Source organism: Rhopalosiphum padi, chromosome 1, assembly GCF_020882245.1.
Source record: "Rhopalosiphum padi isolate XX-2018 chromosome 1, ASM2088224v1, whole genome shotgun sequence".
Taxonomy (NCBI): Eukaryota; Metazoa; Arthropoda; class Insecta; order Hemiptera; family Aphididae; genus Rhopalosiphum; species Rhopalosiphum padi.
Window position 1 is genome coordinate 25108073 of NC_083597.1, and position 72089 is coordinate 25180161.

Here is a 72089-nt window from a genome sequence, read left to right on the forward strand (position 1 = left end):
TGATTGATAAAAACTGTACATAATATAAATAATTTTGAAAAAAATCTTTAAGGAATCTTAGGTTACATTTAGTTTCCACACCCTGTGAGTATAGTTCATTTGAATGCAAATCAATCTTAAATCTTTATCATTTGTGTGAATTTGTGTATACTGTTTGGACGAACTTTGATGAAGCGGGAGAATCGTGTAGCAATTAGTCGAGAACAGAATATCGTTTAAATGTTAGATCAACAACCTATTTTCCCCATTTCAATAGATATATAGCCACATAGAACTATCAGTATTAAAATACTTAAAAAATAAGTTTGTTTTATGCACCATACATAAAGTTTTTGATAACGATTCAACACTTTCCAATATTGTTAAATAAAATAAAATACAATACCTAGGTATAACATTACAACCACTATTAAATATTATTATATAGCAGTTGTATTAAAAATGTGATAACACAAAACAATAATGATGTTTTGATTGGATTTTACATCATATAGTTTATTTTATTCATTACTCGTCCAAACTGTCTATCTTATTTGTTTAAACAGAGTATACGTAACTCACCTTAACTATAGAAGTATAGACCGTCCTTTACATATACACTACCTTATTAATATTATTTTGCGTAGCATTGATTACAATTTTAAAATGTGATTTTTATATATCGAGGAAAAATTAATGTTATGAATATTGTGTTTTTTGGTAACCATATACTCGTAGATGATTCATAATTGGATTGTTCACTTATTTCAAATATTATAATTATAATGAATTATACATATATATAACAGAGTGAAGTCAAAAACCAATTAATGCTTGCTTAAAGAAACACATTTATAATATTTTGACGACACTAAATGTTTAATTATGTATAATAAACATAACATTACCATTATATTTACATTCATATACATATAGTGTCGTCAATATAACACTACAATATGTATACTGCTTTTCGTTTAATGAAATATTCCTTGTTCAAGTCGTAAATAATCATTTTTAATTGATCATTAAAAACAGATAAATATAATGTTTCAAACTAAAAAATAAATATACATGAATACATAGATGTTACATTGTTACATTCAAATAGAAATAGTAAATCATGAATATAGACATAGGCATCAAATTAATTTGTAAATTGTGTAATCAGTTAGCAATTTAAATATCATTATATAATATTAAAATTTTAAATTTTAGTTTAAAGAAAGAAGTAACTTGTGAGTTGTAATAAATACATAATATTGAACAAATATAATATTAAGTATATAGGAATAATGTTGATTTTCTATTTTTAATTTTCATCGATTAATAATTTGCAAGCATTGATTATTAACTTAAAATGGTTTAATTTTGTTTTAGTGGTTTTATTTTATTTTATTAAAATAATTATTATTTATCCACATTTATATAACATATATAGATATTAGATACTATAATATATACTTATTAATATAATTGACTATTAAATATATGCATTATTTATATATTGTAGTTAAATATATGATATTTAAAGTACCTATAAGTAAATAATACATAATTTATCTAGTACTTAAGTATTTATGTTACATTATTTTTATTAATTATTAATAATTTTTAACTTACAGGATTATACAAAGATAGAAAAATAATATTTTAGTTTCTTTTATATGTTGGTATTATACTATTGCATGCATGTATTTTATACACATTTTAGGTACGTAAAATTACTATATTTTTAACTTTTCACCTTGGTTTAATGCTGTTATTTATACTAACATAGACAGGTAGTACAGTTCTACATTATAATTGGTCATATATTTATTAAAAAATTGTTTTTTATACCTAGAAATTAATTATTGTTAATATTGTTTATAAATTTATAATATTATTGTACTTTTACTTTTAAAAAATATTAGTAATATTACCTATAATAAATTGGTATATTACGTTACGTTCAAAAAAACAAAATAATAATAATAATCGTAGTATAATTATTCACACGTGCCGTAAAGCCACGTGATAACAATTTACCTTGGTGACGATATAATCACATAATTCCTATAAATATAATATAATCGCCAATAAATCTTATTACTTTTTATACTTATTTTTCTAATAATGATATTAAGAAAAACATTTTTGCAATAAAATTGATTTATTAATTGTTTTTTTATTATCATAGTTTTATATATACTATAACTTTATAGGTAGATACATAATATATGATATATAGTATTATAACTTCAACTAGATACAATAGTTGTACTATACAACTTGTATAATAGGCAGTGGCCAGTGACGGTAGTGAATATATTATGGCTAACCTAGCTATAGGATTTATAATACTGTATTGTAAGTTTTAAAGAGGGAAAAATTGCGAGTTGGATAACTGGTTAAATATGATACACTCTAGAAGTCCAGGTGATGGCTGATAACTGACACGACCTCTCCAAAGATAAAGCAACGTAGTGGCTTATCGCAGTTTTAATTTGCACTTGTCTAGATAATAATATATTGGAATTGAAAACATTGCCAGAACTCAACATTAAAATACAACATAACGATGCTTCTGTCCTGGAGACACTATACTATCATTATTCATAGTTCAACGATAAAAACAGCCGATATAGTGTTGTTAAACTATGTTTTAGCATATTGCACATTCTAAAAGAACTTTATATCCTACTGTATGTATTATATTTATATATATAACCGAAATTATAAGACGTACCACGTACGTAAGCATATAACGAAAATGATATAATACGAATGTGTAACAAACAAAAATAAAAATTTACCTAATCAACTATTTTTGCTTCGGGTAAATTGCTATAAAAATTTTTTGCTTTATCATAAATAAATTATTTTTAACGATCTGTGAATAACGTTGAATATCGTAGAAGCACATTAATATGATGTATATTCTTAAATATAATTATAATTTGCAAATATTCGTTAAAATTATTGAAAAGACTAAAAAATGTTTTAGTATTGTAAAATAAAATATTTACAAAATATATAAATTATAATAAACAATTATTAAATATTTTTATTGTTGTGTGATGTATATAAATACATTTTAGAAGTATCTAATTAAGTGTAAATAATACATTTTTAATATTCGATTAACGAATACAAATATGAATTAGGTATATATCTATTCTTTAAATCCAAATTAGTTTAATAATTATTCATGAAGTAATTATTAATACTATTTGATGAGACGTTAGAAGGTTAAAAATTGAATTTTTTTAATTGTTTTTTTTTATGATATAATAAGGTCTATAACCTTAAGTATCTGATTATAAATATAGGTATTTAAAAATACATACATATAGGTAACTGATAAAAGACAATAATCTATATATATATATAATTATACTACATACATGGTTCATAATATTATATTTTTGTTACATTTCAAATATATTAAAATACATTTTCATTGTTAGTTGAAAAATATATAACCATACAAGTATAATAGCACCTATAATATTGTAATATTTCTATATAAAAATCGAAAAATTAAATAATTAAACTATTGCATTTTATTAGAATTTTGTGGGGTATATAATATGCACTGTAGATTTTCATAGTAACTAATTATTTACCCGGTATTTACTGATTTTTAATTCTATATTATACCTTATTCATTAACTATTTTAGTTATTTAAATAATGATAAATAATCTTTTAAAAATAGTCTTACGCAAATAAATTGGATATATATTCCTAGTATAATAATATATGGTTTATATTTCAATCTCACTACGATACTTGCACAATGATGAACAAAAAAATAATTGAACAAGTATAAATTAATATTCTATGGCGTGAAAGATAAATAAGGTTAGTCTTTAGACCTTTAGCTTACTTTTTACATATTTGACACGAAAAACAAGTGTTTTTATATAGTTTAGGTTTAGCAGATTTTAATCGAGCTATTTAAAATTCATATTGTGATATAAAAATTGGTTTTCGAGCAAAAATTAGGGTAGTTTTTATCTACGAGTCTTGACTATGAATTATGATTTGTAAGTCATATTTTTTTTCTTTAGTGAGTTCACTTTTTTTTTTTATCTAGTGTTAAGTAGTCATGCTTTATAGTATATAATATATATTATAAATAGGTACCAATGGAATTTTACCCACGCTTGTTTTATTATTTTTAACGTAATCTTTATTAAAATTAAAAGCATTTTAATACATTATAATATATCTATACCTATATTAGGTATACCTATAACTATATAAGCAATAAGTATACTATTATTTTTAAATATAAATACTTATTCCAAGAAAATATTAAATGTTTTGGTTGTAATTTCTTCTAATAGATAGAATACATTTTAAGTATGAAATTTAATGGTATATTTTGGAAAACTTTAAAAGTATATAGGTACTCAACAAATACGATTTAGTAAGAGAAATATTTTTATGTTAGTACAGGCGCACACATTTTGTTAATCATTTAAGCTTCTAAAAATTAAATTTAAAGCTATTGAAAATACAAAAATTACATTTATTACTAAAAATATTATACCATTTTATGGGTAAAAGAGAATTTACAACCATAAGACATGTTAACGGTATAATATACGTTTAAACATACGTATTGATAAAACTGTGTTCAACGCGGTTGTAGGACACTATATAGTTTGTACGGTCACATAGACATATGAAAAGCGTTGACATTATATATTTCAAGTATAAAAAAATGTAAACGTTTTTTATAATTATTATTTCTAATTTAAATATGTAGTTGCAAGTAGTTATATAGCTTGTTTGTATTCACCTAAATATTCTATTTGTCTACATATAGACTGATACAATTGGAAAAAAAACAGTCTTGAACTTTTATTTTGTGGTTTTAAAATTCTCCATATAGTGTATAAACTATAAATAGTGTTCTCTTAGGTGTCATCAAACTAATATTGATTGCAAAATCGATTGAGATTGCGCGAGTTTAACCTAAAGTTTTGAGTAATCTAATCTTATCTCATCTTTTAAAATATATCTATTACCCAGTTTATTTTCATCATACAAATTGTCTACAATCAATTATTATCAGTGTATTATCATACAAAGTATCATTTTAGTTGTATGTAAATCAAACAATAGGCAGTGTGCTCTTTTACCGTTCAACAATAATTCTATAAAAGGGCGTTCGGATTAAGGAAAAACCATATAGGTACTTTAAAATATTTATTATTTAATAAGTAATAACCAATATAGGCATTAGTTGTAGTGCAATGACAAGTTACACTTCTTAAACATAATTTTAAATTTATTTCTAAATTAATGTTTAATAATTATTTGTCTTGCCTATCTATTTATAAAATATTGTCAATATATTAATTAACATTTGTCATTTATCATACATATTACATTATTACTAATTAATAACAATAATAACAGCTTACACACAATGCTATTATTTTACTGATAGCGACGGTACAGTTTTCGTTTGATACATATTTCTTTATATCGAATATACGTCTATACAAATACAATATACGAATACTGCATTAGCAATATCTTATAATAATTATTCTTAATTATTACGATTCAAGATACCTGCTGAAGAACCTATATTGACAATTAATAATAAATTATTGTACTTAACATTTTACTAAACATAATAACTTAACTCTATCTGGGCGCCCGGAGGGGGCAAGACGGGGCATTTGCCTCCCTCCCTGGAATTTAAATATAATATTGAACATTTTAACTTTTATTTTGATTTATAAACATTTCATCTATTTTTTTACTTTAGCGTGTTGGGTTGGTATTTGATTTCATATAATTCTAACACATTCTGTAGTTTACGAGGAATAAACTTTTTTTAATGTATTTTTTGGTGTTTGATTTCATTATGTCCTTCCCTGATAAATTTCTTGCGGGCGCCCATGTAACTATCTTGAACACAACCAATAATTATTGTTTAGTATCAGTCTATATGATTTATTAGTTTTAGTAGTTATGTTAAAAAAGTACTTAAAAATACGATTTCTCATTGATAAGTTTAAAGGGATGGCAAAATAAAATTTGCCTAGTGACGGGAATTGTGTAAATCCGTCTTTGCTTGTCTTACTCGAATCAATAAAAATTCACGTTCAAACAGACTACACAAATCAAGCTCAAATGATATTTTTTTCCAAGAACAAGAAACGGGTGAGAACTGTTTACCACAGTTCACTATACTGTCACCCGAACCCGTATCATTTAATCACCAACTTCAAAAAATAAATATATATATATATTTACAATACATAGGAGCTAAGTGCTCAAATGACCTATGGTAATTTTAAGGTAAAAATATGTACCTGCGCTTACCAAGGTAGATACTATAAATATTATAATTCACACACCTATATTTTCGAGAAATTAGTTGCTTTGTAACAATAAAAAGTATCGAGCTGCGTTAAATTTTTTAATTTTATTGGTAGTCGACTAGTCCATCGGTATAAAGGAAATGTTGTCAATAATATTATAATAATATAATGACATTAACTACAAGTAAATAAGTGTGCTATACATATTTTAGTAATTATTCAACCGTCATTCAGTCGAATACTAGTTGATCTATTACGTTTTGTAATACTAAGGTTAATGGGGGGGATAGTGGAACTGTTACAAGTTATACGTATAAAAGATGGTCTTGATGGTCTTGATGGTCTTGTTATTATATAATTCGGAAGGTAGTACATAATGAATAGTATGTGTAGTAGCAACTAGCAGTATGTACAGATAATATTTTTAAAACCATATTGTTTAAGCACAGAATAGATTTAATCTATTCTGTGGTTTAAGAGTAAAGTACAGGACGCTATCCCACTTGTATTCTATATGATAGTGCTGAAAATAATAAATGATTTTCAAGTTACAACTATATAATACAGGATAAAGTAACAAACATCTGATGGAACATTAACAATAATATCTCAATCTATATATCTAAGCGTCGGTTCATAAAATATGTTACATTATAGATCATAGTCTAAATTATATTAGCTGATTACTGATTATTATATATTATATTATCTTCTATAAATGCAGTTCAGGTTTTATAACTATGTTTTGCACGCCACTTTTAAAACAAATAAATTTATTATAAATTTATTTATATAAATTTAACAAAATAAATCGATAAACATATGCTACCAATACCAAATGAATAATATCTACCTAAGCAAATTAATAATTAGATATGAGTTACACTTAAGTAACAAGTTATAACACGTGTGTTCTTATGACAATCGGCCATTTATACGAAGACTTGAAGATTTTGCCCACGTTTCTTTTAGGGGGGGCTGTAGGTATATGACTTTAATTCATTTAGTCTCAATGATTCGAGATTAAAGTGAAGGCTAATAGGTCATACCTATATTTTTATAAAAATTATTATTTTAATCAACCCTTATTGAATTATTACTTACACCAGTAGTCGCTTTACGCTCAAATTTAAATACTTTATTATCCTATTACCTAGATGACAAATGACAATTGAAAATAATAATAAATAGCAGTATATTTGGTTAAATTAATTTTTGACTAAAAATTGCATTTGCATATCGTAAATACCTAAATTATCAGTGATAGTGGAAAAATTATATTGATATTGGTTTGTAATAATGAGCTGCACTGTACTTTAAACTTTCAAGACTTATAGATCTGGTATAAAGACTGAAAATCAGTAACTTTTATTGAACCATGAAGTAGTTATACTAACAATACATTATATTATAATATATCCTAAGACTACCTACTGTATTGTTTACATTCCGCATATTAACAATAATTGTAGTTTTAGATCCTGAGAGGAATTATAGATGAATTGTACCCACTTGTTTGTGATTTTATAATTATGTGTGTATTTTCTGTGTGTTTGTGTGCCTGATCTCATTTTTAGGATAGTAAAAAAGGTTCGATTTTCAACTTTGGGGGTGATTAATAGTAATAAATTGGATCTCATTGGTCTATTAGAGGAATCAAAAGTAAACAATTTCCAACACTTTACCCAATAATTGGGGAAATCAGAAAAAAAAAATTAAGGAAAAATAGAAATTTTACGGTAAAACAGTCTTCAACAAAATTGATTTCTTTATTTTGTATAGTTACAGAAACGAATAACTGTAAAAACTTGATATTTTTACCATTACAATTATTTGTACATACATACAATTTTTCCCTCAGTCAAAAAGCTTAAAAAATTGTATACAAGGTTGCTCATAACTATTGTTATTAATAGAAAAAATGGACCGTTATCATATATTATATAGCTATATAGGTATAAAAATAACTAAAAACGTCAACAATTTCAAATACCTTGAAAATTATTACAGGCACAGAAAATAATTAATATAAAATATTTTATGAAAATCTCAAATATCTATGGTTATCTTTTAAATTATGATAAAATAAAAAAAATTGTTTAATAAGAAATCGTTATTTTAAAGTAAGTATCCTATTTTGTCCAAATTTAACTTTGGACGTCCATAAAAATATTAATTGTTAAATTAAACTAATTTTTAAATCTAAAACTTATGAGAAACTTGAGGAACCTTGTATTTAATATTCAAATCTTATGTGTGAATATTGAAAATCTTGGAAATTTTCAATTACAAATAATTTGCAAATTTAAACAATCTTGGTGAAATTTCTGAAATTTTTAACCTTAAACTTATAATTTTTTTTCTAGATTAAAAATAGTACAAAAAGATAAAATACTTCAAAAATTAACAAGATTTAGCAAATGCTTACCTATATAAACATTTTAAATTGTTAAAAATCTCGTATCTATACGGTTATTTGTTTTTAAATTAGGTAAAATTAAATAATCCAATTTGTTATTTTTGTCAATTATTTTAAAAAGTACTGAGAATTTTTAATTTTGACTTTCCGTAAAGTATCAACACATAGATTCGCTTTCTTAGTAAAAAAAAATATTAAAGTTAAAAATATAATTTGTACTAATCTAAAAGGTAGCAATGACTTAATTGTGAAATCAACACGTTCGTCTGTCCACTCAGTATCTAAAAAAACATTTAAATATGTTTTTAAATCATGCATAATATTTATAAATAAAATACAAAACATATTTTATTTATTTAGACTAACCACATTCTTACTTATAGAATATATTTTATATATAATATCAGTTTTCCATACATTATTATTGTTTATATACCTTTTGATATTCAAACAAAATTGAAAATAAACACATTTACGTTATAAATCCGATTAAAATATTTTTTTAAAAATTATATTGTAATTGATTTTGATAAACTACTTTCATAAAAATATAATCATTGAATATTTAATAGTTCTATGATGCCATTGAAAAATATTAATCTTTAGACTTGACCTCGACCTAAAACTAATTTACCACATCACTTTTTTATATCAACTATCAAGTATATAATGATCATTTAAAGTGGACCCACCAGTTACCAAACCTTCATAAATTAATCTTTTACTAATTATAATTGCCCAGCATTCGATGGTCGGTTGATGTCACTTTATTTACTATACACACATTGAAAGGATTTCAAAAAAATATATTTACATTTTAAATTAAAATTAAGTAGGTATGTATTTATATTATTTGAAACAATGACTGTAGATAGTTTTTTTTTTTTAATTATTATTTATAAGCTTTCAACAAAAAGTTATTAAAGTTAAAAAAATTTTGGAAAATTGTTGGTACCTACTGAATTAATAAAATTATTGACATAGTATTAAGATGTAGGTATACATTTGTATACATAGAAAAAATTATTTAATTGAATTCTTAAAATATTACCTATTATCATTTATCTTCAGTTATAAACTCAAAAAAAAAATGTCTATACCTATATTAATATGCTTGCAAATTATGACTTCCAATTTTAAATAATAATTATTTTACAAACAAATTCAAATGAACAACTTTGGATAGAATTGTATTATTATTTATTTACGTATATCATTATATAAATATTTAAAATCAAGAATTTATGTTAAAAAAAAAATAACATCTTAAATATTTTTATTTTATTTTTATTATTTGGATAATTTATTATTTGTATTTTTTTAAATAATAATTAAAAAATATGACTGGCATAAACTTATAAATAATAATATAAAAACAACACTTGAAGATGAAGAACAAGATGAAGGAAGTTTTCAATCTTTACTCTTATTTATTAATTGAAATTAAAAGTAAAATTATTATTTGTATTTATTCAGACAGTGATAAACGTATTACACATTTATACTTGAACGTTATGAAGATGATTTAAATTATAAGTATTGCATTATCTTCGTAAAGACAAATATTGATGTGGATTGCAATTAAAGTTTTTTTATGTTTTTAATATTTAAATTTTTTTCTATCTTTAGATATATTAATAATATGCCAATAAAGTTATTTTTGGAAAATCATTTACACAGAATTGTCTTTCTACAGTTATTGCAATATAATTTAAAGTACAGTAAAGATAATAAAAATACATACAATTACTAATTATTAATCTATTGGATTCTAAAAAATAAGTGAATGAGTTCATATATATATAATATATAAATTAGCTCGTGATGGATTCGTGTTTTCGCGTCATTTAACACGTGGAATGGCAAGAAATTAATCACAAATTAAATTCTTAGCAAATAATCAAATCATAATGTGTATATAAATAAGTGTAAAACGTTAAACGACACAATTTGTATTAAATAGTAATAAAAGTATTAATTGGTATATTGATTTTACACATAATTTGGATTTGGAGTATAAAATGTGTCATGTGTGTTAATATAATTTTTTAATTTATTTTTTATTATTTTTTTTAATTTAACATCAAATAAACAGTATAAATATTAAAATATGTAATATACAACAGTTGTTTTAGTAACAAGATTTAATTATTTTATTTAAAAAGAAATAGTCACTGTATCGTTTTAAAAGCATACAACCTTATACAAAAATACAGATTAAAAAAATGCAGTTATGCAACTGCTCTGACACAGAATTTTTTTAAGTCGATCATTTGTTACTCAAAGGCATGGTCCATAGGTACCACGTGGATAGATTATTGAAAATAGTAATAACAGTTATACATATTATATCAATCAAACGAGTAAGTAATTAACTAATAATATTAAATTATAGGTAATTTGCATGAATAAGATAATAGTTATTATCTGATAAATAATTATAATAATTTATAACACATGACACCTGAAAAACATATAATCAATTAAATCAAATTTTTTTTACTTGTTTATATACTTTTTATACTATATATATAGTAGATCTTCTTTAACTCTTTTTAATGCACTTATATGTTTATACTCTTTAGTCTTTATATTAATTTCTGAATCAAGTTCTAATATATTTTGAAATAAGACTAAATTTATTATTTTATTATTGGCTTAAAATTTTATAGGTATTGGTGATTATTTTTTAATCGAAAGTATTGCATAGGTACCTATTTATTATTAATTAGTACATATTTATAATAAATAATAATGTTATTATGGTATTTACTGAATTAATTAAATTGTTTTATTGTCTCTACTGTATCAATTTCATTTTTCCTTTTTATAAAATTGCAATGATACTTATAGGGACAAAACTGAAGTGATTATAATATCATGATTATTATTAAAATTAAGTTTGTATCTTACACTAATTAGGTGAAGTTCTACAAACTAAAAAAATTAATCATAAGAAGTGCAAAAACAATGAGGTATCTAATCTTGGATATTTAAAAAATATTCTAATTAAAATTTATTAAGTCTTTGAATTAATTGAATTAGAACTATTTTAATATCTGTTCACACAAGCAATTTAAAAATCAAGTAAATAACATAATAACTATAATATAAGTACACTAAAATCGATTAAGAGATAGAAAAAGAGCCAGCTAGGATGCTAAGACCTGTACTTAAAACATTGGAAGGGGACTTAGTATCCGGCTATACCTGAATACTGGCCAAATAGCTTATTATTTAAACGGGAAATTATCGATGAAGTGAAATTTTATTTAGAATTGATAAGAAATAAATTTTCCAATAATTTGTTAATTCATCAAACAGGCTAGCAATTGTATTGTCTAGTGGGAGGTAAATTTGCAACCCCACGCGTGGTACATGCGCTCACTCTGTTGACGACCACGAGCATAAACATTTTGATTTGACCTAGTGTGCTATAAACCTTAAATACCGCTACCTATACATTTGCAATATATCATAAATATTTGAATTTATATAAATGGAAAGTATATATTGTTATGATGTATTTTGTATTTATGCAATAATTTATATTTTCAAGATAATTGGCTGAATATATTAATATTTTAATCATATATAATTTATATTAATAGTAGCTGAGGGCGAGTAAGTGTTAAGGGTCTTTGTTTAGAGTCGTTTTTTGTATGCAATTATTGAATTAAAAATTTAACATATCCATTAAAGCGACGTATTCATTTATGAGGTACATCAAAAATCTATACTATACAGACATAACAGAGTGACTTTCTCGATTTTTTAAAAACTATTATTTACATAAGTATAAATACAATTTATTTGGTTGAAAAAATGTATAGGCATTCATATTAAGTACGTATACCTGTCTAAGGTTTAAACAATAATAAGAAGGTATATTATATTATAATGTATGATATATTAATTTTTTTTATGTGGAACGAGTAGGTACTCCATTAATAATAATTGTACTAATAGCTGTAAAATAGTACTTATACAAATAATATTGGTTTTTAAAGATAAAATTATGAATATAAATTGTTATTATTTACGTAAATGTACCATTCATATACAAAGGTAGGTAGGGATGTATCATGTATAATAAACGATGATCGTACATTAATAATACCTACAGTTTTATATATTTTATAATAGTTCAAATGACATTGGATTTCAAAATATAAGATGAAAATATGAAATATATTATTATATGGTTAGTTTAAAATATGTGTATATGAATTATTCATTTTTTATAATTTAGCGTGTTATATGTACTTATACAAAGAAAAAATATAATAATAGAATGTTAATCTGAATAAATATAGCATATTATTGTTGTGTTAAAAAGTAACATGCGACAAAAAAAAGAGTATAATATGTATAATAAATAATAATTAATAATACGTATATAATTAATAATTATATATTATATTGTATAAAATTGTAATGTTCTCCGTAGATTTTAAAAAACAATGAAAATTGATGACAATTTTTTGTTTACGCATTATTGTTAACACATGTTATTATAATACTATTATGTGTTTGATGTAAAGTTCGTATTGAACTATGTACAAAATAACCCACACACGATGCTCCTCTCCCCCTGCCGAAGTCAACCACCACCGGCCGTTTTCGCCTAGCGATCCTGTGCAAGACGTTTGACGTCATCAGCTCTTGCTGCAAGATTTTATTTATTTATTTTATTTTATCTTACTCCCATTTACCGACCCGATTCACATCATCCCTTACCCACGCCCCCTCTCATCCAACGCCTCCGACTTAAAAACTATACCAACCCACCGTGGGAGGCTTTAGTACGAGTAATAACAACTTCGTTGTGTCGCGGGATTTCATTTTCACCACCACTGCCGCTTGCTTGCTCGTTCGAAAATATTCCGCGAGTCTGTGCTGATTACGATGTGCGTTTTACAGTGAATTGTAGGGGAAGGGGGTAGTTTCTATGGGGTGGTTTGGTGTGGTGGGCACATGGGATACATGGCAATTATGCCACCGCCGCCGAGATGAAGCGAGGACCGCCCCCTGGACACATCCGGGACGCGCGTGGCGTGCGAGTGTGTACGCCTACGCGAGGGCCGCCGTGACGTCAGAACCCCCTAGCAACGGTGCTGCCGCTCGTGACGTATACTCGCTGTGACGTCAATCATCATATTGGACGGAGCCCCCGAGGCGCGACGCTCGCCGTGGCTGCCGTCCGGGCCGCCTTACATTCGGTCTGTCACACGCGCTCCGTACGCTCTGCCGTTCTGTTCCTTTAGTTGTTAATAAAACGTTTGTTTTTTTTTTTTATACAGTATATAACATATTATTATATATCCCACACAAACTCTATCGAACGGTTTTTGGTCGTAGTGTCGTGTTTTTTGCTGTCGGAAAACGGTTTCATAATATTACTAAAACAAATTTTTTTATATAATATTTACAAACATTATATATTATAAAATATCGTACATTTATTCCTACATATTTTTATGTACCGTCATAGTTTTTGGTCTCTTTTATTTTGAAATAAAATTCAACGCTGGCAGCCCAACAGTTCCAACGGAATCACTTAAACGCCTTTGGTAAGTCAGTTTAATCTTAGTTAATTATTGTATTTAAAAAAATAACGTATTTATGGTAAAATTTAAAATTAAAAAGATTATACGTTAACAAAATATTATATTGCCGGGGACACGTGCACAAAACCGGTTGGGTTAACATCAACGCTGTAATAATCGGAATATCAAACTTATGATAAACAAAATCTATACTATCCTAAAATAATACTTTTTCTTTAATTTATTATCAATTTAATTTACACGAATTTCACCTTTAAAAATTATATAGAGGTCGTCATTCGATTTGTCTGGAAATTCCAATACTGGAAAATAGATGTTCTGTAGTATTATTGAATTCAAAAATCTCTTGTAGAATTACAGTTAATTAACTATTAACTTGTCTTTTTGTGATGTCAGTTTAAGATATATTTATAAAAGGTCTTTAAAATACTATAATTCAAACAACTGAATATATAAAATAGGTATTTGTAACAGTGATCTATGGCATGTAATGTAAGTAAACGTATTGCAATTTTTCAAAAGTATATATTTTATAGAATTTATAAGCATATTAACTTATTTATTTTTATTAGTATAGGGTTTCTCTGTAGTGTAAATAAATGAAGTACAGAAATGAAAAACCATGATTCTTTAATAAAATCAAAAGACCTATTATAATCAGAGCACATTTATCTATCTATTAGGCGTTTACATTTAACTTAATAAATAATAACAACATATTTTTCTAATCCCCACTTTGTTCATGTTTAACTTTCACTTTCATTATTATTTAAAATGTAATAATATAACTAATAAGCTTAGGCGATATGTTTCTTTTTATATATACTTTATATACTTTTGTATATTAGTAGAGACATAATATGCTTTGTTAATATTTATTTAAAAAAATAAATAAAATTAAAGTATAACTTTTAGGTAATATTTATTTTTATAATTTTGGCGATATTACGGTATTTGCCTTGGAACCCGTTTACTTTTTTTGGGTGGAGGAATAGTTCACAAATGGGGAGGGGAACAACGCATACACAAAATTTCACCTTGGGTGAAGCATCGACCGTTAAAGGACATGTCCCCGCGAACGCCATCAATTGTTGTACGTTTTTTAAAATGGTTAATTAAGAAAAAACGAAAACGATATAGGTCAATGGCCAATAGAGAAGATACCAACGGGTTAATACATTTGTGTGTGTAAGCTAATGGGAAAGCGTTAATATAACGGATTTTGTGATTTACACGATCTTTGAAATTTACCATTACCAATTTGCATTATACCTTTAAACTAATGTATAAATGACAAATAAAACTATATACAAAAGTAATTTAATTGTATATATCTGCAGAAACAAGGTTGTTAAAATGCACTATTTTCATCCAAAACGTTTTAATTTTTGTTATAGTCATAATTTTATGTGAATATTTTATTGAGTCAACATGAATAAATTCAAAATTAATATTAACTATTAAATCATATGATCGTATTATTCGTATTATAATACGTAAAAATATTGTTATATCATTTACATTTTGCAGTTATAATATAGGTAGAAATTAAAAGTAAATTTTCATGAGGATAAAAAAATAAAAAAATAAGTAATATCATTTAGTAAATTATTTATTTATTTAATTTTAATTTTATAAGAAATGTGTTATAAATATAATGTTATCAAATTAGTAGTTATTGAACCAGATTTATAAATAAATAATAAATATTTTTGTGATTTTGCATACCAGTTAAGTCAAGTAGTAAAAATTAAATAAAAGACCTTTAATTATTAATCTAATTTTTTTATAAACGTTTATACTTTTAATTTATCGATTTAATTACCAGCACGTGCTAATAAGACAATGAGAAAATGATGAACCATAAAATTCGTTGACGATAAGACCATTAAAACCATTAGGTTAACAACAATTAAAATGAAAGAGTTTTCAAATGTTAATGAAGATAATTCCACGCGATAACGAATCAAATAATTAGTTATAGGTAAGTGCCGCTGTGTCTGGTTGGTGTTTGTTATTTTGTCTTACTAAAAATCATACACCTAAAGTCTTAATCGTAATTGAATGAAAAATACTTTTAACTTTAATATCACTAAACATACTTATTTACAAAAAACTTTGTGTTTGGACTATCCAGCATTAGAGTAATAGGCCATTATGTCCATGGCATAAATGTTTTCACGTTCAGTGAAGGCCAAAAACCCGATTTCATAACATGCCCAAAAATAGATTTATCCCAATTTGTTTTTTTTTTCATTAATCTCAATTATCTAGATAAAATACTATATCATTTTAATTTATATCATCGTTATTCGTATTTTTTGTATTTATTTGTGTTTCATTATTATAACCAGCCTGACAAGAATATAATATATATTCTTATATAATTTAAAAAGTATCGCAAAAACATGTATTTTTTGTTCACAAAGTAGTGTTGTGATCAGGAGAAGAAAAACTTGTTCAAGGTTAATATTAGCAAAAAAATATAAGCCGAAATCAAGGTCGAATGGAAACGTCACCGAGGCACATCCGAAACTCTTTTAAGACTATACGAGTGATGAATGACGACAATGTTTTTAATAATTTTGACACTAGGTGTATATTATAATATAGATAGGTACTTTTTCACATATATATATATATTATATATATTGTGGCGACTATATAGGACGTAATGTGACCTAGTCCTCCGTGGGAATTTCGTTGTTCTGTTTTATATATTACGTAATCTCCTTAACAACTTATAAGTTACAATATAATATTTTTTATATATATATGAATTGTATCGTCTTTATCAGCGCACCAGGCAGATAACATAATAAAACCATTGCCGGATATCCAATGCCATTACGCTGGAGTTTTATATACGTTTATCAACACTGTACACACAATACTATGTAATATGACTTATATTATATTATATTATATACAATAGAGCAGCGAACCAGCATTTGGGTTTTCGATTGATATTATATTATTATTGTGTATACACAGTGCGCACAGAAAATATTTCTGACCCAATTAACGATTCAACAGCAGTTCATTAATTATCATTACTAAACCAAGGCTATATTAATTCATAAGTCGACCAACATAGTATCTAATATTATAAATTTTTCAATATTTAAAAGCGATTGTTCAAATTTTAAATATGAGAATTGAACAAACGCGAAAAACATCGCTGGTAAACAGTGATAGGTATATTGTTAAAATGTGTTCTAGTTCACAAGTTCTGTTCACATGTGAAAACGATATGTATCTGCAGTTTTCGATGTGCTTTCAAGTTACAATATGATAAGTACCTAAATGAAAATTAATGTATTTTTTTAAAAACGCAAGACATTAGATACTTAATTCGTATACATTATTCAATCGCTCCATTTTTAACCTCAAACAATTGCGCCTGTTTAAGCATGTTATAATATATATTATGTTTCTGATTTCCTGATTATCACCCGTGTGCATGCGGTATTGCGGTTGGTTACCAACATAACCCAACATGATCGATTACCTAATCAGCCGTGGTATTATTGTGTCGTATGAACGAACAAGTGATTCACCGCTAAAATAAGGTATCAGCTGTAAAAACAGATTACAGCTGATATCTTATTTTTTTAAATATTGATTTAACCGGAATGTAAATTAAACACATTAATTTAATTTATAATTTTAATTTTATTAGGTACCTACCTACTATTATTATAGTATATAATATTATTTCAAGCATTTGTTTAAGATACACAGTTATTGAAGTGCATATATATTTAGGTACTATACTTTTATATTTTTATAATAATAGTATTATAATATATACATACTTATCAGAAAATAATTGCATTTATTATTTTTTTAGATATGTATTACTAAAAAGGGAGAAAGGAGGTAATTGATCTAATGTACATTAGGTATTAGGTGTCGAGTGAATCTAATAATTGAGTAAACCACTATACATTTGAATTCAATGATAAATCATAGCATACGAAAAATAATTCTGAACGAAGACAGTCTGTCAGGCTAGTTATTAAGTATATTTTATGATAGGTAGATTGAATTAATTTTTGCTAAAAACATTGTATTTATTCACGTTATTAGCTGTCGGGTTGACTTCGCATGTGAAAAGAATAAGTAAATATATAATACAGCTCTATACAAGCGGTTTAGAGTACCTCTGATCATGGGAAAATCGGCATCAGTGTACCTAGTTTTGTAAAATAATTTCATCGAGATGGGTAATCCACCTGTGGTGGATATAGCACTTGGTATATTTTTAAACATGATTTTAACTACTCTCTAAACTTTCTTATATCTCTAAAATAATCTTTGAAATTATTGTCAACACCGATCAAATATTTTTTGATTCTATAAGCTATAAATATACGGACATTGCCATTTGATGTACATTTAAATAAAAAACAATACATTAAATATTATTTTTGTTTATTTAAAAAATTCCCAGGTTATTCTATACTAGTGTTTATTTTTAATTTTATTTCTGTAACCAATGGCAACCCTTTATAAATTAACAAAATTAAATTTGTTTTTCTTAAGCCAAAACGAAATTCATGTGTGATTTACTCTTAGCAACCATATAGGGGTTGAGAAATGAAGCAAAGTACACTCCATGACCACGAACTTATAAAGAAATATATACGTATTCCAAATTTAGTGGCAACTAGTTCAATAGTTCCGAAATCTTTTATTATTATTATTTATTATTGTTATTAACTTTTGAGTCAATTCCAATATAGAGTATAACGGTGTGAACAGGTTATCAGTGGTATAAATCCTCAATACCTTAACATTTATTTTATTGTTTTAGAAATGTTATCATAATAATAAATAATATTATACGTAAAAGTTTCAAGTTTCCTTGAATAATACTCTTGAATTACGACAAAATAACTAAAATTGTTAATATTTGTTTAGGTATATGATTCCGTCAAAATTTGAACTTCAAATGTTTATAAAAAAAAGTTTTAATATGATATTATATTATTATTATTTAGATTTTTTGATTTACCTACTGGTGAACTTAGTTATAGGAACCTCGTATTTCAAGCCGATTGACCAAGCCAAAAATGATTTATTGGTATTTATAAAAAAAACTAAAATCTAAAAATAAAAATTGAAATTGTTTATAAATAGCTCAAAAAGAGTTCAAATATTTTTAAAATTATTCCATGTACAAAATATACTAATATAAACATTTTATAAAAAATTCAAGTAGGATGGTTATTCATTTTTAAATTAAAATAATATAAGAAACTTGATTTTGTTAAAAACTGGTTTTATGGAAGTAAAAAATTCAAGCATTTTTAGTATCCTAAAAAAATTATGACAAACAAAAAACCACTTATTGTAAATTCAATACATCCATCACTCCGTTCAGAATCTAAAATTTTAAATATTTAGTGTCTTATGAGTTGGGTATTCGATTAAAGATTAAAACACTATTCAATATTGACATGAGTAACTTTCACCATACTAACTAACAATGCGCCTTATGTTTATAGCTGTCAAATACGTCTAAAATACTAATGTAATTATTATAAATTATTTTATTTTTTATGACGGATGTTCAGATGTTGACGATGTTGTTCGCAATTAATTCGTAACAAAATAATTGATTCAGCCTAACCTTGCTTGTTATCGTAAACAATTAAGAGAACAAAATATAATTGTATACCTTCTTTGTGCTGGCTGGTCGCAAAGACCTAGGACACCAAGAATACCGTCGTATATTCGTTTAGTCAACGAGAACTCGATGGTGAGAGGGGAGGGTTCAGCGTAGTGATAAACGAACGTCTGCTGAACGGTGTGTGCGTGACGCGCCTTCCCGATCGTGATATCCGGGTGGGTTAGGGGTGGTTGTACAATGGTATGTTGTATATAGTTAGTCGTGTAGTGAAAGAGGGATTTGACCCAGATACTTCCCTAGGCTCTCTAAACTTTACACATAGGGGTTGGCCGTGTGCACAGTTCACACACGCGCGCGCGCGCTCGTGTGTGTGTGTGTATATGAGTTTACGGTTTGTTTGTGTGCGCTGTAAACTTGTGCCCTAAAATGCAATCGATTCGGGTGTATCTACCAACTAACACCCCTACAACCCCTCCACGCTAAACGTGTTAAAAATACATTCACTTTATAGTCGGATACAATAATACGATCAAAGTTCAAAGACAAATAACTCGACTATATATAAACATTATATATTTCATAGTAATTTTACTTTTTTTTATTTGTGTGTTAGATGTGTATGTGTGTGTGCTATACAAGTGTGTAAATCCCTACCTCGTATATCTATCTAGTACATATAGGCACTATATAATAATTCCAATGTCTCATCGTATGTATTATATGGGTAGGAGTGATATAATATACTTAAGAATTAAGATAATTAATATTGTATATATAGAGAAGTATATTCTTTAAAACATGGTTTGTCTATTAATTATTATTAAATAATATTGTTCAGGCTAATCACTTATGTCTTCAGACATTAGACGTAAATAATTCAAAATTATGCATACCAACTGGTAACTATACCGAGTATTTACAACAATAAATTACTTACAAAATTATTGTATAAAAGTGTTATTTTAAAACAATAACAATGTATTGTATCATAAATTATATTGATTATTCAATTACACTGGGCAATTTAATAAATTTTACTTAAAATATCCTTATTATTTGAAAACCTACAAAATAATATCACATCGCGTGTTATAATGTTGTTAAGCTATTGATTTCTATTATTGTTATTGTTATGGTTTTTTCAAGTATTCTGCGGATATATCTATAGTTGCTTACATTATTCTGGAAATTATTATTGTGTTCACCATAGCATATACTGTTATAATGTAGTATAATAAAAATATATTATTCAGTAAATAATAAATATTTTTTATAAAATCTATATTATGCTGGACTTTTACAATTTGTATAGTAATAAAATAAGTAAGTAATAATTTTCACCTATTAAATTATAATTAATGGCTTTAGTTGGTATTTTATCCTTATCATTTAATAGTCCTGTAACTAACAGTTGTAATAAAAATAAGATGATTAATAAATAATCGTTAGAATCACACTTCATGAGTGACATGACAACAATAAATTATGATACAATAATAATTTGATATCTTACATCTCTATTCTCTATATTAGATTATTGTACCTATCCTATCCACGAGTTAGGTTAAATTGTGTTTTATTTTAATAACATAATATGTTTCTTTTTTTTTTTATAAAGTGTAGAAAAATATAAAATGTTAAAAATAAAAAAATATTGATTTTATTATTTTTCATAATTTGTGTGATACATAAAATTGTGTTTTAAACAATACAATTATTCATGTACTTGTATAGTTGCATGTATCTAATGTAATTTTAAATTTGTACATTTATAATATTTAAGATTTTTATAAAAATTTAACATAAAAATAACCTAAAACTATAAGTACCTGCTATACGTACTTATATATATATTTGGTATATTTGATTTTAGAAATCGAACACCAAACTTTATCGCAACTACAAAAATAGTACCTACCTTCATAAAGAGTACATAATTTAATTTCAAATATTTTTGATACAATCGTCGTAATTACGTCAGTTTAGCTTAGGCAGAGGTCACTGTAATAGACACGTGGAACGAGAATGCTTACCTAAAAATAATAATATTACCGTCACTAAAGAAACATAAAATATTGGTACAGTGCGAGTGCATACATTTATACATTGAATGGTCTTTGCCAAAATACTAAAAACCATTTTGCACTTCTAATCATTAAAACATTTATTTAGAATCATTACTCAAAAGATAAATGTGCATTTTAAAATTTGATGTACTTTTAATTTTATACCCTCTTACAAAGATATAATAAAATAAGTGAAATTGATTTTTTTTGGTCACATTGGCAAATTGTTATTTTAAAAATATATTTAAAAAAAAATGTTGTTTATCCTCTGATTTATGAATGTAATAATATATTTCATTTATAAATAAAAGATTATAATAATATATACATTTGGTATAGGTATATTTATATTTTGTATCATCAAGTATAATTAATAGTATTCTGTACTAAAGTACTGCTTTTATTTTTATTTTATTTTACATTTTTATATCAGAAAGATTAAAACTAATGTTCGATACATTTTTTTAAATAAAATCCTAAAAGCTATTTAAGTTGAATTATTCTGATTAATTTCTAGGATAAAAGATTTTTAAATTTTCTTTTGTATTGTTTTATTGATTATTTTTTAAACACATAATAGTATAATACTATTTTCTTGTCTATTATTTCTATTATTTAATTTTATATTTTCATAACAAAAATAGTTTTATTTAAATTCAATATTCACATGTGTGTTTACAATTTTGTCTTTCAGTACAAAGACCATATAAAATAATATTATACAAAACATATTGACTATTTTTTATTTTATTAAATATTCGTTGACCACTGAATTAAATGTCCACATTTAAAAGGTTTCTACTTAGTAATTTCAAGCAAAAATGTATACAAATTTACTTTAATTTAATAATAATTTATAAAAATAAATAAATAAAACAAAATATTATGTAATCCAAAATAATTTGTTAATAAAATACAATTTTAACTAATTATTGAATTTGATTTATTTCTAATGAAAATAATAAAATTACAATTAGTATGTTTTTTAAAACTAAGTATTTTAGATATACGAATTAAAATGTTTGATCAATTGAATATTAAAACAATATAATATGTAATTGTGTACTAGTAAAACAATTTAAGACTAATAATAGCTTAATTAAATAAAAAAATGTATGTTTCAGGAAACTACTTTTGGGAATTAAAAACGTTGAGGCCAATACTCCTGAGGACGAAAGTCATAATTAATAGTTTAACCTAATTCAACCAGCATATACTCGGTAAGTAAATAAAAAATATCTACATTTTTTATATAAACAATTTTAATTATTTTATTAATTAAGTAAGTAATAGCTAATAAACATAATACTATATACATATTATTTATAAAAATAAAATATATTCTATACACTTTATAAATGCAGCCAAACGCTCAGTCAAAAGTAGCATAATAAACAATAAAAAAAAAGAATGTCATAATAATATAACATATTATTGTCTTTGAATTATAAGTTTCTCTAAAATCCAAACTTATCCACAGAAATGTTTAAGTTTCTCTCATTTTCGATAATATTTCCCGTAGTGTATTGTCATAAACAGTGTATCACACAGCATATGTTAAATCACGTATCACTGCCAATTTCGCTGTACAATTATCTTTTGTCACCGTTGCATAAATTAAATTTACCGACTTATTGCTTTCTCTATCTATATCTAATATCTATATAGGCATAGATATGTGTGTATTTGTGTATATATATATATATATGTATATTCATACAAATAGACGCTTTCAAAACGTTGTCACCGGTTTAGCTGACTAGTACCTAATTTGTTTTACAATTTCATATTTTTTTTTTTAGTTTTATAGGTAACAAAAGCTTCAAATTCGTTAGTTTTTATTATACTTTTAAACTTTAATAGTCTTTTGGAAATTAATGTTTAATTAATTGTTGAACTTAAAAGAATAATTTAAACTCATTCTAACTAACTAAAATTATTTTTTAGCAACTGCGTAGTAAAATCATAAATATCATATTATGTCTTGTCAACCACACCAAATACTTACGATAAAAAAATAAATCAATCTTATAAATATTATTACCTATCACAAAGACATAAATTTGTTTCAAATTTGTACAGAACTAACTACTCTTTTATGAGTTATATCATATAAGAAAATAGAAATTAATAGTTAATTGGATATACTTATATTAAAATAAATTTGAATTTTAGGAACAGAGCGGCACTATTTTTTTTTATAACTAATTGATTAGTATTTTCTACAGAATAATTAATTTATAGACTAGACAGATAGTGATATAGTTTAACTTTTATTTGTTATCGTTTTACTAGATGTCACTTGAATTTTGTATTTATATGTGATAACGTATTCCAAGGAAAAGTGATTAAAATGTACCTATTAATGTTTTTTAAGGGTATAAACAAACAATACTATATTTGTTAAAATTAAGAGATATACTTTTTAATACGTTGATTCTCACAAATCGATTTCGAAATCACTTACTTAATAAAATAATAAATAGTTTATCTTAGAATGCTTAAAATGATAAGTTAAAATATTATACTAATATTTTAATATATTGAGGATCTATACGAATTTTATATTATTTTATCAAAACATAATTTCCTAAAGTAATTCTGATATCATATAGCCACTGACATTTTAAATTGGTTCAAAACAATTATTCGACGGATTTTATTGTTCTGAACGAAAACGATAATGAATAAATAGTTTAAATCGACATGTATCGTTTTACGTATATTATGATGTGTTATTTATAAAGTGGTATTTCGAGTAATATCTAACTATTGTTTTATTAATTATTTTTTAGATATATTATTATGCAAAATGCAAATGCAAATAAAACTGTAATTTGTTTTTAATTTATTACGAATCATCTAAACAGAATATCAACTTATATTTAATAATTAATAAACAAGATAAAATTGTGTATTATGAAATGAATATAAAATTTTATATTAGTATATTGTATGTGACATGTGTACAAACATAAAGTACATAGATAATAGTGTATTAATACAGCTTGTTGCTTTATTTTGAAAGTATCATAATGGCCTAATCAAAGCAAAATGTTAAATTTTGTTTTCGTTAAAACTTTGAACCATTTCTAATTTAATAAACCTTGTCCTATAGATCACTTTATTATGATTTCGATGGGTGAAAGACCTCGACATAAATCAATAAAGTGCGCGAGGTTCTATAATATTTTAACTACTGTTTTTTTACACCTGCGGGTCAACGAGTTACCGTGAACGACCGTTTACTATCATTTCATTTAGATCATGTATATATAGGAGTATTGGACGATGTTTTTCTTTCTCTATATGTGCCTCATTGCCTCTCACTCTTTCTCGTACGTACATAAACTATATATCACTCTCTTTAAATCAAGTAAAACGATTGTTCTGTTTGTATCTGTTCATATATAGGTGATTACACAATAACCAGATATATTTGACTTGAGAAATTTTTTTTTTTTTTAAGTTATTTTTATTAATCATTTATAATATCATGATGATATTAACTCAAAATTTACACGGACGCCGGACCACGTGTCTAAATTACCACATATAATTATTATTTTCTACGCCAACGATAACCGAATTGGTTTTTTACGTTGTAGACACAACATTGAACTAGTGGTTAATCACTGCGTATGATATTCATTTTTCAATGTGTCTGACCTTTCCAAAAGAGTTTAAGGTTGCTGCATACTTTAAGATACAAGGTATACGCAACAATTATAAAAATAATCTAACATCTTCCTAGCTTAAACTACAGAAAAAATACGTAGATTATTAATTTTTACACAAAAAAGCATTTTTTTTCTGAAAAAATGCATGTAAAATAAATTATAGTTTTTATACCTAATTAATATATAAATTTGAATATAAAAAAAATTGACAGGATGTTTCATTCAAATTTAAACAACGTTCACCTATAGCTTACTGATATTACATAATATTCAAATGTAACATGAGTTTTTTATCTGAACTTATGAAGGTGAGGAATTTATATCCTATACATATACGTTAGGTACACATGCGATATACATATATTATGATATTCCATAATAAATGTTGTCAATGAACCTTATACTCGCTACTGGCACATAAGATTATAAGCAGAAAAAAACTGAACTGTTTTATATGTTACGATAATATAATTATTGTATAATTTATATTATTGTAGTTATCCAATGTAAGTAGGTGCCTATATTAACTACCTACAATGTTTAACGATAAAAAATAGTTAATTTTAAAGATAATTTTTGACTGAGGCTCTAGAAACATATATTTATAGTCTTGGTAATTTTATAACATTTATATTGGTACCTATATCGTGTATTTATGTGGCTCTTATTTATGTATACGCATAGTATTTAGTGCATAGTCGGTAGTTAACATAAAATACTTTAATTTGCCCTTCTATAAGAACATATTTCTTAGAGTTTAAAGTGCTATGATTAATAATATTATACGCCAATAATTCTTTGTAGACATTTTAGAACTTAATGTTGGAAAATTAAATGTTTTAAATGTTAAGAGATCTATTACTTCATTCAAAGATCCATAGCAAAATGAAAGTTTATTAACGTACTTATAATTTATTAAGAAATATATTATATTAAATACATTTTAGCATTGTTAAAATTAATAATTTATAAATTGACAAAAAATGTTTTAATCATATTTTTGATTTTTATATCATAAAAATATGTATTTATAAACTTGAAACAATGTTAATATTAAGAATTCTAATAATATATTTATACATAAGGTCAAACATTGAACAATTGAAACATAATTTTCGAAGAAATAAATCGTATATATTTAATTTGTTGCTAATGATAAAGTAATCAAATCATAAATACCAATGTATAATTAGGATAAACTTAATCAGCCTGTTAAAGTTATATATACGTATAGACTTCTTAATAAATTATAATATTTTTTTTCATTCAATTCGAATAATAATTCACAATGTACATTATGTTATGATATTATAACTATATATATTTTAATAACTTTAATACGCTATAAGTTATTTAATATTACTCTTAACTTACATTTAAGCAAAGGTTTCATGGAAAAAAATATATATAAATATTATAGAATTAGTAGTGCTTAACACAGATCTAAAAATGTAGCGACCACCTCCTTAACCGGTCAATGGTCTTGCATGCATAAAAAATTGGTCACGTAAACGCAATCGTTGTTTATGATTAACAGATAGGTAAAAAATGTTGGGTCGTATGTGATTGCAGAACAAAACAAGAAGTCACACGCGAGTGTCATTCACAAGGTTAATTGTATTTTATTTTGAAACCAAACCAAGTAAATCGCAAGACATCACGATTATTACTTAAATTAATGTCCACTAATAATTTGTATAATGAAAACTATAGAAGTATTGTTTTTTGAAAACATATGTATGACAAACAAACGGAACTAAACTCTTCACCTTGACTTCAATTCGATACACCAAAACGTTAATGCATTTATTGCAAAAAAATTTAATTTTTCGTCCACAATTTCGAAACTATTCATTATGTATAAATGTATAATGTTTAAAACTATAAATAATAATGTATTCTTCTAACATTTTATAAGTGCGGTTAATCTTATCAACAAAACGATTTTAATAATTGCGAAATAATGTGTAAAATGAAACATTGCAATGATCATCATTCATCATTTATTATTAATCATTCAATCATTTAATGGTATATAAGAAAAATATAGCAATATAATTATAATATCCATACTACAGCAAATATTATTACAACAGATATTGTAAAGTGGTTTCAATTTTCTTATTTTTTTTTCATACAGTTTGTTATCATAAAATATATCTTTTAATTTAAAAGCTTTTTAACTAAACTTGATATGATAAAATACAATTATTTTATAATAATTATTATTCTCCTGATTTTAATTTATACCGTTCTTATCAATATTTATTAAAATAATATGCAACTTTATCGAAATTCAAAATAACATAAATTATATAAAATAATATCTATAATATTATAATATATTGACTGTATACGTAACGTTCCAATAAAGAGTTGAGACATCTGTGTATTTTTTAACACGATCAACACGTGGGTAAATAATGCAATAACGTTATTATTTTTAATATGGGTTGTACAAGTAGTTTTACTTTTTTTTAATGATTGTGCATGATATAGGTATCTATAATACACTCCCCTGTGATATAAAACAATTTGTATCAACATACCTACATATTATTTTTGAATTTTTCATAATGTTTAATACCTATACATTGTTGTTGGTCGATATTCTCGCAGTAAGAAAACAAAATATAGAATTTTTCATAGCATAAAATGTGGATACACTATATGTGTATATTATATAATGTTATTTTATTATAAATATAAAAATTGTGTAGGAGACCATATTATGTAGTCGTAGTCTATTTCTGTCGGTTGTGCACATGTCGCTGTTATTCATATTATTATATCACATTGTCGTTTTTAAACTGTTATAAGATCAATGCTCAAAAATAGCAAACTAAACGGATTCCATCCACGCGATGTGTGTAGTGAATGGCAGCAAACGTTTCGAATTATTGACTTGGCTATAATAATATTTGCTATAGAGTTCGTATACTAATATACTGTAGATATTATACAGTTTCTTGTTCCTATTATACTATACCGGTTGACTAGTTGTAAATTACTATCGTTTGTATACAAAAAAATAAAAAATAAAAAATAAAAACGAAATTGAATTAATATAAATATGAAATATATAAAATACAAATATATAGGACATAGGTATATACTATATATGTAGGTACGAGGAATAAAAGTGTAGCACCGCTTTATGATGTAAACGTGACGCAACTAGGGGACGTCAACCACCCGGTGCGCTAGTGTTGTAAAAACGTGTTAGGAAAAGTGATCAGAAACAACGACTACTGTAGTACTGTACAATAACGGACCAATAAATTAAATTATTCAATCGTCGTGTGTCTATTCCAAAACAGTCGTTTAGTTGTAATCTGTATTAATATCGAAATATTTTTTTGATCATCATACGAAAAGCGATCACTATTTTAATCATCGCGTCCACTACGTCTATACGCCGCGGTATGTGCATGCATATTGTAAATGTGTGAGTTTGTCCGTCAGTTGGAACTCGTCCAAGGCTTACTTGCTCTGCTGTGGTTGTCATATCGATTCATTGCAGCCCCCATGACCTACATTATATAATATTATATATATTCATACTTGGATAGAATCGTGTCAGCCAATATGACGATTAACTCGACCTGCCACATAGTATAATATCGTTAAAGACGTACCATGTACATCAATTCAATAGTTTTGAAAATAATTTATTGCTGGTTGACCATTTATTTATTTTTACACGTAGTTCATGCGAAATAAAATACAATTTGTTAAATTTTTATTACAAACATTACGTTTTACCTATACAGACTACGGCCTACTTATTGTCCATAATATTGTTCTGTACAGTTTGAAATGGTAAATATTAATGGTAGTTTTCGTCGTCTAGATTGAAAAATGATTTGATTCTCTCTTATATATTATTTTATTATATTGTTACCATAAATTATTGTTATGTAATTTTAATAAAATCGATTTTTCATTTTTTGCATCTACACTCCCAGCGTTGACTAGGTGAATCATTTTATCTACTTCAATTCCGTGTAAAATGTAATAAGTAAATACACATGTAAATTGCATAAATCGCGTTAACTAATTTCTCGTCGAATACTAATACAATAATTTCAAGTACTATTTAGACCATTATATTGCGATGGCAGTTTTTTTTATAGTTGTTAAATCTGTTATTATATACTCGCAACATCGTGCGTATAAATTTATTTTAATAAACTTGTAATATACATATACTGATATATTATAATATTATTATTATCGTGATCGTATTAATCGTAAAACAGATACTAAGTCAAATAATTATAACTGTATGTCAGTAGTGTAACACCCTAAATAAAAGTCGCTGCTGCTCCGTGTTCCGTAATCAGTCTACATGTATCTGCTGTATATTATCTACAAAAATATTTAAATATTCAAACACTATGAAACACACTTGGTACATCATATATATTATAAATAGAGGGATAGAGCAACTGAGAGGAATCAAATCACGTCAATTATATGTATCGTGTATATATGCGGCGACTGGATATTATTACATTATTATCATCAACGTCGTTATTATCTCTGATGGGTTCGAACTATGAATACGAGAAATAACAAATGTTTTTCGAATGTGTCCCTGCTGGAGAAGAACCGTTCGCCGCAAATAGTCTAATCTATTTTTGAGACTGTACCTACTACAGTGTTAATCACGAACGCGACGCCACAAAACGTGTCGGGTCGAATGTAACTTTTCATACAACGACGATGCTTGGACTATGATGATGATCGCGTGCACGTCTATTTTTCGTCTTCTTCGTCAAGAGGTCGGCATGTTTATTTATACGAATCGCGGGTGTCCAACGTCGTCGTCGTCGTCAACGCTGCCACCTCTGCTGCCGTCCTTTCCTTAGGTGTGCGCGCGGCCGCATAATAATGATAATAATAATAATAATAATAATAATAATATAGCAAGCGGCACCATACTGCAGCAGTTGACCGTCCGTGGTCCGTCCGAGGTGTGCGTGGTTTTGGCGTGTGTAATAAATGTTATATTTATAACGAAGATAATAATATGTTTGTTTTTGCAACAACAAAAAAACAAAAAACATCAAAAAGGTTTGCCAAAAAAATAATAATAAACACCGAAAAACGACATAATTGGCAATCGGTACCTTTATGCACGACCACGCGACAAATGTTTTGTCTGCCGTAATTAATTTTTATACATTTTTTTCTTGCATACTTCTCATGAGGATGATCACGAAACGGTCATACTGCAGCAGTGAAACAAACTACTTATATCATTTTATCACTGTGTAATTGTCCTTTGGATTTCTGTCACGTGTGGTCATATGATACTCGTTGTTGTTTTTCATATTATTAATATATATATACGTGTTCATCGTTTCGCATACTAAATGTCAAATGACAATTTACAGGCCGACACTCCGACAGTCTATGTTAACATTTAACAAAACGCTCACAGATATACTATATTTTTTAACACGACATTTATCGATTATACGGTATACCTTTGATTTATGTAAAATTAATGTTTACCGATTATTTTATTATTGTGTTCATTAATATTTTTTTAGAATTTATCTCAATTTTTAACCATTTAATAATGTATAAATTGAAATATATAAATATTTTTTTAATTTAATGTAATTGTGTATTCACTTCCTATTTTTATTTGCGGTTTTAAAGAAATCACCGATATTTAGCAAATATTGAATTTATCACGCACATGCGGTTGTTTTACATCTGTTTGTCTCGATTACGCCTGCTGGTACCAAATGGTGCCACTGTTGGTCTAAATCATTTCAGCATATATTATAATAATATGTGTTCGTGTTTAATGAAATACTGATCGTTCAAATTTTTATCAACATTTTGCTTTATAGTTTCATACTCATATTTTTATGAAATGTACTATGATTCTTCTCTATTTTTAATTATACTTTTATTATGATAACGTTGTAAGCATTTATTATTTACATTGTTATAACGAAAATAATAAAAATTTGTGACGGCATATGATGTATCCAATGTATGCCTACATTATATACTTAAAACTAATAAAACTTAACTTATTATTTTGTGCATAACTATACGTTTATGCCTACATTTTTTTTCATGTAATTGTAAAAATTTTCTCAAATAAAATGCGAAGAGTTATGGGAATTAGGAAATGGAAAACCACAAATTTTATCTAATAAAATGTACTGATATATAAAACAAAATATGGAATAATTTACTTATGTAATTAATAATTATATAAGTTAAATTCATTCAATTCTTTGCAAAGTTTTATATGAATTCTTAAATGGAAAAACACAGTTTTTATACTTCATAAATATTTATGATGTATTATTTTGCGGTAAGGTAACGTTAGCCAAATTTTTATCTACTTAATACAATGTTTATTATTATATTTTTAACTAATAATTGGTTTTGTTACTCTGATTCATCTTTAATAGCTTAATACTATAATAGAAACAGATAAAAAACAATTAAAAATATTTATTCAATTCTAATTATGGCGCTGTAATATTAATTCACAATACGTTTTATAATTATGTAACCTAACGGCTAACCTGTATACGTTTACAATAAGGGAATCACTTATATAATTAGTAATTACACAAAATATAAAAAAAAACCTATAAACAAATTGTAAGCTATTTTATCGCATAAATAATATTATAATGATGTATCGTACAGTTAGCAATACGGAAAAGGTGATAAACGAAGACGAGGTGGAAAAACCCAAAGATAGGATATTATAATTATAACGGTGTGTATACTTTATTTACTACATTTACGTGTATTATGGCATGTAGTTATGCTGGAAATTTTTTCCTGATAAGAAAAAAGAAAATTAAGTAATTAATTTGTTGTGTAAGTAGTAATTACGAGTATTATGTCTGAATTAATAAACTATGCAATATCGCAGTGGTGCAGTCGCAGTGCTATAAAGACCGCAGAACGTTATGACAAATGTATGTAATTCTTGTTATATTGCCGTCCAAGTAAATCAAATTGACGACTCGCCTAATATACTTCATTCACTGACCTTACATTTCGGGAAGATATTAATATATTATGGAGCTATCTACTATATTATGTACATCGTCGTCAATTCCATACCAAAAATATCGAAGCTAAATAATTTTAGTAAAAATTGCTTGTCGCATATAACCATGTATCACAATTCACAATAATATTATATTAATGTCTACATTTTTGCATAATATAACGGTAATAATGTGGTAATACTCATTTTAATATTATGCATTTATACCTACCGATTATACAGTTGGCCAATTTTCGCGGGTGCTGTTGTGCGGGTGCGTGTGCGTGTGTGTGTACGGTCGACCTGGCGCGCATCACTTCGCGAGCCGTCGGTGGGTCTCCTTCATATTATACGCGTCTACTGTCAAATGGGGGTGGTTGGTGGCAGTGGATTCTAAGGGGGTTGTGATGGGGGTGCCCGCATAGTCGATAGAGCCTCTGCGTGCTACTACACTCTTGCCCTACTCTATATTTCGTCGTAGCTGTCGCACGCGTGACGTAACGATACTGTTTTTGGAGTGACGTCACGCCGCCCGTTGCCAATGGTTACGCGCTCTCGAATCGTGGAACCACCCGTACTCCACGACTCGCAGCTCCGTTTATAACACAAGACTCCCTCAGTCTCTCCGTACGCCTATCCACTCATAACATCCTGAATTTCTGTCCATTCAGAATAATATTATTACATTTATATTATATATTATACACTATTCATATATTATATATAATAGTATAACGTAATTCTAGGTAAAATGAAATTCCAATGACAAAATATCTAAATTAAAAAATGTAATAAAATTGTTTTTATATTTTTAATTTAAATGGTATATATTTAATAATAGGTAATATTGTAATAATAATGATAATAATAATTCAAAATCAAATTTAAACACATTCTTAAATGCGAGTATATAGTTAATAGACTACAATTTTATAAAATAAGCAATAATATTTAGTTAATTGGGAGATGTTTTAATTGATAAATCTTCAACTATTTTTGATCTGTGGGGGGACGGCACCATCCATTACTTAATACACGTTATGCTATTTTTGTCTCGTCACTCGTCAGCTGTATTTTAAATACATTTGTATTAAATAATATTTTAAATGTATTAATTTCTTATAAATATGGATTGCATTAAGATGAAAGTTCCGAGATCTAGACTAGTTACTCTATTACACTCATAACACATTTTGTATATACTGACACCGTGAACTGGGCAGTGAGTTTAGTGAACTTTAATTATATTATTAATTATTATTATTAACTTATAATTCAACATCAACGTAAAATTGTTTGAGGAAAACATTTTTTTGGTTTGGGTATTTTGATTGAATACCTATTAAAGTATTAACTATAAGGTGCACCTACTTTAACAACAACCACTGGGGAGCGAGTATATAAATAAAAAGTGTTTAATATTCTAAGTACGGCAGTATAATATTATATTTGCAGGATCCTACACGCGCGCGCCCCCTTAGTTAGTAATGAGTACGATGGTGACGACTGACGATACTTATGACGTGCATTTAATATTATTTTATTTTAATAATATATTCCGACGCTACACAGCGCCGTCGCCGTGTGCCGTCAACTGTGCAAATAGTGCAAACTCATCGGCGGGGCCTGTCGATTGTAAACAATATTTATATTTTTTTGTTCGTAAAACGAACGTTCAAAACAACAGGCGCTTGTGTAGTCAGGTTTGCTTTGGAGTATCGCGTGCGGTTTGAAACTGGTCGATAAAAAACAAAAACTGCAAAGAAAAATAACATAATATTATATACTCGAGTATTACGTTAATCAACCTTGAACGCTGTACTTCGGACGAGTATTTAATATTTTAATTCAAAACGATATCATTATAATATGTATTACCACGTATATGTTATAAAATTTAGAATTTATGTAAATTTTAACGAATTTATTATTTAAAAATGGTTACATAATTCTCGTGAACCGACGACAAAAAAAAAATTTAAATGCTTATTATAAAGTAATATATAGGATACATTACCTATGAGTTTGAGGTAATACGTCTAAATATTCTTCTCTGTTTTCGTTTTAACTATAATTGCGGTCTAGTTTATACATGTGCTATGTAGTTTATGTGGTACTAATATTGGAAATGTTAGCGATAACAAAATATTGTAGATACCTATTTGACTTAAAGATAAATTGTACGCGATCTCATGTACATTTTAAATATATATTATATATCAATGCACCGGCTCAATTACTAAAAATTTAAAATGATTTTCTACACACTACCCATAGTTCGAGATCAATTAGATTATATAATGTTATATTTATTCATGTACCTATTATGTACCATGAGCAACTATGTGTGTATGATGTATCGACAAAAACGGTAACATTTTCACAATAATTTACTTAATATTTGAACATGCAAATACCAATTTACATGTTTATTTTTATTCGTTTTGTTAGTACCTATATCTAAATGGCTATATTCGTCGCTATGTTTTACCTTTAATGAGGTTTTTTTTATCGTCTTGAAGATAATTTATTCTAACAATATTTTTTTATTGGTAGTATACGTTTAATTATGTTTTTCTATTGCAAACTAACGTTGAGGTGGAACATATAAAATTGCGTTAATTCTAAATGAAAACAATTATTTTATTTATATAAATTTTAATACATTCTACAATCAAATGTAATATAAAATGTAATTAGGTTTTAATTGTTTTATACTAAAAATACTTAAGTTTTACGTAATTCAAATTGATTAACACAACAATGTATTAAAATATAAAGCTTAATATTGTTCATTTTAAAAATAATAATTTTAATTAAATTATCACACTTAGAAAACAAACTGAAAATGCATAAATGTTTCAGAGGAATATATATAATAATGAGGAATAATTTTCGATTCGATTTTTACCTCGATGATTTTTATACGATTTTATTGAAAATACAAAGGAAAAAATAGAAACAAAATCGATATCAAATGTTTATAACAATATAATATATATATAATATACGAGTAAACATAGTTGTATACATTTCTAGGTAGATTGAATGGTGATTGTAGAGTGGTAGCTTTTTGACCTTGACTTTCATTCGTGCAAGAACGCTTTTCCGGCGTAGTAAAAATAACATTATTGCCATTTATTATTATACTCTATAATACGTCTCTACACTATATAGTATATATACTATTATAATATACGATATATAACGTCCGTGGTTCGCGTGGCGCTTACAATGTGTGCTTTAATGAATTCAACCTTGTGTAAGGTTAGCTTTATGAATTTCCACACACAAATATAACAATAGTATAATTACTATAGTCGGAGACATTTACGTATATATTTATTCCGTAAAAATATTCCATATATATGAATTTATTAATTTTATTGTTTCCAGTTTTACGTCATATATGTAAAAAAATATTTAACAAAAATATCTAATCAGAAACCTTCGAGGAAAAATAGAGGACACTCATTACGTGTCAATTGTATACACAATACAACATACATACATTCGGATTTGACTATGCATGAATAATGTGTACATATTTAACTGAAAAATTCGCAATAGCCAATAGCTAATATGTAATTAAATATTCATAACGAACTCGAAGATGTGTATCCATAAAATATTATGAGACTTGTAAAGAGTATAGTTACCTAATATTTATTATACAATTTATGTATTTTGAATACTAATCAAAATTTAAATATTTTTATAATTTTGGATTTCAAATAAAAATTTTTATATTAAATAACATGTCAGTATTTGATAAATGGTACTATAAACTAGTGATCGGCAACCGGCGTGGGCTCGCGGACCGCATCTGGCCCGCGCGTCTATTGTATACGGCCCGCTTTAAATTTTTTTTTTTGATAAATAATTTGAAATATAACATTTTTATTTTTGTCTGGCCCGCGAACTCTGATTAATTTATGAATGTGGCTCGGGAGTCCAAAAAGGTTGCCGACCACTGTACTAAACGATTAAAACATAAATATTAAGTATTATAATAGTTGTACATGTATTATTTATTAGGATTATTGTTTATAAAAGAATTTTGGTGATATTTTCGACTTGAAAAGTTAAAGCCAAAATAATATTAAAAATATACAATAAGTTGTGATTTATTCAAAAAGTATTTATTGTGGAAGGCTGATTTTTAGAAACTATTTACAAACTGAAATTAGATATATACATTGATTTTATTAAGCAGAACTCTAGTAATTATTCATAGTAATTTAATTGCCATTTATCGTGTTAGATTTGTTAAATATATAATACAACGGTTTAAATGAAATAAGCTTTTTATGAATGTTGTAATACCTTTAAACCTATTTCTAGGCTATTTCTATTTCATAATGAAAATTCTTCTTAATGTTATCGTAAGACAAACAATAAAACGCTCCATTTTTTTATTTACTTTTACACTTCTATGCACGGTTATTGTCAAGAGTTCACGATTGAACCAAAACTACGAGTATTATATTGATTTCAATATTTCATTAAGTGTGTATGAGATAAAAATGACGTTCTATACTTAATGCCTTATTTGTAATACAGGTACATAAAGTATGATCAAGTTTATTCGAAGAACTGGATTTTGGTGTTTTTAAATTGGTAATATATTATATGTCTTCGCTATACCTCTTAATACACATCGCACATCGCAATAATATGCGTACTAACTATGTATTAACAAAATATTAATTTAATATTGGCGTCTGTCAGCAAGCTTATGGTATTATAGGTGTATATTATGCACATATAATTATGTAGGTTTTACGAATAGTTTTCTATTTGACTTGCAATAGCGAATAGCAGTATAATTGTCATTTATCGTCATTAATTAACATATTTATCAACTCATCGTTGTCATCGCACAATAAACAATACATAATTTGTAACAATATGGAGTATGGAGTATATTATTATTGTAAGCAACTCTGTCTTTGATTGTGTCGTAATTATTAAGGGGATGCAACATGTTTGAAAAATATTTTTTAGAGTTTTTATCAATACTGCAGAGTTATCAACTTGGTACTCGAATATTATAATTAAATAAATAATAATATATCATGCACATTATACAAGAGGTTTAAATATTTTAGAATATAAAGTATGAAATATCTTGACGTATGTCATATACTGATAAAGACTTATTCACCAAATATTCTCACTTCCATTTTAAATTCTGAGCGGAGGGATGAATGTATTGATTTTACAATAATGTATTTTTTTTTGTTTTGTTTATGAGTGCCTATTAAAAGTACCTAGTTGATAAAATTTAACTTTAAACTTTGATAATGGTTTTGGATAGACATTTGAATCTAGTTTGTACTTTAGAAAATTAGAAATTAAAAATTCTCAGTACTTTTTTATAATCCGAAAAAAACAGGAATTTTTATGCTAAATCTATAAATGTTGATTAAATACATTTCTTTATTTTGTTATAGTATAAAATCGAAAAATCACAGTAACTTGACATTTTTATCATGTATACAATCAGTTTCTTTGTATGGTACAATTATCAAAATATTTTGAATTTTTTTTTTAAGCTATTTAAAGAAAATTTGAATATTATTTTTATTTTGTATAAATATTAATAAAAAAATTTAAGAATGGGTAAAAATTATTGAAAATGTAATTTATGGTTCCTAATAAGAATTTAATTTTCCATCTATAAAAACATCAACAATTTATCGTCATAATAATTTCTTATTTAAATTTTGAATTTCGACAAAATTTGCGAAAATCTGAAAATTAGTAGTTATAAATATATCAACATTTTTTCTGTTTATATAACTAAGATTTTAAAATAGAATACAAGGTTATTTATAACTTTTTCAACCTATACAAAAAAACGAATTCTATCGAACTGTCAAATTGATTCTTTTTAATTATTTCATCCACCCGTATAATAACTTATTTATTTTCAAACAATTTTTTGTAATTCAAAAACAAATAATTATAGATACTTGAAATTTTCACAAAATGTTTATATTATCATTTTCAACTTATTCCGATCTATTTATGGGCATGCCAATTTTTTCAAATTTTTAAAAATTATATCAACACCGTAATACTAAAAGTAAAACAAATGACTTTAATAGTTATATTAAAAAAACATTAGGTATGAAATATAGTTAATGATATAGGCTGATAGACCGTTTCCGCTCAGAATTATTTATCCTATACAATGATAATATATCACTAAATTCAAATTGTACACACCTAATATACAGTAAACGGTAACCACTACCCACTTGTTTACCTTTTTTGATTTACCAATGAATTTATTCGTGTAATTTTTCAGAAAATAAGGTTTCTAAATATATTTAAAAATTTCAAAAATCCGATTTTGAAATACTGCATTATAGAAGAAAATAGAATGTGATCATGTTTGTTGTATCACTTCTATCACTGTATATATTATATTTATTAAAATATATTAACTTAAAGCACTTTGGTAGGAACATACTTTGGAACGCTCACTAAATAATTTATGTTATCATGAATATTCCAAGTGAAGATAGTTTAGTTGCTAAAAAAAAGTAGATATCAATTCTAGTAAGCTGGTAAAAAAATATATATTAAAATAATATGGCGTTATTGCAAGTATATATATTATATATATATATCATACTTCTGTTATTATTATAGACTTGTTCCTTGGTGTAGGACGTAAACAAGAAGGGAGCGAAACCGTAACAGTTCTGTGTCATCTACCCCCATAATAACGCTAGTGGTTAGGTTAGGTTAGGTTAGGGTATTACATGTATCCTATGTGCCTAACGATATGGATAAAAAAGTTTACAAAACATACATTAAAAACGATGTCAAAAAGACAATTTTTTTATACCTATATATCGGTCGTGTGATTTTTGCACAAATTCCCTTTCCCTCCATTCGGCTAATATTTCACCACTGTCTATTTCAAATAATCATTGCCGTGACGCCGTCAGCTGGTTATATCTACATTATGCACGTCCAATTCTGTATAAAATATTATTGTTATTTTGGCACCTGCAGTATCACGCGCACATAATTATTTTATTTCATGACAAAAACGCGAAGTGTGTTTTCGCACCGTACTGTTTAGTGACAACGTGGCGGCCGGACCGGCTGTAATTCAAAAGGTACGCCCGTGTGTCGACCGAGTTTCAAACTACCTATAATAATATTATATTATCGTGTATATTTTTACTCAGGCGCGCTAATAATATATATATATATATATATAAACATAATGATGAAGTATGAACTCTGCCCCTTAGGCCATATAATATGTATAGTATTATCCTAATAACGACGGTTATTACGATAACCAAACATTATTATAATATTATCTACGATAAATTGCTGAATATGTGTCCACCAGCCAAACGGTCAACAATGTACACCATACGATTATAAATTGTTGACAGTTGTTTAGCTTTTTGGATTTTGTACGTCGACCCCATAGACCTATAAAGAAATGGATTGATAGCAGAGAGAGAAGCACGGAGGCCAATATAGTTATAGAAAAATATAGCGTAGAACTCCGTCCATCTAAACCCATTAATAATAAAAGAAAGAGTGAGAGAGAAGTTTCACAACGTAATAACATTTAAGAACATATCATAATATGCACAGGTATTGGTTATCTCTTTCTAACATTGTTAGCACAGGCAACCTATGGCAGTCAGCAGGGAAGGTATGGGAAACGTTTAGTTTATATATTAATGTGTCTATATTGTTGACTCGATCGACGTCTCTCTCATCGAACACAATATAATATTTTATTATTTGTGCAGGCAATGATAAGTACATTTAAATTATTATTATCAACGTGCATTTGGATATTGGACTAACATACGTTTTGGGGATGTATTTAATATAATATTATACTTTTAATAACATTTGTTTATTTTGGATCGTTATGGACTTATGGCGCCAACGCCGCATACACAATTATTGTACGATGGGTGCGAAAATTCTTCATACAAAATGATACAATTTTATATAATTTTATGTAAAATGGATTCTCACAGTTTTACTTCCTGCAGTCCTGCTCGTAGTATATAACGTTTGCTGAAACATGGCACAGCTGTTTTTCTTTTACAAACAGTATGATATATATTATTTTGTGTATATTATTATCAGATACATTACAAACTGCAGTTTTTATATCTATATGCTTACAGTATTATTATATTTCAGGTGTACCATGTTATTTACATATTCGTGTACGAGAAATTACTAAGTAGGTACATAGGTACTACATACGTTTTGGGAACAAATTTTACGGGTTACTATATCGATTCCTTAAACGTCATCATTAAAAAATCATAATTAATTGTAGATAAATTGTTTTAGATTTTTTATCTCTAATGAAAGTTATGAATATTTAAAATAAAAAGCACGAGTGTATTATGTTCAAACGAACGAAGGCCAATATTTCTAAATTCTCGTTCGACCTACTTGCTTGCGTTTTGTTGCTCGTCGTTATACAAGTAGACAGGTTGTAAGGTACTCGTTTACACCAGAGCAGAATCGACAGTCAACATGACATTATATCATACCCAACATAATAGTAAATAATAATAATAATAAGTAATTGGATTTCACCTTTAATACAAGAGTGTAATAGTGATCGAAGTACTCGTACCTACATATATACAATATACATATTAATATATTATATATATATATATATATTCTGTACATGCGTGTTCATAATTATTATATGGATATTGAAATTCCGGTTTTATTTTTCTATCGTTTTTGCACCGATTTCGTTTAATGTTAATGTACTATTTATATATATATTATTACGAAAGCACAATAGATTACCTTTTAGTCGAAACTAGAATATGCAATACTGTACAAAATAAAAATGTAAACATATGTTCATAATATATATTATATATATCAGGTATACATGCTGTTGTATTTATATAGTTTTGCAATACTCCTTTAAAGCATGCGAATGCCTCGCTGAATGAATTATTACGAATAATCAGTGGCAGATCTAGGGGGGGCAATCAACCCCCCCCATTCTCTCAAAAAAATAAATAGTTTTAAGTCCCTGATTTTAGTTTTTGACATAATTATACTTCAAGGATAACAAAATTATAGTGATATATTTTTTTATTACTATTACTATAAAAAATATTTTTTTTTATTCTGTACGAGACTGTAGAAAGTAACATATGTATGTACCTAAATAAATACTTTATCAAAATTAATGTATGCCCTTTAAAAATCGCCCCCCCCCTGTTATCTTGGTCTGGATCCGCCCCTGAGAATAATGCGGTATAATTACTAATAATGTATTGTTATTCATAACTTCATAAGTGTTAAAGAAGTAGTAAGTACATAGTATATAAATAAGTATTAAGTTATCTTAAGTCGTACATGGTAAATAGCGTAGTATATAAAATATAAATAATGCGCACGCATTGCAAGGATGTAAATTACTTTCGACAAATACATTCACAATAATATAATATTAATTCTGGAAACGCTTGCTACGCTGCACACGCTAATGCGCTGTACCTCGGGCCACACGTGTCTATCAATACAATCATCTCTAATTACCATCAGTCGTCGCTTTATGTGCGCAATTTTTCAAGGTGCGAATATTTAATACGAAATTATGTTTTTTCCTATTCCCAATAACGACTGTTGAACCGGCAGTCAATGCGCGTGTTGAAACAAAAAGTGAAAAACTACATAAAACCGTTTGTCAATATACAAAGTGGTGATTATTATGACTATTATGTATATGATATACCATCTGGCATTTATCTAATACTTAAATTATTATTATTATTTTTTTATTTTGCGTGAATTGATAAGTTCATGTTATACCTATTCGTTGGTTATTATGATTGGGGGTTGTTTTAATAAAGATGGTTCGAATCAATATTTATTTTTATTTTTTATTTTTTATTTTTATTTATTCTTCAAGAAGATAATGGAAGAATATGTTATTATATTTTATTTTTGAGTTGATTATAATTGCTTAAATCAATTTAATTTAATTAATAATGCACACAAGAGTATATTATCTTTATAGAAGATTTCACCCAATATTTAATTAATACTTCTTTACGAAATATTCCAGTTTGAATTATGTAAATTCACTTTATATGAAATGTTTATAAATGCAATACCTAAAAACGAGTTAATAAACAATTTAAAAAAATATTCTTGAAAATAAAAATACAGCATTACATGAAAATAATTAAAATCAAGTTTAAAACTGCAATTATAGCATTAAATATTAGAAATAAAAATACTTTAACACAGTTAAACAAATTTATAATATAAACGTAATAAATACTTGTATGAATATTGAATGTAAATAGATACATTATAAATGTAAACGTGTAGTTTCTTGACAAAATGATTCTCCAAATTTAGACAATTAACGTTGCATGTGAAAAATTCGATTATTAAAAATTGTTAGATGAGTGAATTTGACATTTTGACATGCGTGAATTTGGGAACGATGGTGGACAAACAGTATAAACGACGTGTGTTTATTTTTAGTTATAAATTCACAATATATTATATTATATTCGTTGTTGTATAATGCGCAAAGTGCCAAAGTTTATTACTAGATATATTTACTATTATTTAAATAATAGTGTTGTGTTTTTGTATTTTTTTATTTGACTACATACTTGTATACTCAAGCCTAAACGGTCCGAAAAATGTTTAAAGAAAAAACAAATTAGTGTCTTGTTTGTCCCATCGGCCTTGGCTGAATCGCCGTTGAATATTATTTTAAGAACATTAAAAACGTCCGCGACGATTGGCAACGGATCAATATATATGCGGCCACGTTGAAGCCAATCGCCAATGGACATATTATATTATGTATAATGTATATAATAGGTACATATATATTTATTATTATTCAAATTTTTGTTGAACATTTTTTGAACGTTCATTGCTTATGTATAGTATATTGTATACAATGTTCATTCGTTTGATTTTGAACGTTTTTTTTCTTCGAATGTTTTACGTTTTTCTCGAAAGTGATATAATACCGTTGGCGACATGCATAAACACTATACGTGCACGTGATATGCGTGCGTGCATATAGTGAAGGTGAAGGTGTTGGCTTCTTGTGGTGGCTGGGAGTGGAGAAGTATGCTATAATCGAGTTGAGATAGGAGTATATAATATGCGCGACTGACAGATGACGGTTGTCGTTCAATTTCGTTTAAATTATTATGCCTTATGTTTATAAATCATAATGGTCTTATAATCTATTTATACCAAATTTCTAACTATATAGAATAAGGTGTTTATAGCTATATGTGTTCTATAGAGGTAGCTAGTTTTATCAATATTTTAAAAGTTTAATTACTGATTTCCATTAATAGTTGGGCAAGTCTTAAAGTTTTTACAGAAAGCATCCTTCATAGAGGAGTATGGACGTGATAATGTACGAGAAGTGAGGATAAATATGGTGGGTTATTTTTTATCAGGGATAAATATTTTAAAATTACAATGCTATTATAATATATTGATAGCGGTATCAATATATAGATAGGACAGGTATATCATCATTTACTATGGTGCTAACTAAACGAAACGCACTGCAACAACAGACGAAAACAGCCCATTACATGTGTACAATATATTATATTATGTATATATGTAATATTATTGCGATTTATGTCATTATATTAGTTCGACCTTCAGTCGCGATACGAACAATAGCCGTAATAACGATGCCAAACATCCTGGTTAGGGCTGAACGGTTCTATTCTAAAGTGTATATATATATCCATCGACGCTGTGCGAATATATAGGTTAGGCCGTTTTAACCGGAGCCAATGCTGCGTGCGACCTTATGCTGCAGTGTTGCTCTTCGAGTTATGTCATATATTACACTCATATACGATATACCTATTATTATTATTGCGTTTACTTATTTGTGAATGTCGTATATGTTATATCTATATGTATATACGTATCATGATATAATTTACCTAGTACAATAATATCAATTATCTGCAACTATATATATATATATATATATATATAAACGCCTGTGTGCGTGCGCGCGTAATCGTAATGCGCACGTAGGTATATTGTGCCCAGTAGTCGGATGTTAATTAGTTGTTAGGTTGGCCTGTACGGACTGCGGATATTATTCAGTATAGGTATACACGCGTAACGGTGTGCAGTGTTGCAAACAAATGTGTAAATTTGAGTCCGATCAGCATAGTGTTTATAAATATTTTATACCTATAAGCTACGTATATGGTCGTGTAAAACCCTGTATGATGGAAATATTTGTCATACTCCCGCAGTGACGTATAGCAAACCATTTCAGTTGATGAAGTACTGCTGATGCACTCGTTGAATAATCGTATCGATTGACCTGTTACGTTTAATTTGGTAATTATATTAACACATAATAATTAATTTATGTCAACTTTGTCTAATGTCTAAATATATACATAGGTAACATATAGGAGATATGTGAGATATATTATATATAGTTACGTACTGTTACAGAGGTTGTCTCTTGTCGGGTTATGTGTATTTAGCCATTTAAACGTAGGTATTGTAATTTAGGCACATTTATAATAATTATAAATATAATATATTAATATAAATACAACTAAAATATACAAATACGAATATACGATACACTTAAAGTTTTAGTGATATTGTTTTCTAGCCGAATGCGGCGCCAAGTTCTTGGAGTAATAAAATATTCGTCCGCTTGTTCCATGATGACGACCTTTGCGCAAATATGAGTACACTCACAAATCGGTCATATGTTTCTAGGTCAATGAGTTATAACTTTTAAGCCGTTCTGCCGGCGTCGACACCACACCAATATATATCATCTTTCTTACATAGACCGTATGGCGCGTACATACCTACTACCTAGTAATGTTATTGATGCTTTTGCAATATAGCTTTTCTTGTGTTCCGATATAATAACAAACTATGATCTAAATTTACTAAATTTAGTATATTTTATATAAGAGTATGGCTAACGACTAAATATTATGTGAGTGCATACGACCACGGCAGTCACAGTGCCTGCGAGAGTTATAATGGTAATAATTATTGTGTTCCAATCGACAGTGATGTACATATACATATATAGCATTATAGGTACTTATATATAAGTGTACCCTTTGGCCTCTATATTGCTATCAATGTCTAAATGTTCACATAAAAATATAATTAAAATTTATCTTAACAATTTATAAATATATATTTATTGCAATTTTATCCACTGCGAAAACAATATATGTTGAGGATTAGGATGTAATAAACATGACGTATGATATAGGGTCATAAAAAAGACTATTCTGTAATATTAGAGCTTTTGTCTTGTTTAATTAAAAATATGTTAATTTTAACAATGCTTTAGCATTAAGTATTGTTTAAGTTTTACGTTGATTGCGCACCATACGTGGCGCAATTGTTGTACCCATTATAAATAACTTATGGCTATATACAATATTAAGTACCTATATAATATAAATATATAATTTTTGGCTTCATTCAAAAGTAAAAAATTAATTTTTTTACTGATTTTTATTTACTCTAATTACAGAATGAACTTTTATCAGGATGGATTCAATTATTTAAAAAAATATGATGAAATTCATAAATATTTTTTTTAAATGTTAAAATACAATTACAATAGTTACCTATTATAGTATAGATTTTAGATTTACATTTATGTAAATATGTGACCGTCTGTCAATTAAAAATAACGTATATTATATTACATACTATTTAGTATTGGTATATCGTAGTATCGTAGCATATAGATATTAATTCGGTATTTAAATATTATTTTCCAGAAATCGCGTCAAGATGCATATCGAGGTTAGCGTAGCGTTGAACTTTGTGATCTCGTACCTGTACAACAAATTACCTAGACGACGAGTAAACATATTTGGCGAAGAGCTGGAAAAGTGCCTGACGGAGAAATTCGCTGGCCACTGGTACCCGGAGAAACCGTACCGCGGTTCGGCGTACCGGTGCATCAAAACGGGATCACCGATCGACCCGGTGTTCGAGAAGGCGTCCCGCGAGAGTGGCGTAGCCATACAGGACATCCTGGAAAATTTACCGCAAGATCTGGCTGTGTGGGTGGACCCCGGCGAAGTCAGTTACCGCATCGGCGAGAAGGGAGCTGTTAAGATCTTGTATAACGAGAATAGCGGTGGCCTTCAGTTCGACACTCACGACGACCGGACCGCCGACAGAGAGGTAATGCGTGTTTGTATTATTTTAGGGTAGGACCCGTTTGGAAAAATTAAAAAATAAAACACAATCTGTTTGTATATATTTTGGAAATCTATTCTGAGCTTATTTGTCACTTTGTTATACATTTGAATTCATGAGTTTTAAAATGATAATATTTTGAGTTTCGAATCATCAATATAGTCAATATAGATAACAAAATATTACCCACCGTTCGGGTAGGTATTTAGCCTATATACTTATTATATAAGTAAGGTATAATCAAATATTTTAAAATATAATATTTATATGTTAGTCAGTAGGTTTAGCAAGGATATACACAGGCCATCCTTTTATAAATAAAAATATTTTTTATAATTTATTGATGCAGCAATATTTATTATAATTTAGTACCATTTGGCATTTGATGCAGTGCGTTGCGGAGTTTATCTGGGCGTGAGCTCGGAGCTTGAATGGCGGATACATTTGCGCAAGGCACAACAATCGTACAGTTTGCCTATATATACTTTCATATCATTACAGTGATATGATACCAAAATGCTCATATATGCCAGCTTATAAACGAAACAACAGAAAAGCACGATAAAACTTGTGATGTTTATAAATCTGTTTATATATTATGTAATATGTGCTGATATAGTGACATAGTGCGTTATACAGCACGTTATGCAATTATTTTACCAACGTTTTCTTCAGATTTTCTAAACCTACTCCACATATTTTAATAATACGTATGCACAATTATAATTTATAAATAAAGACCGTAGAGGTGTAGGAAACATTCTTACAATCCTATACAAAGAACCCTGTAAATTACAAAGGTGACTGTGTGCATCTTACCTCCGTAAGTGTCCGTAATCCTCGGGAAATAGGCTGCACGAGTCGTCAATCCGATTTTGATCAAAACTATCGTTTTTTAACTAGGTACTTCACATACATTATATTATATTATACGACGTGAACGGCGACGTGAAAACAATCGGTTATAGAATATAGATTTCGGCATTTCGCTACCGGAATTTCGTCGCACTGCACAAACACAACACTGAGTATACACGCATTCGTGAGTTGTATACAATAAAAACCAAATATTAGGTAATAATGCGAAAACGGTATGATAGAGAACGTAGTACGGACGATGAGTTGACGGCCGCGACGGCGATCTTTTCATAAAAGATTCAAGATTGACTAACTTTCAACGGAAAATATCATGGTTACGTATTCCTGGGCCATTCATCACGAGTATACCGCAAAATAATTTGATTGGTAATTACTTCGTCCACGTGCTTACCGTGGTTAATTCTACATAAACATTGCAAACCACTATTTATAAATCAACCAAGAAACCGATTTTTTTTTAATTTGGTTGGTACAGGACAAAAGTTATATTTTGGTTTCTCTATTCGTTAACACTGCATATTTTTATTTTATAACATTTTTCAAATAAATGTAAATAGGTAGGTACTATAATACTATAAGTTTATTAAAAGATTGATTATTTTTTTGTCGCACTACTCAAAATGTTATTCAAATGTATGGCATATGAGCATATATTGTAATACACGTAGCGATCCCGGTGTCAGAATACTATAAAAATCTGTATTAGAATACTGTCTGCATAGGCACAAACATCTTTCCTTGAAAGACTAGAGTATGGGAGGCTAAATATTTAATACATTTTTTTTTATACAATGGAAAATAAAAGTTTGTAGGGGATTTGGTGGTTGGAATTATCGTAACGCATATCATATTTCAGCGTACGTTGCTAAATAATAAGCGAAAGTTTGAATATATTGTTCGAGTGCACGTATCACGTAATATATATATAATATACTATTATATTAAATGCGTGCAGGCGAATAGTACGACAAAAGCTAAAACATTTAATCCCTTCGCAGCTCACATACAGGGTGATTTTTTTTTAAGCGTAATCCACTTATTTCGTCATTCGACTCTGTGGTATTGAATATTATCATATTATATTATACAAATGCAAGTACCCACCTGTATCTACTTATTATATTACTCTACATTTTTACTAAAAAAAAATTTAACTATTTTTTCGTCGTAATAATCGTTTAGTATCAAAATCACATATTTAACAAAAATTTAAAAATAACAATTGACTAAAAAATAATTGCGCCTTATGTTCAAAAATTCACACTGCACCTATACATAATTTATATAATAGGTTTAATAAGTTCCTGTCGACTGGGTCATGCCTTTATAGGTTAAAGAATAAAGATATTCAAACTCGTTTTAAAAATGCCATATAAATCCATAAAATCGATAACTCATGCCAGTTAAAAAACTACAGTAATATTATTATTACTCTAGTTTCAGCGTGTTTGTATAATAATTTGTGTTTGCATGTCTTACAGGTCGTCAAAACATTCAACCCTGAAGCACAGTGTTTCCGGCCAATCGACTCGGTAGCGTCCAGCTTAAGTTCTCTGAGTATTTCACCACCGGACAAGTGCTCGGTCGGTTCACCGACGCTTGGTAGTGGTTCCAACAACTCGTCGCCGACGCATCATAACCACCTCCACCACCAACAACAACACCATCCTCACAACCAGCAACAGCAAACACAGCTACAACAGCCACAGCACAATCCGCTGTTGTACGGAAAATCGTGTGGTGGCGGTGGCGGTAGTAGCAGCAGCAGTAGTAGCAGCAGCAGCAGTAGCAGCAGCAGCAGCAGCACTGTAAGCAATGGCAACAGTCAGCAAACGTCGCAGCAACAACAACAGCAGCAGCAGCAGCCACGAAGCCCTAACGGTGGCGGACCCGCGGTTGCGGTCGCAGCTGGCGGTGCTTATGTGCCGTGCCGACAGCCGTCTGTGCCGTTGACGTTCACTACCGCCTCGTTTGCACAGACCAAGTTCGGCAGCACCAAACTCAAGTCCAACAACAAGCGAGCTAACAGGTTTCTGATGACTGATTTCATAGAAAAGTAGGCGGAAACGTACCTACATTTTTGACCATGACGATGCATTATATGTGCCGTAATGAATTTGAATTAATGTGTTAATGGATCATGAGGGAGGTGGATAGGTGGATTGTACAACTGTACTATTGGAAAAATACCCTGCACTACTGTTCACGATTTTCCGAGTTTTATTCAAAATTTGAATCATATAATTTTTATAATATTAGTATGTATATAATATAATAAATTATATAAATTAATATACTCGTATACATATACCCTATATGATAATATATACGTACAAAAGGTAATAAATAATACAGGGTAGCTTTATTTAAAATTTACATAGGTAACTATACACGATTTAGGTGTATATTCAGTCATTATTATTCAAAATTGTTTTCCTTATTATCCATTGACATTGGACAACTTTGCTAAGTAAGATGTTCATGTAAGACATTGTTGAATTGAAAGATTACTTAGTAGAGATAAATTCGACATCAATATTATTTTGATATTTATTAGGTTAATAGACTAATAAGTTGGAATTATAAAAACCTATAAAAACTAAAGCAAGCTTCAGCTACAAAACTCCTTTACTTACCTGCCAGTGTATTATATAGGTATTTTAAATTGAATCTTTTATACTATGCTTATTTTAATTTTAGATATTGAGTAGAGTGATGAATGTGAAAACTGGAAATTTATTGGAAACCAATCATTAAAACAAAAAAAAAAAGAATATTTACCAACACTATAGTTTTTAACAAAATTAATTTTGTTTTATTTTGTAACAGAGGAAGGAGTAATCGTAGGGACTCAAAGTTTTAACTCATTATTTATATTATCATCTTATAGACCTAATATAATTTTTTTAATATTTTACTTTTTTTGAGTTACTTATATATATTTGAAATGTTTTGATATTTTAGTTTTAATTGTTTGGTGGAAGAAACTGATCCAAGATCCAATTATGGTTTAATATTTGGGAATTGGGATATCCACACACATATAATATTTACTTTCACTCTGTGTAAATTATTATTAATTAAAACGATATTAGAAGGGTTAAAATAAGTGGTCGTACGTTAGTTAAAGAATTAGGTCTAGACTAGGTCATGAATGATTTAAAATAAACGTGGTGCATACATATTATACATTTATCTTTGCACGCATACCAAAAACAATGGGTGATTCCGCGGTGGGTATCACCATGATATTATGGTAGGTATGTACATAGAGACATATCTTATGACGTATCGACATATATACTGTAGGCATGAATTTCGAGACAAGATTGATTTTATACTATCCATGTTATATTATACCTACTATGTAGCTATATACATAGGTTTAAATAGCCAATAGGTATGAGTAGAGTTCACTGCATGCAAGATATGCAATAAAAACAATTATTGAACCCTTCTTGGGTCTGTTAACTGTTTGTCTATTTATAGAATTTTTGACTCGTCCTATAAGTTCTTTATTAACGCGTATTTCCGAAGACAATTTTAGAAAATTATAAATATTGATATTTTTTGAAGAAAATATTTTTATTTGAGCAAATAAAATTGTACCCTTTGTTTCCTTTCTTATGATGCATAGTATCATAATATTATTATATCCTGTATTTACCCCGTGTGCAAATTTATGCCTGTATATTTATGTTTTCCTGTTTGTAACATCCTATATATATACACGCGCTTGTTGCATGTAATTAATTATGCGCATATTGGTTGTTGCAGTCGATTGGGCACGCGAATTATCGTGGTATGCATATACACCTTTAATACTGTCTCACTCACTCACTCTCTCTCTCTCCTCTCACTCACTCACTCTCTCTTCTTTTACATAGAGGTCATTCTATTAGTCTGTATTGTGAAACGACGTCATAACGCAGTGGTGGGCCTATATTTCAGATTATATTATACATATATACTTTCAGATGCATAAGTGTATACAACATTATTATGTGTATAATACATATGTACTAGACGTCTATACGCGCTAAGTTACGCGCCTGCAAAAGGTGTCAAACGAATGGTACCTATTATAACAAACACGCATATCCAATTGTGACAGATGTCCTCAAAAGCTTGCGGAATATATTTTGGTTGTTTTTTCGGTTATTGAACCGTCAATCTGCGACATCGGCCGCGGCGCCTAGAAAGCAATAATACACACCTGTTTATAATAATAATATATTGTTTATAAGCATCGAAAGAACCGAGGACGTAATCTAGATTTGGGCCATAAACTATAAAAATATTCTCTTTTTTTTATCATTACTTTTTACGTAAACCAAATAAAACAATCACAACCTCCGTGAAATAATTAAAGCATTCTAAAAATAAATCGATTGACCATCGCAATGAAAATAAATAATAAATACAATTTATAATTTATAGAATTTAAAGTTATTCTGATTTAAGCCTCCTTAAATCAGTAGTTCGTCGTGGATTGGATCAATAGCAATTTTTTCTAATTAATATTATCATTATAATATAAATTAAAATAAGCAATAGGTATTTCTGGACGTAATAATCGATAATAGCAGCCCATTCAATCATTCAAAGCGGCACTTTCACTTCCTAACGAAATTTATTGGCTAACAAATTAATAGTAACGATGATCACACCCACTGTATTATTATTTAAGTATTTACAACGATTAAACGGTAGCAGTAAACATTTTTCAAAAACGCGTATATAAATGTACACAACAAGCGTATAGTCTACTTGCATGGCTACCTATAACTCACACCTATAGGCTATTATAATAATCGACTGACGACGTTCATGTTCAAATATTTAATATAGTATGTCATCTTTGGTTTTTTGCGTATGCATTTTGGATTGAAAAATGCGTTGTTCGTCATATTTTACGAGAGAAAGAGAGAAAGAATGTGTGTGTATGTATGTGTGTGTGTGTGTGTGTGTGTGTGTGTGTGTGTGTGTGTGTGTGTGTGTGTGTGAAATAGAGAAGAGAGGTGTAGAATCTACTTTATTATTATTTATTTATTACATTTTATTTATCAATGAAAACGAAATCTTTTCTGGGCATGTGGATAAATAAAAATAGCGGAAATCCGACAAATCAAAATTTAAAACAAAAACCAAGTAGTTTTTAGTAAAGCTATTCTCGGGAATTTATTTTGAAGAATTTGTAATTTTTTAATTTTCGTTAAGAAAGTATGTAAATGCATAATATTATACGATATCGGTACATATAATGTTGTTGCATGCGTCTGTGGTAGGTACTATGAGTTATAATTAATATAGTGTAAAAAAAGTGTTTCGCTGGAATTCAACAACTTAACTGACTTTCGTTTCGTTTTCCGCAGGATGTCGCCGACCGAGTTTGCCAACTACATCAAGCAACGGGCGGCTATGCAGCAACAACAAATTGTGGTCGGTGGTGGTGGTCTACAGCAACAACAGCAACGTCCGGTGTCACCGGTACAGCAACACCACCGTAGCCAAAACGGCGACGCGGCTTCCAACTACTTTTTCCAGCAACAACAGTACAATAACAACCACCAAGGCGGCGGTAGTGCCGGTTACCAAAGGCCACGGCAGTCCAACGGTTATCATCGGAACAGCGGCAACATGATCACCGCGGATTATGCACCACCGCGATTGCAGTTTGCTAACGGCGGCTCAAGCGGTTGGCAGAACTTCGGTGGCGATTTTGGGCCACAGCACTTTGGTGGCTCACCCATGGGCCCGTTGTCACCAGCCAATTATGGAACGGGACAGCAAATGCAATCCGCTGTGACTCCGATGCATCAGCAGCAGCAACAACAGCAACAGCAACAGCAGCAAAAGATGCAGGATAACTACAACGCCATGGGATTGGGATCGTCGACGTCGTCGTCGTACAGGTCCAGTCCTTTCCAACATTTGTTGGTGGCTAACTGATTTCAGTCGGCTTAGCTGACGAGAGACGGTTAAGAGCGCCCCCTTTCACCACCAAACCGCCACTACCCATGCCACCTAACGTGGCCCATGCACCCTCTTGACCTAGTTACATGGTTGAAGACCGACCCGCCCCATCCCCCTCTATCCGCCCACCTTGTTATCATTATTATTATTATTATTATTTTTTTATATAATACCCTCTTTTAATACACAGTACATATTATATACATACATAAGTAAACCCTCTGGCGCGCCTTCCCTTTCTCCACCATTAAAGATAAATAATGAAAGTTATTTATATTATATTTTTAGATAGGTACATCCGTTATTATATTATATTATTTCCGTTTTTCCAAATCCTGTATTTTATTCACGTGGCTACGGCAGCGGGTCTCATATCTATCTGTCATCATCATTTAAAACATAATTTATTTATAATATATATACTGCTATTACCTGTCGGCTTCTAAAATTAAAATTATCTCTATTGACAAAATTTTAAATATTATATTCATATAGGTAATTAGGCCAATGCTCGAAAAATATTTCAACTTCTATAATACATATTCTATCATTCATGCAGATATATAAAAAAAATGTTAGTTTTCTTTGGAAAAATAAAATAAAATATATAATAACAAAATAAATAAATACAATTTTAATAACATCAATATATATTATTATAATATGTGATTGATCACCCACAAGTATTATTATTAGTTTTTTTTACACTATTTTCCTTTTCTTATTTTTGACTAAAACTTTTTAATATTTTTAAATTAACGCATATATAAATTTATTTTTTTTAAGCAATTTATGACTTATCGTACAGACTTAATGAGATGTTTTTTTTAACAAATAAAATATTTTTACCAATGAGAGGATTAGACCTTAATTTATAATAATAACACGTACATTATATATAAACATATAATATACATATAATATACCTAGAGTCCGATGATAATAATTAAAGATACTTTACGTCTAGGTTAATATTATACTTATTATATACACGTATACTATAAATACATTTGAATATTTGATCAAACAATTGATTAATGATCCATTACATTAATGTATTATGTCAACTATGTGTTCTGTGAACATCAAATATTCAGTTCTAAATAGGTACAAAAAAAAAAACAAAATAATTAAATAATAATATTAAATTTAATAAATTCATTTTTCAAGTTAAAATATTTCTAAACATAGAATCTCCCTAACCTTTATACCTTTTACCTGATCTTTAGAAATCATCTTTTTTTTTCTCTTCAAATTCCTTGCTCTTACATGTAATATTTAAAACCAAACAGGAACAATCTAATTGCAATAATTGTGAAATACATAGGTGTTTAATAATAATATAATAATTATAATCATAAATAATGTTTGTAATATTGTAAATCGGCCTAGGAAATACGTAAAGTAAAAATTAAATATATTATTTAAAATGTTCTTTTGTAGAAATGTAGAAAATTTGTTATGACAATATTAAGAAAAATTTAAATTAAAAATTGTTATACTGGAAAATTTATCGATGGATCTCGCCAGTTATTAACTTGTACTTGCATTTTGCAACATAAATCGAGGTTTACTTAAAAAAAAAATCATTATAATTGTTTTTCATCATTATACCTATAGGTAAATATAATATTATCCAATTTAAAAAATTGCATGCGATTTTTTTTTTATTTTGAAGCTTTAAATTGAAAGTTTTATTTAGTAAATGTTTTATTATAATTTTTTAACTTATTTGGTATTTTTTTACTCTTTATATACATATTAAAGTTATATGAAATACTTGGGTTTTTTTTTTAGAGTTAGATACTATTATTTTTAAGTAGCGAAATTATCGTTTTAGTAAGTTTTTCTTTTTTTTATTTAATTATAATAATATAATATAATATAATATATACCTACACATATATTATACATAGTAATAATAATAAATTTATAAACATATATATTTTTTTGTGATTACAATTTAAGCCGTAGGGCATTTTTTTCATATACTAAAAATGTAATGCATATACATTTATATGTATGTATATAATATACGTATACCTACTTGCATATATTTATACATAATATGAAACGAAAAATTGTATTTTTTACTTTGCACTTTATTTTTTTTTTAATGAATATAATATATTATATATATGTCACACGAGGTTACCTATATATACCTTATACGTGTACCTAAGTATTGAACGTTTTGCTACTCGACCGAAATGTTTGTCTAACATGTTATAATTATAATATAATATTAATTATTATTATACATTAGGTATCTGAATATAGTAAATTGTATATTATTATTGTTTTCTCCAAAACATTTTTGTGTAAACGACGATCCCTACTTGTCGGTCACTTCGCTAATAAAATGAATCAATAGGTAGTCTTTAGTATCGAACCTATAGTTATAGTCCTATACCTCATATAATATATAAAATAAAACTTAGATTTAAGTATGCTTTGGTCCCATTGTCTTCCAACGTGAATTAGGTACCTCCTCCATAACAATCGTTAAATGTAACACGCTGATATATAGGTACCATCTTACCTATAATAGTATTATTGTATTTATATTATATTATGTCATTGTCTCGCATTTCCCATCCTCCAAAACAGAGAAATATAAATATAAAATTAAAAATAGATGTTATTTAAAAAAAGACTGTTTTTTTTACGACGTAGGAACATAACCGTAATTTTAGTTGACCGAATTTCGTAGCGTATAAGAAACTCTGACCTTTCCTATTCTCTCCCCCCAAAAAAAATTCAAACCCTCGTAAAGTGCGACTGACAATTTTCCATTAAGTTTGTTCTCAATTTATTTGATACAATAGTACATACCTATTAAATATTATTTACAATTTCGACGATTTTTTCTTTACCTACTTAATTCATACTTAATTGTTATATTATGAAACATAATATATTATACAACAATATATAACAGATTAACAGACAATCTAAAATAAAATATTGTTAACTAAGTATTATAATTCAATATACACCTACATTGCCTAAAATATCTTATTATATGATGCCAATACAAATTAGCTACTTGTATAAATATTATACAATTAACATATTAACACTCGAATCAACCGTTGTCATTTTATCATCGTGATATTATATTAGTATGGCTATAACACATACCTATATGACAATTAGCGATGAAAATCGAAAAAATAAAATAATAACGACGATACGATTAAAATCAATCGAAAATAATTTCTCTCCGGCCCTACATTTTCATCCGTTTATTATTTTCTCCGCGCGATTGTTCGAATACATAATATTATAACATACCCTTCCCCTTCCCACTACGTACTTAATATGAGGCCTTTACGTTGTGTAGACACACGCACTGCTATTAAAATATAATAATTATTGATAATTGAAACACAGGTGAAATAAAAGGTCCTTTAGATATGAAACGTCGCGCCGTTTTTCTTCTTTTAACATGGTTCATTATACCATAAATACCTTCAAAAAACAAATACGTATTATATGATATAAAATTGATTGCAACCGATCAATAATATTAAACGTTTTTCTTCTTTTCCACCCTTCTATAAGACCAATTAGATTTTCACTAATATTTTTAACCGTATCATAACTATTGCGTGCGTTTCTCTATTTCATAAATATCGCTCAAACTCAATACCTACGTAACATTATTGATCTAATGTTAAGCACTTCGTTTTGTCGTTTAATTTTTTACTCAATTCAGAGAACGCTTTCTTTTTTTCAAGAACTCACTTACCTGTATTATTGTCAGTACCCACGATTCTTAATACCTATATATTATTATTTACGATTTAGTTCACCAGCGGCCGACTGTCGTTTTAAATTTAGGTATTTTTCTTCAATGATCATAAACGAAAAACGTACGCCACAACTGTTATTATTTATTATTATTGCAAGTTTTTTTCTGAAACCACCACTCGGGAGACAATCTGTCGCGATAAAAAAATCAACTTTCGTTGTAGCAAAACAAAAAATATAATAATAGTTACTGGGTCTACTATCGTTTGTAGTAATTAAAATCACATGTATATGCTTGGAACTTGCGTTTTTGAGAAAAATTGCCCTGCAACTATAGTAAAACTATCGAATGATCATTGTTGTCCAACAGTATATATATATACATAGGTAGCTAGGTAAGTAGGTATAGCGCATCAAAAACAATAAAACGGTCATTTTAATAAAGATTAACATTTCTTTTTATTTAAAGTTCTAAGTAATAAATTTGAGATATTATTTTGATTGCATCACGTGAGAATAATGAAAAAAATTTACTTATGTAGGTACTACTACTATTACGAGAGTGCTTATATTTTTTTGACAGAAAAAAAATCATTTTTTTATTAATATATTAAATACTTATGTAACGATATAATAATACTATTAAATATGAATATACACTGAACCTTTATATTATGCGAGTATAATGTATTAAAAATTATTATATTATGTGGTAGACATTTTCACTCTATTTTTTCTATATTTAATCATATCAAAACAAAAACTGTTTTTGAATATTTAAAATCTTTATTAGACTTATACATTATATTATATAAAAACATAATATTTATTATTAATGTACATAATTTTGGAGTAAATTATGTTTAAGTTATTTGTAAAACATTGGCTTGACCAATTTCTCGGTGTTACAAGTTACCTAAATAGAGTAAAGAAAATTTAACTGTAATAAAGCAACAATGTATGTTTCAGCAGTTATAAGATTTAGGACCATTTTTCATTTTTTGCTTTTTGATATACTATAAAAGAAATATATATATATATTACACAATACAAATAAGCATGTATTTTATAATTTTGTTTTTACATTATTAAATCTAAAATATGGCATAATAATATATTATACAATAATGTAATTTTAGTTGTTTGAAAATTTTTCTAAAATAATATTATGAACTTCAAAAAGAAAAATTTTATTTTAATGATAATGTTTTGTTATAAAAAAGTTAATAAATAATAAATTATATTATTGAACAATTTTTTTTTATATAGAAAAATAGCTTAAAATGTATATTATGTAATAGTTGTAAGAACAGTTCAACTTAAGGAGTGTGTGATCAAGTGATTTAGTCAGAGAACTAAAGAAAACAAACTTAATTTACCAATATGATATTTTAGGTAAATGAAAGTATTACAATTAACAATCATATTTTCTATTCAGATTAAGATTGAACCACTTTCATGTTCGAAGACTGTGACATGGATCACTATCTGTCCTTCCCCCTCTAAGCTATGTATTCAATCTTTGGTTTGAAAATCATTTGACAGCTGTTGTTTGATTTCGGTGATAGCAATGTCACCGTATATATGGAATCATAAATTACAGTAGTCAGTAAATTAGTGAGTATGTGTAGACTAAATGACTTTTGGTCTGCCAAGCGGGTCAATCTTTAACGGAATAGAGTATGATTGTTTTATACTAAATTAGATTGATTATTGACAGGTAATTATTATATAAATACAGATCTTGAGAGTATTTTTTTTATGCAAAAACACAAAAATAGGATAAAAAATGTATAAGGGATACGACGTCTGGTCAATTGAGAAAAAAATATTTATTCAAATACGTAAAAGCTGGGTACAAACAAAGTAGAGACAAAACATAGTCAAATCAGATTAAATAATGTCTAACTTAATTTAAAAATAGTCATAATTGTCTAACTTAAAAAATAAATAATAATAAGATACATACATATAATATGTATACAAAAAAAAAATTAAATCAAAAAAATGTCAAATTAATCAAAACTAGTATGTATTCAAATTTTTTTCAGTTATCACTTAATTAATATCCGGTATGCACAATTCAAAAAAATAATAATAATGAAAAAAATATTACATTTAAATGCTGTACGTTTATAACAATATACAACAAAATATTAATATTTAGGTCATTTTAAAATCAAATGAAAAAAAAAACAAATCAGTCTAAGATAATGTACTAATAATATAGTAGCTAAATATGTAATTTTTAATTTTTATTATTGCATGCTATTTGAAACATGAAATTATATATTTTAAATTAATGTTAAGTTTTTAACATTAAAAACAGTAAAATAAAACTAAGCATATATAAATTATAAATAAAATATGTAAAAAGTATTCTAGAGTAAATTTTAAATAATGAATACTCTTTATCATTACTTACATAATAATAGTACAATTAGTCATAATTATAAGTCTACAAATATAATCCTTACTTCTTTACAAAAAAAAATAATATGGAATAGGTAATTTTTAGGTTAATAGCTATTAGGATTACTTGTTTAATAGAACTACAGATATTAAATAATTAATATAAATAACAATATTGGAATCTAATATTAAAGTAAAATTTGATGTAAAACTATATTTTTATTTAGTTATAACATAATTGAATTTATGTGATATTCACATGTTATTGTATATTATTATCTATCATCATTTGATTCAAATCTGGTTTCTCTTCAACTACACATTGCATGTAATCATCGTTTGTATATTCTATTTCTTGTTCAGAAAAATCATAGTTAGAAACTTCTTGTTCTGGACATTGCGCACTACTTCTTATATCAACACCTAAGACTCCTGGTACTTGAAAATATCTATTATGATTCATTTCAAACACTTTGACATCATTATCATCATCTGATGATGATGATGATTCTTCATAGTTATCATTTTGATTAGTATGTTCTTCTGCAACGTTCTCTATAATAATATTTTCAGAATTATAATTCGGATCAACGACTTCTGTTTTTACTGAGTACAAAGGTGATGCTTTAGGCATTTTAGGTAAATGTTCATTATACTCTATTTCACTATTAAAGTCAGTTAGACATCTTGGACAGTAGATTAATGATTCATCTCGGCAAGTAAAACCTAGTATAGTCATATGATGTAAAAAAGTATATTTATCAAAGAAAAATTTATGGCAATTGTTACAAAAAAAGTTATAAGTGTTGAGCATGCATTGTTTACTTGTATTACACATTATTTTTGAAGTACCAGGAAGTGCTTCATTGTCTGTACAATTTTTAATCGCCTGCTGTTCTTTTGCACTTTCTTCATCAAATTCCATTCGTTGTAAAACTTTCATTTTTTCGTCAGGTCCCATCGCATATCTCATTTTCAATTGAAAGAATATACAATTAGAGGTTGCATGTATTACAGCTAAATTATCATCACATGTTTGATAAGTACAATAATTACATTTCTTATAAGCTTTGTCATCAATAGTAATCACATTAAATGATTTGCAGAACATAAAATGATTGCGAAAGTTACTTGCAGATAACTTCGTAAAAATACATTTGCAATGAACACATGCAAAATAATTTAATTTCTTATCACCAATTTTCATAGTATTTGTGCAATTTTCAATATGCTCGACAAATTTATTGAATAAATAGTTATTATTACACAGAGGGCATAATTTTATTCCTGGATCTTTTAATGATATTATATTGTTATGTTTTTTACTACTATGTTCAACATATTCTTTCACCGAAGTAAAATATTGGAAACAATTATAATGTGTACACTTATAATTTCCTGCATCTTCTTCATTTACCTCAGTTTTTTCTACTTTGCTAGTTAAAATAACATCATCTTTTACGTCAATCGGTTCAATTTTGCATTTATTTGGAAACATAACAATCGGATCTGATTTATTTAAGATATGTGATCGGTCTTTACCTGTGACCAAAATTATATTATGATTTATAATTTTATGAAGAACAAATTTATTCATTGTTGCAAAGTTAAGCGAACAGCACTTTAATAAATCTGCTAAATTTTGGTGAACATGGTTTTTTGTAATTGACCTTCTCGGACAATCTAAGATAGCCATGCATTTACGACAAAAATAAGATGTACTGTTGAGATTCAAATGAGTACGGTAATGTGCAAGAAAAACATCTTTATTGGGAAATACAGTGTTGCAATCATCAATTAGACAGGCAAAGGGTTTGGAATGTTTGCTACAAAACATTATATTTGAATACATATTTCTTGATACATCAGTATACTGGTAAGTGCAAAATATACAAACACATTCTACTTTAAAAGAAATAGGTCTGACAAACCTTTCTGGAGGAAACGAACTACTTGTGATTGCATTTACCCTTGTGTACCATATTGGTTCAATTCCTGTTGATGAAGGTGTTGGTTGAATAATTTCTGTTGGTGTTGATGTGAATGGAATAATTTCTGTGGATGTTGATGTAAAGGGAATAATTTCTGTTGTTGATGTAAAGGGAATAATTTCTGTTGATGTTGATGGAATAATTTCTGTTGATGCGAAGGGAATAATTTCTGTGGATGTTAAGGGAATCATTTCTGTTGATGTTGATGTGAAGGGAATAATTTTGTTTGAACTTGGTACAAATGGAATAATTTCTGTTGAATTTGATTTGGATGGAAAATCTGATGGACATTGAACAGACTCTATACCTCTTGATGGAATTTGTATAATGGATGCTGATGTAGATTGTTGATTAGATTCATCAAAAGATTGAATCATATTATTGGATGTAGATGTGGATTGAATTTCACGCACATGCATTGACCTTTTTCTTTTCTTGGATTTTGATGCTTTTTGCTTCTTTTTTGAAATAAATAGGCATCGTTTTTTATTTACAACTTGGGAAGAAGAAACAGATGACATATACTCGTATTTCTATGGAAAAAAAACCATAACAATAAATATAAATAGGTATTAACCACAGATACAATAGCCAAATTGGTTTAAATGTTGAAAGTGGTAAAACGGCAAGAGCTCTAATTAAAGAAATCTGTGTTTAAAATTTGTACATTGAAATATAAAATGACAATAACTAAAAATTAATAAATAAATTGGATTTTATAATAGACCTATAAACTAGTTTATAGCTTTCTTCAGTTGTTATCAATGATAAAATTGTAAACATGGATAAAAATGTTGAAAGTAAGAAAAAAAACAAGAAAAGTCTGCCTTTTCTAACTTTAAAACATAATATCGAAAACATCTTTGATTACAACAGTCATTTTACCATTCAACATTAAAGCTAATTGTCTATCCAGTTTTATTATATCTGTCATTATATCCAAATTGTACACCGTGTGTCTGCGGAAACATGGTATACTTTATCACTCATTACCCTATAAATATTTTTCAATTCTGTTTGCAGGATAAGTAAGTAAAGGAAAGTATTCGGTTTCGGGGGACACACGGTATTATATTAACTCTGTTGACTCAAAACATCAAATCCAAAAAAAACACCTGTTTTGGGGAATGAATACTATATATCAGCGGTTCCTAACCTGTGGATCGCGGCTCCCTGGGGGTCTGCGATACTGATGTTTGGAGTCCACAACAGCTTTAAGAATATTAAAAATAAAATAATTTATATAACAGTTTTATGAAAAATTAAGTTTAATAAAAATAAAAATAAAAAAACATCAGATGCTATGTAAAAAAAAAAAAGGGTATTAGACTAAAAATTGGTAGGGATCAGCGATTTCTATAAATCTTTTATCGGGGGTCTGTGTTCTACAAAAGTTAAGAACTGCTGCTATATATTAAAAATAGGATACACGTCTACCATGTATAAAATATTTAGCTTAGTTAAAATATATAAAGATTTGTTTTAGATTTAAAATGTTTTGAATGAACAATGACGATATTTTATATGTGATGTATAATAGCTGTATGTTAATCTTTCTATACTCTTTTCCAGTGGCCTTCAACTTTTTTGAAATAGCGACCTACATTTTTAAAGACCCACATAAGCTTTGTAAAAAAAGAAAAAAAAACTAAAACTGATTAATGCTTTGTAGCAATACTAACTTATACTGTGATTTGATATCCCTATATACTATACTAGTTTTACACTAAAGTACCTTAGTACGAGTTATGAGTTTTATAAGATGTATAAATTTACAATTTTTAAATACTCATAAACATAATAAAACACTTATGAGATGCCCTGGATAATTTTCTTAACTTTAAATTTTGTAAGAGGTTATTTCACTCTAAATTGAGAAATTGATATGTTTATAATCATTATTGTGAACTTAAAATTTACTATGTTGCGTGTTGGTTAGAGATAAAAAATACTACGCGACATCCTTTTAAATAAGTTACTCTGGTCACTTCTAAGATATACACACAGCACCTACTAACAGTGACGCATTTAAGCTGCAACTCCAAAGAAATGTCTAAGTTAAGTACTTTTAATCATGAAATAAAAAAAAAAACTGAAAAATTACTCATCTTTAACTAAGCCTAGGATCTGTAAAAAATTCCTAATTAAATATTCTTTGTTATTGTTTTAAATCAATTTTTAAATAATTAAACAATTTAGCTATTATTATTATTACTATTTTTTTAGTTTCTAGTGTCATGCTTTCTAGCATAACTATTTGATAATTTAATTTTTGTGTTTTAAAGGAACTGCTTCCATCTCCTATAGGCCTCCTAGAGCCACCAAGTTATACCACTGCCTACTAAAGTAAAAATTAACTCAATTGCATATATAGTATACATTCATCACTAAATTGAGTCTTGTTAGGAGAATAACCTTAGGTATATATAGATAACTGAAATGTCTATATAAACCTAAACATGCCTATCAACCTCTAATTATCATCAACATACTTTTTCAGCTAAATAATTCACTACCGTTTGACATGCGTTAGCTTGATCGACGTGTCCTCGCCATACATCAATATTTTCCATGCAACGTTGACATAACTTAGTAGATTTGCCTCTGTGTATATCATCACGTTTAACCTAAAAAATATAATTTCATTAAAAATTAACATTTTTGTCAAATAGTATTTTACTTATGTTTTGTTTTGGTATAATTGTATTCAATTAAATAATAACTTTAATATAATTTTTTTTTTACTTTATATTTTACTTGATACAAGTTAAATGGCAACCAAAGTAAAATTTAAAAAAATTAAATATGTTTTGTTTATATATTATTTTTCCTTGTCAACATTTTCCAATATGCTTACTTCTTGGCTTAACTATAACAATGATTTTAGGCCTAATCTATACTATTATATAACATTGTAAGGGTTTTTCTACGACCGCGCTAACCGAGAAAACTACTGAATCGATTTGGCTGAAATTTTTTACTGTTATACCCGACACTCTGCTGAAGGTTTTAGTACCACTTTTGTTAATAAAAAAAAAGTATAAAGTTCATAAAAAAATTAAAAACAATTGTACCTATATTATATACATATATTGTGCGACACGGCGGCCCGCGGGTTTACAGCTACCTGCAACCTGACCTTTTTGTTCGTCAAATTGTATTATGTTTGATATGAATAATATTGTTCTGAGAAGTTTATCGCACGTACACTGACAACATGTATACCCAATATTCGTATTAATCTATACAAATATATAGTCAAACATTCAAGTACGTTGGCGTAGATCTTCGTACAGAGTGCTTTTCTCATAAACAATTTTACGTGGGATTTTCTCGAACTGGGGACCCGAATCATCTTATGATATTAATTTCAACAGGAGATAAAACAAAAAACTTCATATACTCAGGAGTCTTATAAAATTCTTTATCAACCATAAATTACTCAGCATTTCTTTTTTATCTGTATTTATTTTTAGTAAAAATATATTTATCATTTATACCGCTAGAAATTTTTTTTTATATTTACCTGCCGATCATATTAAACAATAATATTTGAATAAAAAATTCTACATATCATGGTCCGAAGGCAAAATAAACAACCAATCACGGGCGAAGTCGTGACGGGTCGACAATAAAAAATAAAAAATAAAAAGAAACATGTGAGGAAATGGCATATAAAAACCACTTTCCAAAAAAACTTAATTAACTTATAATTAATTTATCATAATGGAGAACTAATTAGTTTTCTTTATTATATTATGTTATATTTATTTTTTTAAATACCTGTAAAAAAAATTAAATTAAATTTATAAAAAATAATGTAGATGATACGATACATATTATTCAATATTATTATTAAATTTAAAAAAAAATTGTGTTGTTATTAGTTTATTCTGGTACAAACAATTAACAAAATCTGTCCAACATCAAAATAGCTAACAATCATTATGAAGCACTTGGCTTTGATTAGGACAACATTGAAAAAGTATTTAGATTTTTGAAGTTAAATAAGCTAATAATATAATCTAAATAATTTAATAATAATATAATCATATACATTTGGCTCAAATTTCTTTATACATTATTGTTATTATTTTTTTGTTTTATTGTCTTCTTTTGGTACAAAATATACATTTTATATTTATCACCCTAACTGTGTAAGTTCTCTTAAAAAAAATATTGTTTTTTTGAAAATATAATGAATTCAAAGTGATTTTGTATTGCTCTATGTTTCCAGTAGCTAATTAGATGAAGATCTTATATTTTTTGGCATGAATTTCAAATGATTCTCATTAATTATACTTAATTGAAAAAAAGTTTTACTTAGAATTCTACCTATTTGTTCTTTCAAGATTTGTCACCAGCTCTAAGAGATTGACTTTTGGGGCTATCCAACAGTTAGAACATGTAGATTTCTATACATTCTCATATTATAAGAGTATCCTTATGCCGTGTTCAACGTGAAGAAGTCTGATACAGCAAAAAACAAAACAGCTTGTATTTTGTTGCATCTGATGTAACGCATTACGATAGAATAGCATGATAAGAATAGAAATTGCACTGACTTACTGCATTTTACAGATATATGTTAGAGACGGCGTTAAGGGCCAAACAAATGTGCAGTTACCAGACTCCACCTCCACCTCCTATAACTGTCGGCTAATCAGACCTTGATATTTTAGGTAACGTTCACACACCAAAAGCTCACGCATTTCAAATATATATGATGTAATAAAATTAAAACTCTTAGGAATACAATTGAATAGGCTTGTGATAAAAAAAGCGGTAAGTGAAACAGTTAACAAAGATATTTGTTTTTCAAATATCTAGCCAACAGCTGTTTTTGTTTGAACGCTTATCTTGTGTAATATCATCTCATGGTAGGGGTAGTTGTCACCAAACACACATTTGTTTGGCCTCGACTCAAGAGTGCCAATTTCTTGAAATTATTTTAATATTCCAACATTATCGAAAAATGAAACCGGCTGATTATAAAATTTGATTTAATCAAAGTATAATCAGACTGAAACTGGCAAATATGGGTTACTGCCTAAGGTTACTCTTATATAAGACAGTATATTGGATTTATTAATTAAAAGATCTGATTTTTTACAAGTTTATGTTAACTAAATTTTAGAACAAAAATGAAATTTAGTCTGGTATTGTATGATTTTTTTTTAAATTTTTAATCAAATATATAGTATTTAATACCTGAAGGCTGAAGTGTATCGCCTTTGAGTTATTTGTATTGAAAAATCAATTACAAATAAGAGATGTATGTATTTTTTTTAAGAGCTGATTACATAATCTAACCAGAAGGTTATTTATATTTCAACTACACGTTGTTCATATAAAGATAAATTAAACAATTAAAATAATGGACAATACATATACTCAAAGGCCATAGATTTTTGAGTTGTGCCCATGGGAATAAAGAGTTTTTTTTAGGATCTTATGAAAGTAAAAATAAGACAGGAGTGTCTTAGTACCAAATATTATATTAATTTAAGTTGTACTGAACACTACAATTTAGTCCATCAATGGTGAACATAATTTAATTTAAATGATAATAAATTATTTTATTTTATTAAAATAGTTCATCAATTGAAATATTTTAAACGACAGAAATGTTTTGGAGATACTTAAAAACCAAGTATAACATTACAACATGGAAAGCAAAAAACATCAAACACCAAAGAGAGAGGCTTTATTTAGCCATACACTGAAGATTTAATTTGATTCATTCCTCAGATATATAAGAAATACAATGTACATATAACATACATGCTGCTATTAATGATAAAATTGACAAATACATCATTATAATGGTACAACATAAAATTACTTACTACAATTGCAATTTTAAAACTTTATTTTTGATCATATATTATATATAATGGCGAAACCAACATTAGTTAGTATCAGATATAATTTAAGATCTGTACAAGTTATGAACTTTTGTATAGAACATTACTCGATCGAGCCTTTAATTATTCATTAGTACACACTAATGACATAATTTAGAACAAAAAATTGTTTTTAATATTTACTGATTAAATTAATGTTGAGATTCAGCTGAACACTAAAGAAGAAGCAGTTAGGTGGCTTAAGAGGATGATACATCCGCATGTGTTTTCTCTACTGCACAAATGTAAAACATAGCAAAAACCATTTTGGGCGGGATTAAAACCACTCAGGCTGTAGTAATAGTTAAAACTCCAAATTGATATACAACAGGGGTGGGCGACTGGCAGTCCACGAGCCGGATGCGGCCAGCAAACCTATTTTATCTGGCCCACACTACATTTTCAAATAACATCACACAATTTCAAAGTCATTTGTGTATACTCTATGCTATGTCTATGCTAAATTAAAATGTATATTTTGATTGACCTTTTTTTTTGCTCTCTTTACTCTGGCCTGCTAAATTTTAATTTTCTAAAAATTGGCCCTCTAATAAATTTCAGTTGCCCATCCCTGTTATACAATATAGTTGAGAATATTATCTATGAAATGTTTTTTATATGAAAAAATTTCTTATTGTTTTAAAATTCATTATTTTTGTGTAATTCCGATATTGAAAAATAAAAATAATATTTCATAGCCAAAGTTCTTTTTATTATATGGTGAAAATGTGTAATTTCTTAGTTATAAACTTATAGTTATAATTTATGACTGTAGTTTTCTCGGTTCTTACTCGTGCAAAACAGTTACAAACAAAATGAAAACTTAGAATTCAAAATAACTTCCTTTCTAATCAAATTATCCAAGTTATATTAATATGAAAAAAAAAACATCTATAAAAGACTGTTAATTAACAGTTTTAATTTTAAATTCTAAAATATTATTTATTGTTTAGTTGATACCAAAAAAATATTTTGTTAGCCAATTGGTAATCACCAACAAGAAAACCTAATATAGAATACCACATTTGCAAGTATACGATGTCTATTTTTAACTTGCTATACTTGTCAATTATAATATTAATATATTATTTAAAGATTAAAACATGTATAATTCATAATAATGTATATTCTTATGTTTGTAGGTATGACAAATGAGTGTATGAGTATATATATATATCATATTGTTTGTACTGTTTAAAATCAAACAGTTGCGTTTAAACTTTTAAGTTTTAACGCACAGATCTGAATTTCAAATTCAACAAATATGATAACTGTAGCATTCGCATAAACCACCATTGAAGACACATAGGTATACACAATTATTTCTGATAATTCTACTTTAACTGAGTTTAAGACAATTGGGGTATACATGGTGGCCACTTTATTATTTATATAAAAACTATGTTATCATTGTTATGCTTATCAATTATTATTTAACACAGTAACATATTGTGTTCAAAAAAGATCTGATAATATGGTATTCAGTAATTTTATAAACGATTTAAAAACATGCCATGCTTGAAGTAATATCCAAAACATTAAAATAATCATGTATATCTATACCTAAATAACAGTGGTTTTTATTTAAGCCACTAACAAATAAAGAGTTAAATATATTTTACCAGAATTTTGAAATTTTATAAGAACTTTTTTTACTCAATAGCAGAAAGGTTTGGGTCTAATGAACAACTGTTATGTACTAGTCGGGAACACGAAAAATGAGCGCTGCCTGTCATATGCCAAGCGGCAACTTTTATGAAATTATTATCATAATGTCCCATCAGCACAAATTGTGTCTGAATAAGACACATAGTTTTCAATATTGAGAATCAATGGCTACAAGCGTGGGTATAAACAGCGGCGGTCAACTACAAGTTATGTTCTGATTAAGAGGATGCCATACCCACATGTGTTGTCTCTGTCTTACTAATGTACATCATAACAAATTTTCGTTCAATAGAATACATTTTGTGATGTTAGCTTTAATATTACGAGTAAATTTACCTATTATCAAATTTAAAGGTAAGAATATTATCTAGACAATGACATATAATTTTATTGATATTATTATTTTAAAGTGAGTTATGAACATTTTAGTTGCAGTATTTAAAAAAAAATTATGTCAATAAGGAACCAGGAACAAGAGGAGAAAAAAAGTTTATGGAAAATACTTTAGCTTATACTACCTAATAATTGTAAATAAAAATTACTATAATATGTGTTATTATTATATTTATTTGAGTAAGTCCTTTTATTGTTATAAATCCTAAATCCATTTTTGATTTATTTTGAGGTGTGAACATTCAAATCTTGATTAAAATAATACGTCTAGATATCATAAATTTTAATATTAGAAGATGTTTATCGTACAAGAACTCAATTAAACTTATAAAAAATTAACTTTGATTTTTCATCTAAACTCAACTTAGAGGGTGTTAGCATACTCTATTTTCTCTTTGGCCCATACGCCACTAGACAAAAGGCATTTACACAGAATCATTTTTTTTTTTAGTTTTTGAGTAATCTTATAGAGTAAAATCATCCATTATAAAAAAGATAGAAAATAATATTGTTAAGGGTATGACGTATCGATTTATCTAAATATTGTCTCAAAACAATTTAAACATCATTTAAAAATTTACTACATTTTTATTTTTTATTTTGAAAGTCGAATACAAAATCAAATAACAGTAAAATATAAAACTGATAGACATATGTACTCTCAAAAATATTATTCTCTATAATTTTTGTAATAGGCGATTTTACTCTAAAATTACTCAAAACTCTTAAAAACCGATTTTAAGTTAAAGTGCTTTATCTATGTTGCGCGTGGGTCTGAGAAAAAAAACAAATATTGCGCTGATATCCTCCTAAAATAAAAAAATATCTATGTATTGTTTCTTCACACCAACACGAGATTTATCTATGAAGTACAATCAAAATATCAAATACTAAAGAGATCCGAATTGTCCAATCAAAAATACTCCCATAAATCTCATCACTAATGTTCCTTACTATGTTTCAACTGATTGTCAATATTATACTGATCTACACCTCACAATAAAATAAATGGCAAAAATTCTATAACTATATAATATATAGGGTGATTCTTTTATCATGAATCATTCATTATTTCAAAAAGTATTCATGTTATTGAAAATATTTTTATACATTGTTTCAAGTTGTTAAAAAATCTACTTTTTTTTTTAAAAATTATTCTTAAATATTTTTTATCTTTATTTTTTTTAAGTTATATACTTTTTTGAATGATAACATAGTTTTAATTTCATATTCTAAAGCAGAATATTTTTCTGAGTATCTTGATACATAAAAACCTAATTTAGGGTGAGTATTTTATGAGTTATAACTATTTAAAGTTTTGTTGCGCGGAGTGGAGTGTTACGGGGTTATCCCGCAAAATTTTTGTCCACTACATATTTTTGAAAGGCCACATAAGAAATCTAAAAATTTTTCGTGGGCCATCAAAATCATAAGTACATATTTTCATTATTAAAAAACCAATAATATTTAACAAAAATAATAATTTACAATCATAACATATAATAATGTCGTAATATTCGTTATTTATTCTTTGTCTGCGAGCTGGATAAAATGTGTTGGCGGGCCGCCATTTGGTGAACCATGTTATACAATATGTTAAATTGTTTTGATAAAATTAGAAAATCAATGAAATAACTTAATACTACCCTACTAAATTATAATATAAATTAAATTTGGTTTATTTTCATTTAATTTAATATAAAAATAACTGTTTCAAGACGTTTTTTAAAATAATGGATCTCTCAAAAATTTAAAATACTAAATTGCTTGTAAATTTTTATTAATATTATAAATTAATTTGTCATAAAGATAATGAGAGGGATACACGGGACATACCATTTATGAATAATATAAGCAACAGCCTATGTGCTGTCATTGGATAATTTTTTCAATAAATATACATGCTATTGTTTTTATATTATTTGTTTAGTACTCAGGCTGATTGTATTACTAATTTATAGATGGTATATGATTTAAAAAAATATAAGTTTTGATTCCTTTTTCATAGATGAAAACTTAAATTAATTATAAAATGAAACTTAATTTATGAGCAACTATTTAAAATTAATAATGCTGCCAATGTTTATCATTTAATTTCTATTAGCTAAATAAAAT

The 72089-nt window shown here is 27.3% G+C and overlaps 2 protein-coding genes across 6 annotated transcripts in view; one reads left to right on the forward strand and one right to left on the reverse strand.

The window, feature by feature from the left end:
* Nucleotides 1–13927: 13927 nt before the first annotated feature.
* On the forward strand, nt 13928–56142 carry LOC132917066 (protein Tob1-like). 4 transcript variants are annotated; one of them, XM_060977610.1, is made up of 6 exons: nt 13928–14305; nt 23131–23226; nt 37292–37348; nt 46567–46978; nt 49354–49928; nt 53248–56142. In XM_060977610.1, exons 4-6 carry the CDS (start codon nt 46580–46582, stop codon nt 53822–53824), a joined length of 1551 nt encoding a protein of 516 aa, XP_060833593.1. In that variant the 5' UTR covers nt 13928–14305; nt 23131–23226; nt 37292–37348; nt 46567–46579; the 3' UTR covers nt 53825–56142. The 4 variants fall into 4 exon arrangements, with proteins under 4 accessions (XP_060833593.1, XP_060833583.1, XP_060833611.1 ...); XM_060977600.1 differs by lacking the exon at nt 37292–37348; XM_060977628.1 differs by lacking the exon at nt 37292–37348 and having other exon boundaries at nt 13929–14305; nt 49354–49901.
* Nucleotides 56143–59420: 3278 nt separating this feature from the next.
* The window catches only part of LOC132917054 (uncharacterized), a 14189-nt gene continuing 1520 nt past the window's right edge, over nt 59421–72089 (reverse strand). Inside the window, exons 2-3 of one of the 2 annotated variants that reach the window (XM_060977587.1) lie at nt 64524–64634; nt 59421–62540 (exon numbers count right to left, since the gene is read on the reverse strand). In XM_060977587.1, the coding sequence (XP_060833570.1) occupies nt 60279–62540; nt 64524–64634 (2373 nt within the window). In that variant the 3' untranslated portion in view covers nt 59421–60278. Of the gene's footprint in view, nt 62541–64499; nt 64635–72089 lie in introns of both variants that reach the window. The other variant, XM_060977579.1, reaches the window with a different exon arrangement.

What these genes read in the sequence shown, in the direction of transcription:
- LOC132917066 (XM_060977610.1), top strand. Translation starts at nt 46,580, where the DNA reads ATGCATATCGAGGTTAGCGTAGCGTTGAACTTTGTGATCTCGTACCTG. An exon ending in ACCGGACCGCCGACAGAGAG is followed by an intron (nt 46,979 to 49,353) that starts GTAATGCGTGTT and finishes CATGTCTTACAG; the next exon opens with GTCGTCAAAACATTCAACCC. An exon ending in ATGACTGATTTCATAGAAAA is followed by an intron (nt 49,929 to 53,247) that starts GTAGGCGGAAAC and finishes CGTTTTCCGCAG; the next exon opens with GATGTCGCCGACCGAGTTTG.